The 60948-nt window shown below is 49.2% G+C and overlaps 1 protein-coding gene across 1 annotated transcript; it reads right to left on the bottom strand.

Moving 5' to 3' along the window:
* Nucleotides 1-676: 676 nt before the first annotated feature.
* NAT8L (N-acetyltransferase 8 like) lies at nt 677-30295 on the bottom strand. Its single transcript, XM_074587390.1, has 3 exons — nt 29875-30295; nt 28258-28422; nt 677-1620 (listed from the first exon to the last, which is right to left on the bottom strand). Exons 1-3 carry the CDS (start codon nt 30206-30208, stop codon nt 1253-1255), a joined length of 867 nt encoding a protein of 288 aa, XP_074443491.1. The 5' UTR covers nt 30209-30295; the 3' UTR covers nt 677-1252.
* Between the last annotated feature and the right edge of the window lie 30653 nt (nt 30296-60948).

Below are 60948 nucleotides of genomic sequence, written 5' to 3'. Positions count from 1 at the left end.
TTATCAAACAAGCAGCTGGTTAAGATACCCCCCCCCCCCTCCCCCGGCGCTCCCCAAAAATGCTATTATCTGTCACACGTTGCTTCTCTGAAGTGGTTAGATTTGGTGCACACATTAATGTGCAAATGTGTTGCCATAGGAACTGCAGCCTCCATTATGCCTCAATGACACCATTCAGCAAAAGCCAAAACTAAAAATAACAACAACAACAAAACCTTAAAAATGAAATAAAAAACAAACAAACAAAAAAAACCCGACAAACCCAAACCCTAAAAAGGCAGCAAAGAGAAAGTCCAACGCACATGCGGAGTCTGGCCCAGGACTGCAGGTTACGCGTGGCTACAGAACAGCGCGGGAGATATTTAGGTTTGATCTTAACTTCACGCTATGGTACAATGGGGCTCAGAGTTCAGCCGGTCCGAGTCTGTGCTGGCTTAGGAAGGAAGGAGGGGGGGTCGAGGGGGGGTCGAGGGGGGGAATGGAGCGGAGTCGTGGTTACCGGATGCACCCGGGGTCTCTCAGACATTTGGCAGAATGAGGCACATCCCCCCCTCAACCTCAAAAAAAAAAAAAAAAAAAAAAAAAGTGCAACACCAGTGCCGTGGTGGCAGTGCCGTGTGTGCGAGTGCGTGCACGCGCTTTCCTCTTCATGCATTGTAGCAAGCGGGTTGGGGAGGGGGGGCGGATCTGGCCCCCCACCTTGGTTTGTTTGGGTTTTTTTCTTTTTTTTTTTTTCTTTTTTTCTTTTTTTTTTTGGAAAACTATTAACCAGTAAATAACAGTAAGACGAATGCATATTCTACTTACTGGTGCATGAAATACTGAAAACTGCATTCAAGTAATATTCCTGCGCTATTGTGAATGCGTCGCTATGTTATCTTACACTTGGAAAAGGAGGCGGCTATGTACACCGGAGCAGTGGTACTATTTTGCAGTTGAAAGTTTCTGTGCTTTACGGAGGTACCTGGGAAGGAGAGGCCGCCGGTCAGGTCAGGTCGGGTTCGGTCCGCAGGACTCCCAGCGCCACCACCTACAGCATGCGAGGAAGGAGCGCGGCTCGGCCGGACGATCGAGCTGCACGGAGCAAACCAAAAGATGGCATGAGGGAACCAAAACTCAACCCGAAATTGGCAAATCGACAGTGACCAGAAATAGAAGGGCAATTTATTATTTTTGAACGGGGGAGGAGAAGGAGGGGAAAAAAAAGAAAAAAATAATTTTTTTTTTTTGTTTGGTTAGTTGGGGCTTTTTTTTATTCTTCCCGCAGCTGCAGGCGGTAGCGGTGGTAGCGGAGCTGGAAAAACATTCTCTCCAGTAAGGAACGCGTCATCCCTGGCAGGGCGTAATGTTCGACGACACCCACGTGCTTGAACCCCAAGGACTCGTAGAGCTTGTGGGCTGCCATCTTCACGGCCGTGGTTCCCAGCACGACGGAGGAGTAGTTGTTGAGCATGGCAAACTCCAGCACTTTCCGGCCCAGGGCCTTGGCGATCCCTTTTCCGCGGTAGTTGGAGTCAACGGACATGCGGAGCAGCTCCACCGTGTTGTCCTCCTCGTTGCCCCGCGCTGCCACAATCCCCACCACGTTGCCGTCCAGGACAGCGACCCAGAAGCAGGAGCCTGCGGGAGATAAAGCAGCACATGTAGCTGCCGGCCACCTCGGACAGGCAACACGGGCACGGCACCCGCTCGTGAACATGCCGACGGGAGCTGGGCTTGGAGTCAGAAATCACCTCTCTGTCACACGTGGGGACTAACAACCTCCATAAATAAGGACCAAAATTTCTTTTTCCTTGACACTGTGAAGGGAAACGTGTGCCTGCTGTGGGACAGACACCCAGCCATGGTCACAACCTCTTGTTGGGACTCAAAGATGTTGCTTTTTGGGTGCAATGCAAGAGCAGTCCTGATGGCTCAGGGCTCCCAGGGAAGGGGGCAATGCCACCCACCCCTGGGCACCCCAGCATTGGTGCGGCTGTTTCCCCCCTGGAATCTCAGCACCTTCCCACCACTGCAAACAGCGCAGGGAAAACACTCTGGAAGAGAGATGCCACGGGAAAGGCAATCCACTGCAGAGAAATTGCTGCAAGCCCCCGGGAGCAGGGGAAGACTATCCCTCTTCCCCAGGGACACCTTGCCCTCAGCCAGCACCCAAAGCTCGTTCACAGCCACGATGGCAGCTTTGCCAGCCGAAGAGGGCTGGCTGCTGCACCCTGAGGGGAGCTGGAGAGCTGCAGACACGGCTCCGCACGCAGGCACAGTGCGAGGACCTGGCCTCCCGGCAGCATCCTCCTGCCAGACCCTTCTCCAACCCGCGAGCACTGGCTTGTTTCTGACCTCCCCCCACGCACGCCTGGAGACATGAGTGCATCCTCCTCTTGTGGACTTCGGGGGCTCAGCGCAGTGCTTGCCTGAGACAGTTTCAAATAAAAACATCTAAGCTGAGCAGCGAGATGAGACACTAGGATCACAAGAGCCAATGAAGCACGAACAGGGGAAAATGCCATATACACCTCCCAGAAAGAGCACCTCCTGCGCACAGCCAAGTTCAGGCTCACCCACCCCTTTTCCCCCACAGTTCGGGGTTCTCGTGGCCAGGCCATCCTTGCTTTGGAGCTGCTGCTGCTCCTCTGCTAGCGCGTGCCAGGCGAGAGCATCTCACGAGCTGGAAACATGGTGCTCAAGCAACTTGGGCCAGAACCACGTAGAGTTTCAGCAAGCAAAACCTTAATGGAGCATCCTTAATTGCACCCCATCAGCTGGCAGTGCTGCTCCAGGAGCGACGACGTGCTTTTCGGGGTGCAGGGGGTCAGCACTGCTGCTCTGCAACGGAGCTGAAGGCGCCATAGGGCACATGCTGCCTTCAAGGGGCCAAAGCAAAACCCACCAAATCAAAGCCCAGCAGCCTGAAGGGCGCCCAGTCGGGCTCGGGGCAAGCACCCCGGGGTCCCAAGAGCTCTGACTGCAGCCCCAGTTATGAAGCTCAAATAAAACCGGACCTCGCTGGAGAGAGGCACCGATACCACCCCATCCCACTGCTTGTAACAGCCAACAAACGTTCGAATCGATGCAATCAGAAACTGCCATAACTCCGCAGTATCACAGCATCACTTGGCCCCACCAGCAAGCAGACTTAAACAAAAAAAACAAACCCAAATAAAATTCAAGTAATGAATTACTCAGGTCTTAACTAATAACCTTCACAGAAAACCCTGGTGAAGAAAAAGTGTCTTGAATTGAACTGAGAAGACCAGCGTTGTCAGGACAGGGCAACTGTGACCTCAGCTTGGATATTACTTAATTAACACCCAAGAAAGCCACTATTCAATTACAGCAGCTAACGAGGGGCACTGACGGGCCTCTTGCCAAGAAGGACTTCCAGCGCTGAGGAGGAACATGGCTTCACCCACCCACAGGAAGAGGATCCCATCACAGGAAACACCCCTGGGGTGCTGAGACCTGCCGCAGGCGGTGGCCTCTCCTTGCCCAGTGCTAAGCAGAAGAAAACCTGACCTGGGCAGCAGCTCCACCTTTAGCATCAACCTTGCCAACCGCCCCGACCCAAATGCATGGCACATCTCCATAAGGACTGGCATTAAACGGCCTGGGTGGGTGCTCAGGGGCGCATGGCACTGCAAAACCCTGCAAAACCTGGGGGGGGACAACGACAATTGAGAGAGCCCTTCATTGCTGGAGGAGAGCAAAGCCCGGGGTGGCAGGAGGTGCCTCCCCGGCTGCTGCCTGTGGGACAAATGCAGGGGGACCTCGGCCATCTCTTTCTGATGGCTTTGCTGTGTCACAAGGTGCATTTGTCCCTCAGAAGCCATCGGAAAGAGAAGGCCGAGGTCCCCCGTGCTTGCCCCCGGCACAGTGCAGCTACTGGGGAAGAGCCGGGAACGAGCGGAGCGCTGGGAACCATCCCCGGTTCAGCCCAGCACAGCCGGCTTGTCCCAGCTCCGGAGCGACGCGCAGCTCCAGCGACGCTCACTCCTGTTCCCACTGCCAGCAAGTCATGACGCTGTCGCTATCTAGGTCAACAGCTAATTTTTAAAACACCGGGACCCATCCTGACCCATTTATCACGAGCAGTTAAGATGTCTCTCCTCCACTGCCGTGCTGACAGCATGGCTTGTTCCCCTGCGCCCCCCTGGATCTCAAAACACGACTTATTCAGACACGACCCCAGATGAAGACCTACAAGCGCTGAAACCCAGCAGCCGCTCTCCCTCCGAATACAAATCGCGGGGCTGCGAGAGCTCGCCGCTCTCTGCTCCGCAGCCTTGTTCCTGAACCACTCCTCCTGTGGCAGCTCTGCCCAGTGTCCCCCCCGCCCCAGCCCACCCATCACCCCTCTGGCCGCACCACAAGCACACCATGAAATCCGGGCCACGGTGATCCTCACCCCAAATGCACAGCCACCAACATCGCCTCCTGTGGCATTGCCCAAAAAGGGGGTTCATGAGTCCCGTCCCATCCCCCCGCCACGTTCAGGGAGCAGAGGTGAGATGCTCCCCCAGGGACACGCCGTGTTGTCCCCAGCACCCACCTCCTCCTGAGGCAGCCCCGAGAAGTGCCACAAGACAGCCGGTGGCCAGTGCCTGCCTGCCAAGTGGCAGCCGGCGGCACAGCCAGCACGTCCCTGTCATCCATCCGTGTGTGTGGCAGCTCCTCCTGGAGCTGTCAATCAGAGACACCAATCTTCGTTTCTCTTGGCCTGAGGTTATGCGATCGCTTCCCCCACTGCTTCCCTATTTTATTCACGACTTTCCTTTCTCCGCAAGCACCTCTCCTCTGTGCCCACCAAGTCCAGGAGGCTGCTAAAGCTCACTCAGCAACACTTCCCACATTTGTAAAAAGGCACGTTTCTAGTATTTTTGGGACTTCTGCCTATTTAAACCCAAATCTGGACATGCCCGCCACAGCAAGGCCCTTCACTCCCCCAAGCCCCCTCTGACCACCCTCCAGGATGGAGGCCGTACCCCCACACCCGTCCATCCCGGCAAGGACCGGCCCGGTTGCAAGCGGCGTGATGGCAAATCCGCGCTCCATGTTAGTTTTTACTTACAACTTTAAAGCTTAATTATAACGATCTTGAGTTCAACGTGAAAAGAAATAGTACCTGGCACATCTCCCCGTGTGTGTTGTGCATGCAACACTTATAATTAGCAGCAGACAGGACGCATCTGCTCAAACAATGCAAGTTGTATTCAGCTCTCGTTTACACCAGCGCCACCCATCCCCAAGATCTTTACGCTGATGCCCACCCCATCTCTGTCTGCTCTGAAGATCACCAGTAGCCAGATCCTTCAGCCTGCTAAAGACAACTCAAGTTTCCAAAGGTGGGTACAAGCCCAGGAGCAATTTTCACCCATGGGGTTGTCAAATTCCTCCCTCCAGGGAGCTGCATCTCATTCAGATGGGGATTTGCTACCGAAAGCTGTTTTGGGGTCTCACCACGTGCTGCTGACCTTGGGCTGAGACCTTCTCTGCTCTGGGCAAAGCCTCCAGTTTCAAAGCACGAACCCTGAAAGTCTTCGGTTTGCTTTTTACCTAAACTCAACATGTTTTCAGCAGTCCCAGCCAGCTGCAGCTCCTCACCGTATCTATCTATCCACTCTTCCAGCAGCACTTACTCTGGAGCAGGATGAAAGCACCCTAAAAAAAACACCCCCCAGGGATGGGGTGCGTATGTGTGTGTGTCTCTTCTTTTCTGGACCAAAGGGACTGACTCAGAGCCTGTCTCGTTTTTGCACTTTTTCACACCTAGGATGAAATAAAATTAACTTCATCTCACCTGCCAGTAATGAGCAACAGCCTCGTTGTTCGCAGTGCTAATAATAGCAGGAGCTGACGTTTTACTCTCACACCGCTATCTGAAAATAATCACTGCTGCAAAGATAAACACAAACCCTGACAGCTACAACTCTCCCTGCCCTTCAGATACTCATCTCGTGGCAGCATCTCTGTCTCTGCCTTCACTGTCATCTCCCTCCATCTTCTGGGGTCCCCCTGGCGCTCATCACTACAGACATCCAAAGCCCTTCCAGCTTGCCCTGCCCTAAGCTCCTCTCTTGGTTTTTGATCCTGCAAGGAAAGTCACTCCAAGGTCTGCTCTTCATGAACATCCTGCATTGAACTCGCCGCCCTGTGAATGCCACTCTGGAGTACCGGAGGTGCCTGCTGGAGGCCTTAGCTGTTTCCAGCCAACCACCAAGCCTCTTTGCAGCACTGTCCCTTGCCTCCCAATCCAACCCAGCCCCTCTGGGCTGCCCGCAGGTGAAGGTGAGGAGAAGCAGCCATGGAAAGCCCACCACCACCTTGCTTAGCTCTCTCCACTCCCCAGCCTGCTGCATCACCACACAGAGCCTCAACTTCAGGAACTCAAAGGCAAAAGTCGTAATAAAAGACGACATTTTTTACAATAAGGGGGGGGTGAGACACTGGAACAGGTTTCCCAGAGAAGCTGTGAGTGCCCCATCTTTGGAAGTGTCCAAAGCCAGGCTGGACAGGGCTTTGAGCAACCTGATCTACTGAAAGATGTTCCTGTCCATGGCAGGTGGGTGGAACTAGGTGATCTTTAAAAGTCTCTTCCAACCCAAACCATTCTAGGAAAACAAAAACTTGGGATGCACACATCTATGAAAAAGGCACAAAACAGCTGTGACATGCGTAACAAGGAAGATGACTTTGGGTTGTTCATGCTTCACAGATTTGGTGAAGTTACACTGGTTCCTCCAGCACCGCGACAGCAGTCAGCCTGGGAGCCCATAGAATCATCACAGAATGGTCTGGATTAGAAGGGACCTTAAAGATCATCCAGTTCCAACTCCCCTGTCCTGGGCAGGGACAATGCTCAGGTCAGCAGTGGACCGGTTTCAATACAAGTCAGTTGAGTTCCAGCGGGTAACGCCTTTCCCTGGAAAGACCCACCCAAGGTATCCCCATGCCACGAGGATTCCACTGTGTTTAAGTCCATGAGTCACAGGACAAAACTGGAGAGGATGTCCACGCACTGGTCCAAGTTGTTCATGAGGCAGGTTGCTTTTCTTGTGAATGGGAGTGTCCAGGAGAGATGTCACGGTGGGATAAACAAGACCTACAAGATGCACTGTAAGACAAAGCGAAGCCAGGGCTCCTGTATCTCTTGCCTCCTTGAAATTAAATACCTTGCATAGCAAGATGCAAGCGGTTCCGCCTTTTCTTTCTCTCCTTGTCCATGGGTTGCCTGTGTCTCAGCAACAACATCCTTCCATACTCTCGGCAACAAACAAACTTACCAGTGAGTTACTCAAACCATGCACCTGTCTACCAACCCAGTCTTCACCACTGCAAAGCCTCCTGCTCCTACAGCGCCATCTTTTAAGAGGTATTTTGTTTACTGGGCACAGAAAGAGCTGTTGCAATAGTGAAATTACTAAAAGAAACACACAGAGTAACCCAGCAGGATCAGACGTGGTTCCTCAGCTAATGGCACCCAGGGTCTGAGAGCGCACATGATGGCGGTGTCTTTCTGCTTGAAATTTAAGGATGGTTCCCAGCTCTTGAGGACCAAAAGAGAGCATTCTTCTAATCCACCCACCTCTCTCCTGCAGCGCAGGCTGCCCTCAGACTCCACACACCGCTGCTGGCCCCACGCCCTGCGGACTTCCCCGGAGCGGTGGCACCGTGCTGCTCATCCTCCACCCAAAGCACCGCCAGCTCCTGCCCAAGGAGGACACGCCGTGTGAGCCCCCAGCTGTGCTTGCAGGCCTCCTCTCCCACTCGCCTCCGCCGTCATGAGCGGCACAGCTCTCCCCCACGCAGCCGACGAGGATGGTGGGTGAAAATAAATTCATTTATTTTTGCTGCAAATTCTTCTACACCCTTCGGTGAATAAAAGGCCAGTGGGTGGATGGGTGGAAAGACTGGAGCCAAAAGCACTAGCAGAGAGTGCTGCTAGAGGAGAGCGGGGAAACGAGACATCAGCCTTCCCCACCAGCACGAGTCCTGCGTGATTGACTATAGCAAGTTCCCTCAGCTTTCCCAAGTCCCTGAGTGCTCGAGGATTGCTACCCCAAAACCAAGAATTTAACAGCACGCGTTACTCCAACAAAGCAAAGCTCTGTCTGCCAGGTATTTTTAAAATCCATTGTTTTCTAGTAAATTCTAGCATTTCCACAGGAGCAAGCAAAGCTCTGCCGCCCCAAAACATCCTGAACACACACTTGGGTCCTCCCCTGTGCTGACACCCCCGCACCGGGGCGGTGAGGGGCTGAGCCAGGTAAAGCCTATCCCTGTTTTCCACAGGGCTGGAGAGAGAGGACAGAGCAGCTTCTGTGGCCATCACCAACTGCTGGTGCTCATTTTGTGGGGTTGCATCCCTATGGGAAGGATTTTTCCTCGGAAGCTCAGCAAAGGGCAAGTATGGAAACCTTGCCCAGAGGCAGGCCCTTCTCTTCCCTCTTTCTTCGAGGGTGGCATTGCTGTCTCCCACAGCAGAGCTCTTATTAACTCTTTGAGGGTTATTTGTGGAACACAGTTTCCAGACAGACACGCAACTTCCCAAGGCAATGTCACTTCAAGCACAGGCTGTGATTTCGTTTCTGCTTTAGCATGTTACAGCCGTGCAAATGTGAGCGATTCCCCTCCCAGCTCAAAGCTGTGCTGGGTGACAGCCTCAGAGCACCATCCAGATGAGGGGACCAGCGGAGCCGCTCAGCAGCCGGGAACCTGCCAGGCAAACACCAGCTCCCCTGTGTGCTTACAGCAGAGCCAGGAAAGCATCCGAGGACTGGTCACCGTGAGAAAAGCAAGCAGATATCAAGACAAACTCTGGCCAGGCCAGGTGTGAGCTCTGTGAGGGGATGGAGGCTGCCCACAGGCCCAGTGTGTGTCTTCAGGGATTTGCTGGGAGCAGCAGCATCCCGCCCAGGGGAAACCTCCCTCTCCAGCCGAGATTTTCCTCCAAGCTGCTAGGAAGGGGCAAAAAGAGGAAAAAACCCAAACAACTAGCCCCCCTAAAATCAGCCCTGTGCTTCTCATAACACAGCAATCTGTGCCCCTTGCTCTTAATATAACCTACATAAAAGCTTGGCCAGAAGTGACAGGTTTGCTAATCCTAGAGATCTGAATGCCCCCAAACTCCTCCCTGCGACCCGGTGATGTGTTGCGGCATAGCCCGGTGCAACACCACCTGCGCAGAAATACCAGGAGAGAGGAAACGCAACACGCTGTCACATCATGAGGCTTTAAATATTTGCCCTTGGAGTCACTTGTTCAGCATCCAGTGCCATCTTCCGGTGCGATTTTGGCCAGCGCGGCAGCCCTTTCTGCCAAGCAGGGGCGGTCCCAGCAAGGTGGTACAGAGGGAACCAGGGGGTGTCCTGTGCTGGACATAGTCCTGTGCAATTATTGCTTATTTATAGATACCAGAGTAAAAAGCCCCGAAGTTCAATGTCTCGCCCATCTTCCTGCCAGCACTATTTATATACATTACTTTAAGCGAGACAGGCTGTGTGCAGCAGCGAGTGGACAGAGTCCCCAGCCCAAAGCCGGCTGTGCCGTGGCTGTGTATTGCTGACGCCACTTAAATCCCTGCCCTTTTATCCTGTCTGGGTTTTGAAGGGGGAGCAGAGGGACTCGGCACTGGAGGCAACTCTCCCTCTTCCTTCCCCTGCACCCTCAGCGAAACGCGGGGCAGACCAGCCCAGTCACATCAGTGTCACAGCAGAAAGGAGCCTCTTCTGGGGAGAGGGCGGCTGCCGTGATATGAATGCTGCCGGCGGGAGGAGTTCAGGGCACAGACGCGGCACATCGGCTGCCGCCCAGCCACAGACATGGGCAGCTCGGGCACAGGGACTAACCAAGGACAGGCAACAGCTCTACCTGCTACTGACTGCAACCGCTCAGCTAGCCAGGATGGGGTGGGATTTATTTCTGTGTTTATGAAGCACATTATTATCCTATTATCTCTCCTTACCTCCACCTTTCCCGTGTTTGAGTTTCTCTCCCTTCCACCTTTCTAGTTCCCCTTGGCTTCAAGCAGGGCTGCCTAACAGCTCCCACAACTTCTGCTAATGACTCTACACTTGACTTCAGTTAAAAGGCATTCCTGGAGGGCTCCTACAAAAACGATGGCATTTCAGAGTAGTTTATGGCCATGGAAACCGGACCAGATGTGAGAGACCCTGACTCCAACACTCCTGACACCTGTGAGCATCCCTCCACACCAGACAAAGCCCAGGGGTCGGCGAGAGGCGGGGGGAGGGCAAAAAATGTCACAGACGCACAAGAATTATTCATGCATGAAATTAGAAATGCTGCGGGACCCCTTCCTTCCCATAAATAACTCCACATAACCTACCACCGCAGGATTCATTGCCCCATTATAAATAATTCCCTGCTGGAAGAGCAGAGGGCAGCGCATCTATATGCCGAGGGTGGGTGACACCCCGTGATTCATGGGGCATCTGGGCAGCAGGCAATGAGATCACCTACACAGCATGAAGAGAGACAGATGATTTGGTTCCCAGCAACCAGCTCAGCTACTTCCTCATCTACCTTCTTTGCCATCCCTGCTTTCACCTTTGTCGTCGTTGTTGTTGTTAGCAAGGGCTGAAGCTACTTGCAATCACCTCAAAGCTCAGGCAAAGCCTCCAAAGCTGCAATCAGCAGGGGATCGGGTGGGATGACGGTGACATCCAGCATTTGACCTGCAACGTGGCCACAGTGTGGTTCCATGCGTGTTCGCTACCAGAAACACCTTGACCAGGACCCACAACAGCAACGGGTCTCAAACCACCCCAGGGGACAGGAATTTAGAGGTGGCCTCTGCAGCCAATAAACCCGAGCACAAAATGAGACACGGGGGCTGAAGGGGTTTTGGACTGCAGGCAACAGCTGGCCTAAACATCTGTGTAAACCCAAAAGCATATTTGGATTCATACTGGTATATGCTGTAATGTGCCCTTGCTGATAAACCTGGAGCAGCAGCACTTGCTGCCCAGGTGCCGGTCCCACAGGGAGGTGTTGTTGCAGCCCAGCTTTACCTTCACCCGAGGATGGAAAGGTTGGTGGGGCTCCGATTTAGAATAACAGCACAAGTACTGACTTTCATCAGTTCCTGCACCACACTTCCTGATGGAGCTGGTCCATACTCAAGAGCACCCAGCTACTTTATCACAGGTATTCTGTTTTGGGGTGTCAAAGCCCCTGGAAAACCCCAAAGATGTTGACAGCTGGCTACAGTTTACTTTCACTCTAATATTTTGACCAGAGAAGAGAAAAACCACATTCTGCAGCAAACAGACTTCAGAAATTGGCCAGGTTTGGTCCTAAACAGCATCTCCTGCTGTCACCGCTGGGGATGTAACCCAGCAGGCGTTTCTCATCTTCTTAAAACCTTTGCTTTAAACCTCACCCTGTTCCTCTGAAGCACCTACATGACAGCTCCTGCACATGCACCTTACTGCTGTAAAGCTTCAGGAGGACCCAGCCTGAATCAACACAAGCTGTTAGCGGCCACACCCCATGTCAGCATTTCACAGGTTGATTTTTCAGACAGGCTTCAGTCCCACGGGGCCAGGAGTGTCTCCGTGCGTGACAGCACCAGGGGAGCTCAGCAAAGCCCTGGGAAGCGCTTGACATGTCTCAGGAACAGGCTTTTGATGAGACAGCTAGAAATCTAGAAATCCAGGCGATGCCACAGACAGGGCAAAGACATCCAGCACATTTCAGAGGGTGCTATATTAAGAAGTGCATCAGCAGGACTTTAAAAATCTTCTATCTGGCTCTTTTTGCTGGCCGTGATGCACCTTGAAAAGCAAAGACTGTAATAAAGTCAACGTATAACAACTGTTCAAGAAAAAGCTGCAGAAGCAGTTATGTGGGATTAGAAGTCCCCTGGTTATCAGGGCATGGTTAGCCTGGTCCATCCCTCTGCTCTCCACTATTGAAAAGAAGGACACGCTACAGAGAAAGGAGAGACAAAACCACCGATTTAGCAATTGGGGTCTACCTGCTGGGTCATCAAGAGAAAGCACAGTTTGAGAAACCAGGCATTGTCTGTGTGTTTTGCGTGTGAGCAATTGTTATCGATAAGCAAAGAATTAAATAGCTTAAAGGAGCGGATAAAGACTAGAATATGCGATTTTGGCCCGGCATTGTCCTCGCGGCTAACTGGATGGTGAGTCCCAGCTCAATGGAGCTGGCTCAGCAGAATGGACTGGTCTGCACAAATGAACAAAGCCAGAGAAAAGTATTTAAAGTACTTTCAGAGTAGATATTCCCTATGCATCCAAAATCCACACTAAGCCTATCAACTGCAGAGTCAGACCTTAAGTAAACCAACACTTTAGAATTTATACCGGTTTTTAGTTAGAAGTTTAAAGGGGAAAAAAAAGAAATCATGCCCTTCTGCCAGCTTTTCTAGCCTGCATCCTCCCAGAAACTGCTCCAAAAGACTGATGTTACAATCAGCTCCTCCTTAGTCAAATTAGTTTACAAGATAAAACGTGTTGCTGGTTGTGTTTTAAGCCAGCTCCTTAAAAGGACATTGTTAAGGCTCAGTCTCCATCTTCTGCGTCAATCTTTCGCTATATGGCTTTATTGCTTTCAGAAAGGTACTGAACTTGCATTACAGCACTTTTCACTTCCAAATACTGAAAAAAAAAAGGAAAATCTACAATTATTGGATGTTTTAGAATTCGTTATTTTCTGGCTGACTTTTACTTCATATGCATTACTGTAAAAAAGCACCGAGCAATAATTATCAAATGACTTTGCTTTAGCTTAGCAGTTGGCTGAGCCATAAATCATTTGGGGAAAAAGGACAGAATCGATCTTATTTTCGCCATCCATCATTACTTGTCTGGTCTAAATTTAGCCAAGACTCCCTTTAGTTCAGCAGAAGTGCCTGTATCTACACAGGTATTGCACCAAATGCTTCACAGCAAAGGGAGAAACTAATGTTACGTTTACTTAAGGTTAAACAATAAATGCAGTTCTGAGCTCTACAAGGACTTCCACAGAGTTTTATGCTGCTCTAACCGAGGTCAACAACCTTTAAGGTGAGTCACCCTCTGGGAGAGCCCCTCTTCTGCAAGTGACCGTAGCAAGAGCCTACACACAACTACTTTTAGCCAGGAACAAGGCAGGCAAGAGGAATTGCATCCAAGATACAGGTTCAAACTTAGGGCGTGACGTAACGCCACGCTAGGACAGAATAGCCCATCTATGTGTGCAAGCTCTTTAAATCAGAGTCAAAAACAAGGCTGAGAGGTGCTTCCCCTACCGTACAGCCAGATCACCTACCTACAGCAAAAAGGGAGGGACTAAAGACATTCGCATATTTAAAAAGCGACAGACAAAAATCCCCCGAACAGGACTACATTGCTTACATTACTTTCAGGGGCACCAAGGACGGTGGTGCTGGGAATAGGTCACCTCCAGCAGGTAATCAACTGCATTTTACAACATATAATCCCAACACACAGGATGGGGCTCCCCAAACGCTGGTGCAGATGCTGACTGGTTCTGCAAACACACTCAAATCTACGTCTGTAAGGCAGAGAAGTGACCGAAAAGGGCGACAGCACAATATTCAATTGTAAGTCACGTAAAGGATGACTATATTCAGCCAAAACGTGCTGCACGGCATGTTTCAGTGGTTCTGAACATGGGTTTTCTTACTCCCTTAGCACATTCCTGCTGTCCTCAAAAGCCTCTGAAGGAGGACTTCACTACCACAGCAGCCGATGAGCAATAATGACGAATAGCAGTTTGCAGTTTTTATGGTGCAGAAACACTGACCAGAGAAGTCTCAGACTCCAGGACAACTCCTCTGTTTTCCTTCCTGGGGCATACCAGGAATTGATGGACAGGGACTGCATTTCACCAAATGCTGCATGGCAAAGAGAAGCTACCACGATACTCTCCTAAAACTTGCAATAAATACAACTCTGTTGCACTCAAAAACCTTTCTTTCTGCAGATGACTTGAGTTTCATAAGAATCCTACCTTGTTGCTAACGCAATGAATCAAACCTCCCCGACCTCTAACTTTCCATTGTATTAATAATCTACAGGGGTGAAACAGCAGTCACAAGGAGTTATGTTTTCTCTGAAACCACGGCGAAGAATTCATTACTCAACATAGAAGGAGACAGGGGGGAAAAAAGAAAAGGTTCAGGGCATAGATTTGGTACAAACTACAGGTTGAATTCAGTTGGTACATAGAATAATAGAATAGTTTGGGTTGGAAGGGACCTATAAAGGTCACCTAGTCCAACCCCCTGCAATAAGCAGGGACATCTTGCACTACATCAGGTTGCTCAGAGCCCCCTCCAACCTGACCTTGAATGTTTCCAGGGATGGGACATCTACCGCCTCTCTGGGCAACCTGCTCCAGTGTTTCACCACCCTCCTCATAAAAATTTTATCTTGTCTGAACCTACCCTCTTTTAGTTTAAAACCATTACCCCTTGTCCTATTGCAACAGGCTCTGCTAAAATGTTTGTCCCTATCTTTCTTATAAGCCCCCTTTAAGTACTGAAAGGCCGCAAACATAGCAATACGTGGCTTGATCTCCTTGAGCCTCTTGCAAGCAATAAATACTTACTCCTATTTCTAGCACAGCAGCTTGAAACGATGCTTACATAAACACACCTTTCCCAGAGCTCGTGCGTCCAACAAGGATGCCAATTATAATCAGTTGTGACCAACTCACCCCATCAGTACCACAGCACATGAATAGCCACCATCTGACACAAGGAGATAAGCCCCCCAAATCCATTGCAACGGCCTGGGAGGAGCTCGAGATGTGAGGAGCAAGGGTGGCACTGAAGCACAGCTCAGTACCTCTGTCCCCCCCAGACGCTCGCCAAGGGCGCTTCTTTGGGTGCTTCTCACCAGGACCAACCCTGTCTGACTTGTTAGTATGAGCCCCCCAACCAACAGGTCAAACCTATTCCCCTAACTTCTGGGTAAGAAGTAGACTACAATAACAGGGGAACTGAAACGATAATGAAGCTGGTAAGGAGAATCAGGCTTGGGTCAACCAACCAAACCCACAGCCTCTCTGCCCTGCGGCACAGTGTCTCTGTGGAGATGCTCACTATGGCGTGGAAGGCGATTAAAAAAATTTTAAAAAGCAATTTCCACCTGCAGCATGCCAAGAAACAAGGCCTTTCCCTTGGAAAGGGGATCTGCCGTGCCTTTCTGACATTCAAGGCTAGGGGCAGCGACAGGACTGATGCGTCCGTTTGCAGCAAATGCAACTCCTGACCCATATAAATAAATGAATAAATAACTAGCAAACCTCTCCAGAAGCAAACCTTCCTACTATTCCCTAAGTGCTTTTAACACCATCACCTTTTAAACAGCAGAGGCCTTCCTCCAGCAATGGCTCTTCCTCTACACCATAGCAACCACCCTGTCCTCTTCTGGAAGAGCAGGGAAAGAGGCGCTCACCCCACCACATGGGACTGGACCCTGAGGCATTTCTCTGTGCTGTTGTGGGGCTGAACCTGACCCGTTGACAGCTGCAGGCACCTCCTGGTGTTTGCACCTTCTCACACCTTCAACCCAATCCTCAGCCAATCAACACGGTGGGTGGTGACTCTGGTGGTCAGGTAGAGTCTGCAGACGGGGGTACTGCTGTGTTCCCATCCCCCTGTGCTTGGAAAGTCTGCCTGCAGGAGATGCTGAGCCCCTCCTGAGATGGTGTCTGGGGGTCCTCAGACTTTCTGAGGCAATCAGGCTGTTGTGTCAGGCAGGACTCCCAGTGACACTAGTGCAGTGGGCAATCTCTCCTTGAAAATAAACACGGGCTTTTTTCCAGCAGGAGGAGCCTGTGAAGGCAACCTACTGCCCTCCAGGTACCATCTCCCCACAGCTACCCCACCCCAGGCTCCCACTGTAAAGCAACACTTTTCTTGCCTGCAGTTCTCTTTTCCAGATTTACTGTGAATATTTAATCCCCGAAGGGCTGTTATACCTAACTGAGCCAAACTAAGCCCTGGTGGGAAGTTGTTCCAGTGTCCCCCACCTGTGTATGCCGACTCCCCCCCACCCTCTCGCTCTGCTGGAGCCCTACACAGCAAGGAGGGTGAACACTTGGTCAAGACTTCACTTCCTTCTGTCACCAAAGTAATGAAAATTAAAGTCCTCTACAAAGCCTCGGTACTGTCTCTTTCCACCCACCATGCTGCAGACCCCACCAAGACCTCCTGAGCAGTCCGAGCCTTCATCCCCACACACCATTTCCAATTTTTAACTCTCAGCAAACCGGTGGCAAGGCCCTGTGCAAAGTCAGAGCACTGCCATGGTGCAGAAACACGCCTCGCTGTTGTTCAAAACAACGTGTTTCTACATCTCTCTTCCAGTACACCAAGGCCAATGTGCCTTGGGTGTAATTCTACTGAATTCCACTACTCCAGACTGAAACTAGTACATTTATTTAATGTGGCAGCAAAAGAAAATTCTACATCCATAAATACATGAACATCTGTCAGGCTGGGCACAGACAACGGACCTGTTGTGGATGATGAATTAACAAAAAATGAAAATTACATGTGTCAATCTCTACATCTCTAAAATTAAGAAAGAAAAAAACCCACCTCTTTGTCTCGTGCTCAGACTACCATGCCAGACCAGTCTGGCCAAAAAGTCCCTACAAAAACCTAATCCAGTTATTCTCAGATCTCCTGTGATGACCCTCTATCAACGTCTTGCATCCTACATCCACGAGTGGGGTTCCTTCGAGTCCCAGCCTCAATACCAGGCAATGAGAGCCAGGGGGTTGAAAGAAATTTGCAAAATAAATCAACGGAGTGAGCACGTGACAGGCCGACTCTCACTTGGCTGGGGAGACACGTGGGAAATGAAGGGCAGTCTGCCAAGGGCTTGTGAAAGCAGACACTTTCGTGCCCTGTACTATCAGCCTGTGGCACGCTCGTTCACCGAGTACCTACAGAAAGGGGATCAACTTACAAGTATGAACAGCACCTACAGCAACCAGAGCCAGGAGAGATGCAAATCCACACGAATCTGGCTAGAAACGCAGTATTTTGAGGATCCATTGGATTTTCTCAGCTACGAAGGCAACACTAAATAACACTAAACCCCCATACACAACGCTGAGACAGGGCAGAAAAGAACATAATTAAGAGCAGGTTCACGGCTGCAACAACCCCTCCTTCCGATGCACCAGTTTTCCCTAAAACATCACAAATTCATGTTGCAGGCAGCTAGAGCACACACATAGCAAACTCGATGGTTTACTCCATCACTGCATTTCCCATTTACGTCACAAGTCTCCTGCAAATATCAAAAGAGCATTTGGGCCTGTACTGACAGATGCCCCATAGCATTCGCTAAACTCCCAACAAGAGACACGGGATGGATTTAAGCCCATGATTAAGTTAAAGCAAATGCTCCACTGAATCTTTAAGTCAAACTGTCCCAGAATTCAGTCTCAGTGAATGTGGGGAGTGTTTTTGTGAGGGTTTTTTTTTTTTTTTAGAATGTCACTGAAATCCTCTTTAGCTGTTTGAGTTATCCATGAAATGTTCCCACTTCTCAAGAATCCTTGCAGATGCTTTGATGCTTTTCAGACTACCGATGGCTCAAAAGAAGCCCCGTAAAACCTGATGATGGCTTATTCCCAAATGAAAATCGCTGCCCGAGAGGCACAGCTTGATGTTATCCTCTGAACATTTGCAGGTTCTGAAATCACAGCAGATGTATATTTTCATAGCCATTAAGTGAATCTAATTGACTTTACAGACAGCAAAAGCTTGAAAAGGTGTTTTACAAATACCCCTTTTAAACAGTTTGGATTTTTAAGAAATATCTCATTAGCATTCCTTTCATACAGTAACTTCCCCCCCCCCCCTTTCTAAGAAATCCCACCACTAACGATGTAATTCCAATAACAAGGACTTTACCAAGACTCTCACTGCTGTTAAGTGGAGTATCTGCCATGCTTTTATTGCTCTGTCTCTAACTAACCATCATCCAAAATTGCTTAGCACTTACAAATGGCAGGTGCTCCAAACCGGGCTATTTTCAAAAGCTTCTCTTTGCAGTTCTACTATTTAACATTATTTTAAATTGAAAGATTACAGATTTAGGTCTTCCCTGGATTCCCACTAGAAGTGTTACACAGTGTTTCTGATGCTGTTATCTCGTTCCAGGGAGGATGAACAGATTTGGCACCTCCAAAAAAAGAACAAAAAGCCCTGATCTCAGCAAATGAAAATTTTTTTGCTGTACTCTGACTGTAATAATGATTTCATACATCCTATTAAAATGGGAAGAATGGGGTTTATAGGAAAAATCATAGTGGAAAAGATCAATAGGCTGCGCCCAGACCCATCTGGGAGCGATGCAGGTCAGATGGTTTAAAGAAGGTGTAAGAAATCCTGTTGTTGGCAGCTCATTTGCCTTTAGGCAAAATGTTCTCTCCCCACCATCACCAACACGTGGGTTTGTGCACTGACACACTCTGTTTTCATCTTAGCAGACACAATATCCTCATGCTGCTGACTTCTATTTATTTTCTCATCTTTGTTATTCTGAGTATTCTACCAACAAAAATAAATACTTGGGCTCACCATGCAAAATATCTGAACGACAAACTCAGGAGGAAAAGAAAGTACTTATAGAATGAAATTGAGCAAAGGGACATACATTTAAAAGCATAATGGGAGGAAGGGGAAGATCAGAGAGATACAGAGAGGGACGCTGGGTGGGGGACCACCACTCTTGGGAAATGCCAGACGTGATGAATGAAGCAAGAACCAGACCAGACAAACCCACCGGAGAATTGGGAGGGACAAGAGAACCAAGCAGAATTCAAAGGAGAAAAAAAATGCAAATATTGCAATTTGATACAAGGCTGGAAAAGTGGGATACAGAACTGCTGTGGCAGGGGAAAGACGCAGGGGGCGGAAATGGAAAAAAAATAAATTCAAGGAACCACTATTGGTCCCCAATAGTAGATGTTATTATCCGATAGCTGTTGAAATGAGTGTTGTATGTGAGGTGCACTGAGGCGCCATTCATGGCTGGACAGCTGGTCCATCACCCCCCATTTCAATTAGCAGCGTCAGCGCAGAGACCAAGAGCTGCGACTGTAAAAAGCAAATAAGCTCGCATCTCTGATGCTGGTTTCCAAGTCAGGATTCAAGCACACTGGCAAGAGAGAGTAGGAGCAGCTTGTATAGCAATTACTGGTGATCGAGGATAAATCTAGGCAAGTAGCTTACTTAAAAAATGCAGTTTTGCCAATTCAAAACAATTTACACGCTTGTCCTGAATTCACCAAAGATCTGGGAAGGAAAACGCGGGCAAAAGCCAGGCTGGCACCAATCCTGCGCACGGCTCATCCCCCAGCACTGCTGGCAGAGACACCTACGCACAGATCGGTCCTCCCCGGGGTCGCAGGGGATGTCCCAGCTGCCGGGACCTGGGAGATGGTTCCCCTCGACACCACCTCTGGTATAAAATGCCTAAATATATAACTTAAACAGAGCCTGGGATCCAGGTGGTCCCAGCGCTGGCTCAGTATAGATTTAATAGTACCATGCAAAGAAGAAAAGAGGGACCTGCCTGGCAGGTGGCAAACATTAATTGTAACATGACTCTACCATATTCTGCATTTTTTAAATATATACTTGGGTCTGACCTTTGCTTCTTAACGAAGCCTGTAACAGAACCCATGATTTCGTTTCAGGCTTGAAAATGTATTACATCCACCACTAATACATATGTTTGCTTCTTAACAGTGAAAAAACAGAGAGGGAGTAGTAAACCAGCTTAATTTGGATGAAAACTACCCTTCCCTTTTATTTTCCACTTCCTGAACTGAAAAATCATTTTCTCATAAAACCTCTGGTATCCAGTTTTGCCACTTGGATAAACCCTAGAAGCAGCACGTGAATTTTAAGTGACAAATATTACTTGCAAGTTATCATTTCAAGCAGTAAACGCTAACATGCGACTAATGCATTGTATTTTTCTATTAGTGTTTACACTGTTGTAAATCCAATTTTAAATAGCAATATCTCACACGGCCACTTAAAAATACACCTGTAATACATGTTTCCTGTTAACTAATTCCGCAAAGTCTCCTTTTGCTCACAGGATCCCATTTTAAAGCAGAAACCCAGCTTGGCACTAAACCATGGGAGTCCCAGGTCCAAATTTTAGAATTGTCCTGTAAGAAATGACATTTCCAGTTCTTCAAAGAAACACCTGTCAAAGAGTTAGAGAGGACAATAAATGATACCATATATGCTTTCATGAATACTTAATTGATTGCCGGGGTCCAACGGGTCAATAGATGACTTAAAAGAACGGCTCAAAGCCAACTGTAACAGATACCACAACTTGTACCTGTCTCTAACCAGACCACTATGAACTTATTTTTGATGCACCCTTAATAAAAGGCACGAGGGCTGCTTGGTGATTCTGCTTGGCTCTTAGCAAAAGAAAAACCCACCCAAACCAACCAAACAAAAAAATCCCCCAAACCGCTTTCTTATTTGATTACAAATAATAGATTTATGAATAGAAACTAGGTAAGACACGCTGGTATCTTTGGATTCCCTTTAAGACTGCTTTCATTAGCCACCTGTCAGGAAAAGAAAAAGATTCCTCAGCTTCCTGCGGGGAGTTGGGGGGGGAATAAAAGGGAAAAAAAAATATCTAAAAATATACTTTGAAGCTCCCTGTTTTGCTGATGCGGAAAGCAACAACAAAGGCCCATACATCCCTCGGCTCCGTGCAGAACCAGATACTGCCAAAACGCTCTGCAAAGTCTCTCTTTTTGCTTTAGTCTGGAAGGGAGCAGCATCAAACGCGCGATTATTTGTAACGGATCTCCAGCACTGCGTTACCAAAATATTGCGCACGCTCTGCAATCCTGATAAACAACTCCTCGAGCTCCCGGAGCCCACCAGGGGCTCGCGGCTGCTCCGAGCCCTGCCAGCCATTCCCACCCCGGGTAATTAAATACAACCTGCCTGAATAAAGATGTGAGCCCACCAAAGGAACATGCAATTTTCAGAAATCTGCTCTGAAATTTGGAAACCTTTTGAATGGACAGTCTTCTTGAAAAACCAGGCCATGCATTCAAGCTTTTACGCTGAAAACTGCTTTTTAGATGTATTTAGAGGACTTAAGATAGAGAGCAATACCGACTGATAATTTCTGAAGTATTGGGGCCGCTGGTTGCACACACTGGCAGAAACCAACGTGACCACAGATGCTCCTGAATAATCCTAAGAGGCTAAATATAATACTAAACATAATATAATAATGGGCTTGGGAATAAGATTTTTCAGTTCATGTTCCTCCATCCAAAATTCAGTGTCAAGAGGGGCTCAAAGCTTTGTACTTTTAAAACCCTTGACACTAGTTAAACACCTGACATGGAGCCTAAATTTAGGCTATTATGAAAATCTAAACCTGAATGACTCCTGGGTAATTGTTTTAAATCTTGGCCATTCATAAGAAAGCGAGAGAGAAGGAATAGCAACTAAAAAACCTTTATAAGAGTAATTAGTTTGCATTTAAACTCGTGGAGAAAATTCTGCAGTCCTTTTTAGGTTTATTCACTAAGACATTCATGAGAAATTGCACACAACCACGGCAGAAAACATCCAACACCAGAGAAAACGCTAAAAAAAAAAAATTACTCAGAGACAGAAAACACCCAGAATGCCTCCCATTCCTGCCCTCTTCACGTTCATAAGTCCCGGCATGGCTTGTGTTTGACAGTCTTGAGAAGTTAACTGTGCCTAAAAAACTACTGATCTTCAATTTACACAACTTATTACTTCTTGTATTGAAGATTAATGAACAGCACTTGCATGTACCGGGGTTTTTAAATACCTGCAGGCACAGCTTACGTTTGGAAGCATCGTATCCACACAGTCATGGCGACAACTTAAATACCGCTGCACTAACTGACAGTCATGGCAATTAGGGACTACCTTTACAGAGAATTTTTGAATGCATGGAGGAAAAAAAAAATAGGTTATACTGCTCTGCAAAGTTTACTATCAAATTTGTTTTCATCTAATTGTGACATGGGACCGTGCCAAAGCTCATGCATCTGAAGTGAGAGCTTTTTTTGTCTTACGGAAACACACGTTGGGTTTGTACATATGTTCCTGCTCCAGGAATACATAAATAGGGAGGGGGGAAGGCTGCAGCCACTTGCCCATGAACGTGCTTATCCCATTTGTGTGCATGGCACAGCCCTGAGTCCCCCAGGCTGCTCCGCTTTCAGACAATTTCAGCTTTCCTGCCTGCCAACCCTTGGCTGACAGCACTGCTCTTCTACTTGGCACGATCTGAACCCCCTAAAAGTGGAAATAACTCTGAAGAATGATGGGTTTGTGGGGCAGAAAGACCTTGCAGGCCACTGAGCGGGTGTTTCAGTCCATTACTAATGCTGGACAAAGCACCTCTCTCACATTTGGAAACATGTGGAGGTTGGAACTAGATGATCTTTAAGGTCCTTTCCAACCTAAACCATTCTATGATTCCATGAGTTTGTTCTCCTGTCGGTTCCCAACTAGGCTCAAGACAGACATGGAGATGAGAAATGCCAAACCAGGCAGTTCCAGCACCACCAAGCTGTAGAAACCCAAAAGCAACACTGAAAATTGCTAAGCATCAGCATCATCCCTGACCGCCCCTCTCGCAGGAGGCCAGCCTCAGAAATACTTTCAGACGTAATACCTCCCACTATAAAATATATTAAAGGTCTCTAACCCTAATCCTGTAGGACCTCTCTGATGTGCAGATCGTGTCCCTTGAAGCACCTTCACTGAATTGCAGGGAGATGCCAGCACGTGAAACACCCACGGGACAGACCCTCCGCCGCCTGAGGAGGAGACCTGACCACAGTTCCCAGCAGTGGTGGGGAGCAGAGCTGGGAAACGCCGAGGCAGAGATAAGGACACAGCCTCTCCCCTAGGCTTTCCAGCTCCGAGCCCCACGCTGGGCTCCTCAAGGCCGCCATGTGATGCGTGAGGAGAGGCACGCGTGAAAATCCCAATACAGGACAGCCAGCTCAGGGGTTTGGCAGATACATGAGGTCAGGGAGCTACATAAGCCAGGAAGAAATGCTGAAGATAGGGATGCTTCAGATTCCAGCTGCCTCTCCGGGCACCACTAGCGGGGCAGGGCTCTCGGAAAACACATTCCTCCACTGGGAAGCAGCAGCCTGAGCCCTCTCCCAGCATCAGGTAACTAAGCCCTTTCTTTGCAAAGCAAGAGCTGCTCTATTCTTTCCAAACAATGTTATCAGCGGGCAGCGGAGCTCCTGCTTATCTGGCAGCTTAAGCACTACCCAGAATGTGGATGAACTGGGCTGAGGACCACCCCTCTGCCCAGGGGCTCTGTGGTGGTGAGAAATCTCCCTCATCTCCGGCTTGCAAAGGGTCCACAGAGCAACTGCAGCTCCCAGGCTGAGGACCTCTTCCTAAGGCGGCCGCTGTTATTTTCCCCGCAGTCCCCACACCAGCCCAGCACCCCAAAACTCGCTGCTGCTCACCCACGGAGGCACCCCCTGAGCGGGGTCAGCAGGAACCACACCATTTCACATCCAGCTGCTCACCTCGCAAACACCTGGGTTCAACTCCATCCCTCTGGTATCAAACCCACAGCGAATGGGATGAATCCAAGAGCACAATTAAAATACTTGCTTGTTAGCCGCACAAACATCTCACTGAAGGTGAGGAATGCCTCAAAAGAACAAGCAGCAAACAGGATCTCACCTCCTCACAATCTAATTCTAGCCCCACCCCAACTGGTGCCCTTCTGTAGAAGGATGTGATCCTAAAACGTCTGCCAGCAAGGGCATGACATCCCTCCTTTGAACTCAGCTGAGGAACGTGCCACCCTTAATGAGCCATCCCCCTGTAGCCCCTCTTCCTTAGGGAGACTGGGATATGAGGGCAGGCTCTTCATCTGCACCCTCACGTACCAGGAGACAAAGGGCAGTGGGACAGGGAGGCTCTGCTCACTGCTGGAGAGAGGCAGGAGAACAGACACGCATGTCCCCTCCCAGCACAAGGCAACCAGAAGCACCCTCCTGCACAAAGCTCAAGAGCCGCAGACGTGCAGCCACTGCTGAAAACCACAGCTCTCAGCGTGGCGTGTTTAATGCGACCCGACACCTCCTGCAGCAACCACTCCGGCTTCATCTGCTGCGTTACGCAAGGCAGATGCCCTCAAGACTCCACCAGGTCCCGCAGCCGCAGCTCTCCAGGTTGCCCGTCCGTGCTGTCTGTTCGTCCTGCCCTGCGGCACTGGGCATTGCAATGCAGCCACCCAGCTCACCGCTGGTACCCAAAACCACTGGCAAAGGCCAGCTCCCACCACCACCAGGTCTTTGCACCACCACGACATGTATGCACACCCCTTTGCAGACACTGCCAGGACAGCCAGCAGCAGGAGATAACACTTTAAACCACCCCAGAAAGACGTGCTAGCTCGTCAGCCAAAGCCCCAGCCCTGCTCGTTTCGGAGTGCGGCAATTTTGCATTGGAGGCAAGGAGTCCTGGTTTCCATCAGGTCTCCAGCAGAGACCTCAGCCTTGCAAGAATCTCTCTAACACACCAACCGCCGCATAAAATACACAACGCAACCGACCGGGACAGAAGCTTGAAGAGACACTGTAAAATTGATTAGTCGTCAAAATCATCAGACCATAAAAGAAGCTCCAGCTGTGCTCATCTTATTTGCGTAGAGAAATGCAGGAGGCAGGGCTCTATTTAAAATTAATTCCTTGGGTTTTTCTTTTTTTTGTTTGTTTTTTTGTTTACTAGAGCCGAAGTTACTCTGGTTGACAATTAAGCCCATTATCCAACTCCCTTCTTTTCCGCCACCCCCGTGCCTTTTTTCATAGCCTATGAAAAAGAAGAAAGTAAAAAAAAAAAAAAAAAAAAGGAAAATTCCAATATGTGCTATTTTAAAATGAAAAACGCAAGTTTACAAAGAGCTCAGGAAGGTGTCTGAACCATTCAACCTCATGTTTTAAGACCCCAGCACAGGGGTCTCAACACAAACAATTCCTTTCAAATCAACAGCAATTTCAAGTCACCCTGCTGTGTACGAGCTCGAAGTCAAGTGCTGGCCCAAATGTTCTGCCAGATCCTTGGCGTAAGTGTAGGAAGGCAAGAGAAAACAAAGATTTAAATTTTGGCTAGTGTACTTCTGCAAAATCACTGTCAGCACATATTTTTCAGTTCATACAAAACCCAGCAGAGGAAATTTAAAACAATAACTAACTTGGAGGCAAGCGGTTCAGAAAAGCGGCAGAAGAAAAACCATAATACGATGTAACCCATGGGACTGTTCAATGCTAATCGCCAAGCTGGGTGCTTACGACATCCCATCGCAGACCCGGTCCTTTTGGCTCAGTTTTAAAACCGACCCACAGTTTTTGCGGGTGCTTTGGCAAAGCTACCAAGAATGATCTGTTTCCGTAGTTAAATTACTCCCTCACTGTAGACACCTGCCCTACGAGAGGCCATTTGCTGTAGATGCTCTGTACGATGGTATCCCAGCCCCGGGTACCATAAGGAACCCACTGCAAGCAACTTTTTCGTGCCTGGGTACCACCGATGCCAAGAGCAAAACCTCAGTGAAGCCGTGAGCCACATCATGATGCAAAGGTCGTGGTTCTACCTTTGCGTTCGCCACCCTAAGAAACAACAATTTATAAACCCACCACAGAAGTGCTCCCCTCCCCTATTTTCCATGCTGGAAATTCAAGCGGGTAAACAAGGATTTCCCCAAAGAAGGAGCGAGAAGGTGCCTGGCCATACTCCTAGCTAAAGCCAGGCCAACCTTCACGTATATCAGGTTGGGTTTTTTTGACTTGTCTAGTTGAGCTCTGGCCATCTCCAGCCTCTCTGGGCCCCTGCACCTGGTTGCCCTGGCTGTGACCATTTCTTTCCACCTCACTGAGAAAGCTTTCACTAACATCTAAGCTGGAGCAATACGCAGGAGAACGAGCCCTTCTCATTCCCACTGCAATCATTTCTGCCTGCGTGCTAATTTGTAAACTAGCCGAATAAAAGACAAACTTGGGGCTGGAAGCTGTTTTATTGTCATTTTTCTGTCCTTTGGGTGTGATGGGCAGCGCCGACGTGGCACATCACTGCCTTTCTCCGGACAGTCAGACAGACAACGCAGTTCAGACAGACACCCTCCAAAGTGCACAAGTCTCCAGGGCTTTTCCAAGACGACTGTATTTATACTGTTCTTACAGGGAAGATATCCAGCAATTGTATTTTTGGGGGGAAACAGGAGCGAAACACTGGATTCATGCCTCGTGCGCAGCTACACCAAATAGCACCATGCGGCTCCATGGCACATGGAGAGGCATCACTGGTGGTGCCAGCCCCGACCCGTGGATGCCCTTCTCCTCCCCAGCCCCCGAAGCCTCTTTGGTCTTCACCTAGTTACAACTCCAGCCAACTTGCTTAACACCACTATCATCAAGAACCTTTAGCAAGCAGCGACGATCCCATAAATCTGCTTTTTATGGCATGGCAGAAGCCTAATTACACATGATTAAATTCTGTCAAAAATTAAAGCCCACACACTTGCTCTAAAATTGAAATCAGCCCTTCTAGGTACCAAACAAAAGCCATGCTAAGGTTTCAAAGACGTGTTGGCAACACAGCTGAGCTGGATTACATTCCTGACCCTAAACAAATCGAGGGCATTCCTTGCAGTCCCTTTCCTTTATTTTCTATATATGCTAGTGTTATAAATACAAGCACTTATACCATGCCCTGAATCGTGACCGTACAAGTCCCAAGCATTAATGAGCGATGCAGCTCAAACACGTATTAACTCCATATGACATGTTCTTATTCTCCTGGCGTCCCCTCCTACTTTTTCCAACATAATACGTTGTTAAACCTCAATACAGAGGTTCGGAAATGTTCTGCTACGAGCCCTTTTATTTTTGTGACACCACCTTTCATGAAGATTGAGCTTTTCAGTACAAGTCACGCGTCACTTATTTTTTACAAAAACAAGCACCATAAATGAAACACAACCTGCGTGCAAGACGGGACAAGATCTGTGCAAGATGCACACTGTGATGGGAAATGACATCTAAAGCAAGTGCATTTAAGATATTTGTGGATTTTTATTACAGGAGGAGCATAATATTAGAAAAATGTAATATTGCACATCAGAAGTGAAGGAAAGGGAAGTTTGTGGCTATGGTACTTCCTATGAGTCCTCTAAAAGTGCCCAGGAAGAGGTTTGTCACACCTGGGGAACAGCAATGATACAGCGAAAACATGGTCACGCAGTAAAACAACAGAGTAGGTACTCCGAGACGATGGAAATAGCTACGGTGGGTTACCACCATTGCCTTTGCTCTCCCAGCTCACAACTAGCACTGTGCAACCACCAAAAGCAAACCTCAAACCCCAAATGATCTCCTAGACATCCCCTTGCTGTGCTCCTCAACATGGATGCACACCTACAGAAAGGGAAATAGCACCTTCCCTGCCTGAACAAGTTCTGAAGGGACTTTGTTTTTTTTTTTAATAATCACCTAGGAGATCCTTTACAGGTTAACAAGCAAATATTACTGTTAGATACTGTATTTTTAATTATATGCATATATGTAACAAATGGATGAACGCATATTATGTCGAATGCGGCAGCATCCCTTTACATACCTGATCTGCGCCTCTTCCAAAACACTTGCATTAAGGAAGGTTCTTCTTGAATAACATGGGAAAACGGGCGTAATAACTAAAACTGATTCCTCTATGCTTTTGGGCTAAAAGGGCTTTCATCTCCCCCTCCTCCCACTCTCAGAGCTAATAGCAAGCACAAGGAGAAAAGAAAAGCCCAAGAAGCAAGGGCTGGGGTGGACCTGCCAGCAGTAAATAACAGCATCATCCACCCTCGGTGCTCCCGAGCACCCAGGTCCAGGTCCCTGGACTGCCGCAGGACTCAGGGGCGCTGCGCTCGGGGGGTAGATGGAGGCTGCCTTGGATGACTAGACATCTTGGGGGGGGGAAGGAAAAAAAAAAAAAAATGCAAAACCCAACCCAATCCAACCCCAGAGATGACTTTGTGCCTGGTATGGCTCAAGAGCTGCATTCTGGTGACTTTTGAGTTTGCTCAGTGCTGCTGACAGGAGGAAAAGGCGCCAGCAGCAGGGAGCAGCCATGTTCCCCGAGCAGGGCTGGGGGAAGGCTCCCTCCGGGGAATTCATACTCACCTGGCGGTTTCATGTAATATTGCTCAATATCGGACATGTCCGTATGCAGCGCACAATCGAGATAGTGGAGGATAACTTTTCTACTGAAGTAGTACCTCATGCCCATCAGAAAGATGGGCAAACAGCAGGTCAGCAGGAAGGACTTGGTCACAACAAAGCATATTACTATGGAGATAAGGAAGAGAAATAAACGATACCTGTCAGAAAAGAGAATTTAGTGTTGATTTCGGAATACAAACTCATTATTTAAAAACAAAAAAACCCAAACAAACAAGCACAGACAAAATACACATTTTCAGTACACACACAATTCACGCTCTCGAGATTATCGTGTTAAGTGACGGCGATATGCCGAGATAACCCACGAGAAGTTTATGGGGTGCCTGGAGAGAGCCGGTGGGGATGATGCTGCCATGCCATGAAAAGGTCACACCAAACCCCCCCCGGAGAGGGGCTGGTGGGGACACCTGGGGCCAGGCACATCCCAGGCCCTGCTTTGTTTTCCCCAGCAAGGCCAAAATGCGTCCAGGGCGGAAAAGCCACGCTGCGGGCACGCCGCTCCGCAGCCATGTGTTTGTCACTGCGGCAATACTATTTCCATCACGGGAAGCACCGACTCCCGGGGAAGACACCCTGCCCGCCTCGATGCTACTGAAGACCTGGGGGGCTCCTTGCGGACACCCCCAAGACGGCGGCTCCCCCCGGCATGGAGACCACTGGCTGAGACCCCCTGTGCCCCAAATGCCTGCTGGGGGGGTCCCTCTCCAGCACAGGGCCCCCCTGGCTGAGAGTATAGGGGCACAACCTGCCTGCAACCACCAAGGGCATGAGAAACCAGCCCAAAGCTTGCTCGGGGGGGGGGGCACACATTATTAATCATGTGATTCCTGCTTCCATGCAATTATTTACGGGGGGGAGGGGGGCACGTTATTATTCGCACCGGGGCGGGGGAGGGGGGGGAGCACCTTGCAGGCGCTATTTTGGGCATGCGGCTCTGGGAGGTGAGACCCCCAGCCTCGGCCCTGCTGCAGGGGTTCCCCCCATCCCCACACCGGGGTGTGTGGGGGGGGTGGTGTTAAAGGGGGGGCCGCTCCGCTGGCGGGCCCGGCCGTCTCCAAGCAACGCCGGTACGCGGCAGCCCCCCCGCCCCCCGGCTTGTGCTGCGCGGGGGCGGTGCGGTGCGCGGTGCGGTGCAAGGCGCGCACCGCTCCCCTTCACCGCACCACCACCACCACCCCCCACCCCAGGCCCGGAATAACTCGAAGGACGACTCTACCCTCACCCCCGCGCAACCTACGCGGCGACACCCCCCCCCCTCCTTCCGCCCACACCGCTCTCCTCCCTTAAAACCCGCGCAGGGTCGCGCATCCCCCAGACGCTCAAGGCTCTTCTCCCCCCGCCCCCCCATCCCCACCGGAGCCCGCCTGTCCCCGCCGCAGCGCTGCGGCTCCGCGGCCGCCCCGCACCGCCGCAGCGCGCCCGGGCCGGCGGGTCCCCGGCTCCTCCCGCCTCTCTGACCGTGAAGACCCACGGCGGCGGCGGGGATAAAGGTGGTGTGGGAAAAAAAAACAACCCCGCGACCCCCTTCCCCCCCCCCAAAAGGGAGCAGATACTCACCCGCCAGCAGCCCGTAGAGCAGCTGAGTGAGGGGCTGCTGCTTCAGCCCCCTGAACGCCGTGTTGGGGATCCGCTCCATGATACCCTCGTAAAATATGCGGCGCACCACCTCCTGCTCGGAGGGGTGGAATTCGCGGATATAGACATTGTCGCGCCGGGGGTCCTCTTTTGGGGAGCCGAGGGGGGGCGGGGGGGAGGAAGGGGAGCCCGCCAAAGAGGGCCACATCTGGGAGGAAGAAACAATGATCGTGTCTTTTTTGGATCCCGGGATTGACTCATGATCTTCCGCCACGATCTTGGTCTCACAAACCATCTTGGGAGACAGACAATGCATGCAACCTGGCCGCGGGGAGGGGGGCGGAGGAGAAAAACGGGAGGGGGGGATATGTAAAAAAAAAAAAAAAAAAAAAAAAAAAATTAAAAAAATAAAATTAAAAAAAAGGGGGGGGGAGGGGGAAGGAGCGGGGCGCGGAGCAGGGACGGAGACCCGCCAGGCAGCGGCGGCGGCGGCTGCGCGGGTCGCGGAACGACGCGGCCGGGCGGGAGGGGAGAAAGGAGCTCCGCTGCATTTTGGAGAGGCATTTATAGGGCGGGGGGGGCCGCCGGTCCCCGGGGTCCTAGCGCCCCCCGCATTGGCTGCGAGGGGTCGCCATGTGATCGGGGGGGCGGGACGCCTTCTCTCTCTCTCCCTCTCCCCCCCCATATCTCTGCACCGCCCCTTGCAAATTACTACGGCGCGTCCCTTACGCGGGGCTGCGCGGGGGGCGGTGGCGGCGACCCGGCCTCCGCCTCCCGGGGGCTCGCACATCTCTACCCGCACACACCGCTGCATGGCCGGGGGGGGAGGGAGCGGACGTATTTATTTATTTACAGCGAAAGCATCTCACGCCTGGCAGCTTTCTGGAACAGTCGGTGCGGAAGGCTGCGGGGATCGGGGTGGGGGGGGGCTCGGCGTGGCTCGTACCGTACCGTACCGTACCGCACCGCGTCCCGGCGGGCTGCGGCGTGGGCTGCTCCGCGGTGAGTCATTCACCGCCGCGGCGCGTCCCTGCGCAGCCCCAGCGCGGCGCTCCGCGGGGCGCGGAGGGGCGGCCGTCCCCTCCGGCCACCCTGCGCGGGAACGCACTGCAGCGGGGAGTGGGGGGTACAGCCGCACTGCCCCCAGCGCCTCCCGAGTCCCAAGTAAATTCCCACACACACACTCCGCATCTCACACCCCCGCTCCGCATCCCGTGCCCCCCGTCCCCGGTCGTTAACTTTTCCGCTGCGCGGTGCGGAGAGCGCAGCCGGCCCCGCCGCCTCCGCGGGGCGGAGAGAGGAGGCGGGAGGGGGGATGCGCAGGGAGGAGGACGGGCTCCTCCTCTTCGCAGGACCCGAAAAGCTTCGGCCTCTCCCGGTTGGAACCGGCCGGCATCTGCCTGAGGCATGCGCCGTACACGGCCGGTGCAGGGACGGGGCGGGGGCGAGGGGATGCTGGGCGGGGGAGCCGGGCTGCCCCGGAATCCCCCCAGCTTCTCGCCACCGCCCCCTCCCCTCCTGCGAGGTGTATCCTCCGAAAGCTTCATCTGTGCCTCCCCCTGCCAGGTGACAGCCGTGCAACCGCCCCTGCGGGGTGCAGCTGTGCCTCCTCTGGAAACTTCACCTGTGCACCCCCCGGGAGGTGCACGCCCCTGAAAGCTTCAGCTGTGCCTCCTCCTGCAAGCACCGCCCTCGAGTTTCATCTGTGTCTCCTCCTCCTGCAAGGTGCACCGGTGCATCCCCCTGCCAGGAGGCACCCATGTACCCACCCCTCTTTGAGTTAAATCCCTGCAGCCCCCTACAAGGTGTACCCGTGCACCCCGCTACGAGCTTCATCCCTGCAACCCCCCGGGGGGTGCACCCATCCGTACGGTGGCGCTGGCACCCTGCAGGATTTGCTGCCCCAGGGAGCTCATGGGGTATGTTTTGGTCCTCCGGAAGATGCGCCGTGTCTGGATCTTTGCTTCAAGCTAAAGCTTGATTTCACTGTGATGATTTCATCGTGGTTTCATTGCTTCACTTTTCTATTAAAAATTGTTCAGGACTAAGAGAGATGAGAGAGGGGAGAGAGGGAAGGATTAGGTAAGGGCTTGGAAACCTTCCCACCCAGCGGAGTGATGCCAGCACCCCACAGGCTCGCACTGCGTCGGACATCCCTGGTGAGGAGCTGCTCCTCAGGCGGCTGTGGGACCTACTGGTGGTCAGATGCCGCAGCGCTGCCAGCCTGCACGGCACGGCCTTGCTGGCAGCCGGCTCCAGCGCCCGCGGAGTTCCCATTTCTAACGAGCATCTTCTGCAACTGCAGCCAGAGCCACCCCCAGGTCCCAGAGCTTGCAACTGTCTGAACCAGAGATCAAAACGTAGGTTTATAAAAGACAGCACGGTGCAGGTACAACAGTAGCCTTGCCACTCGGTGGATGGGTTAGCCAAAAGAGCAACATCTCCTGCTCAAGAGCAGAGCCTCCTACGGGAAGGAGATCCCTCCACAGGGAGAGGCGAGACATACGGCATCCCCATGTCTCCCCATCACATCTCACCTCAGTGAGGATCGGTTGGACTCCTGCACTAGGGAGAGACCTGGCAGCCCCAAATTCACCAACGCAAAGGCAAAGAGGCAGTGGATGGGGAAGAAAAAAAAAAAAGGAAAAAAGATCAGGGCAGTGTATGCCTTTGAATTCTGAAAGCTTCGGGCCAAACATAGGAGGTTGCTGTTTCAAAAATATAATTAAAATAACTCTTAGTTTCCATATGCCTGGGTTAAGCAGGCATTTATTTTTGTTTGATCCTTTCTAGTCAGATGCGTTGCTAATTTATGAAATAATTAAAGTAATAAAAACAACCCATTCCTTAAAAAAAATCCCAACCCACTGCAGTTATATAACAGCCAGGGGAACTCCGGATTCCAGTCCCAGGCTATGGACCTGAGTATTTGCAGATGAGTTATCTTTAGAAAGGCACTAAATACTTGTTTACTATTTATGTTGCTGCATTTGAGCATCTTATGAACGGTAATTAATATCCCCTGTTCTGCTGAGGTGGGGGGTTACCGCCATCCTCAGCCACAGCGAGGGAACTGAGGCACAGGGGAATGCAGTGATTTATGCACCATCATGCAGTAACTCGAAGAAGACACAGGCACCGGACCAGATTTCCCGAGTCCTTCCTCGCTGTCTGAATGCCAAACTTTGCCTTTCTTATTGCAAAGCCAAGATTTCAGCGCTCTCTGTAAACAGGGGTGAAGGGGAGGCTCTGGAGGTGCTGCTGCACGGTGGGGAGGAGGGATGGGGAAGGAGCCGGCAGCCGTGACTGACCGAAGCAAATGTCAGTGAAAATCACGGGCCCCTCTGAAATCAATTGCAAAAGCCAGTCAGGTTCGCAGACGGCAGATTTGGGCCCCTGGAATAAAAAGGATATTGTTAACAGCAGCTTGCTGGCAAGGCAACTGCTCTGCCAGGAGCTTTCAGTCTTTAAGAACGCAGTTGTCATCCCAAGTCACTGAGGATTTTGCTCTTGGGTTTACTCCCGCTCCTCCAGGACCTGAGGGTAAGCCTCCCACATGCCATGACCGACCGCTGAACCTCATGGATAGAACTAATTTAATTAAGATGGACAGTTTAGAGTTTGAATTTCATGCCAGTGCTCTCAGCAGGTCTCACTGCTCAGTGTAAAGAAGGAACTTGTGTAGATGTTTGATCCATTGGTACAGCCGGGAAAAAAAAGCTGGGATAACCAGGGCAGACCGTGTGTCTCTGGGGGCTGAGGAGGTTTGAGTATTTCAGTAAGAAACATACTTTGCCTTCAGCAGGTCTGCCTTAGGCTGGCTTTGCTTTGGATTAGCACAGCAAACCAGTGAGCCTTGGAAATGTCATTATTCATCCTTCCCAATACCGCAGCTCTCATCTTAGGTCAGCAGGAGTCACTCCCCTTTACAGGTGACAGGAAACACCCAGCTTCTCCTGCTGGGAAGCTCACACCCTGCTCTCTGTCTGAAATTTTAGGTTTTCTATCCAACCCTGGGCTTTGAATGACTGGAAAAATTTTCTTCCAACTAGATTTTGCTGTGACTCTTGAAGCAATCAGGTCTGTGTGATTGCAAGTGAAGCAAACATCTTGGGATGAGCAGTTGCTCTTGCAGAGCGTCTATACTTAAGAAGCAGGGAACGCCAAGGCAGGTCTCCTGCAAACCTCCTTCACCCACTGCTCAGTATCTGCTGGGCAAGGAGAGAGGTGCTGCTGGCACTATCTTTCTTCTGCAAAAGCTACAAGCAGCCACAATCCTTTGCTCATCAGGGGCTGTATCAGTCAACCTCAGCAATTAACTGGTTGACAGCAAAAACTGCCCCAGGTTATATTAATGCAGTGATTCCAGAATGGCTCATCCCAGCAGGATGAGGCTGTCTGGTAGGGATGGCTCCCACCCTGTCCTTTGCAATGTCTCCATCAGCGAGCGAGCGAGGAAGGAAGGTATCCAGGTTTAAAGCTCTTTTCAACTACCTCCACGTTCTCCTCCAACCTGGACCTTGGTCATTTTAACTGGTTTTTCCATGCCTGACCCGAAATGCCCGGCGGCGCAGGCTGAGCCCCCCCAGCACAATAGGCTGTTTGGCCACAGCAGCCTCACACCCTCTCTCTTTGCTGGGCTGGAATAAAAGTAAAAGCCTCTCCGTTGACTGCAGATGTGCATATGAATGTGAGGCATTTGCCTAATAAATATCTTCCTAAAGGGGGATTAATTAGCATCCCGAGACTTGCTCTCACTGCACTCCCTCTGACAGCAGCAGCTCCGCAACAGCTTCCCTCAGGGACACTTGTTTCACACGAAGAGATGTTTCTGGCCCCTTTCCCCATGCACAGACCCCCAAGGCTGAGGATTTGCAAATCTTTTGCTCAGGAGCCGTCACCGGCAGAGGCACCCATGCCGTGTAAACAGTTGTCAGTATCTGCGCACACATCCCAGTTTCCCCAGTCCTGCCATACGCAATGACCCGTCACAGCGGCGATGCAGGCTCCCTTCTGCTGCGGCTGTCTGGGTGCCATGAATAATAAGTCACCATAAAACTCGATGTGCCAAATTATTTCCAACTTGTAAAACTCCATGAATCAGTAACCAGGGGCCCGAGATGGGATCCGCTGACTGATGTAGACCTCTGCCAGGTGGACCTTGGCGTCGGGGCTGGCTGCCCTCTGCTCCAGGCACAGCAAAGGGGGAAAACCAGCCTCTTTGGAGGCACGGAGCCTCCCGACCCAATGTGGACCTCTAAAATAGACTGGATGAATCATGTGCTAAAAGTGCTGGGGTTTGTCTATAAAGGGAGTGCAGGGTGAGTAGCTCAGCTGTGGAAGTCACCCCGGGGGGTAGCTGAAGATGAATCTCTTCCTACAACTTTTTTGCGTTGAAAGAATTTTGTGGGTTGTGAATAAAATACAAATGTTTCCCAAAGAGCGTACATATGCACCACTGGCTTTATCCTCTTCTGAACGGCGATTTTGGAACTTGCATGTGCATTTAATGTACAGTAACATCTGTGGCAGATGTTGCATCAGAAACTCCGCTCTAGTGACAGGAACATTAAACTCCGAGCTGTGTTTCAGACCTATCCAATGATTGTACGGAGATTTATTTAGAGCATCTCTGTGCAACTGTGAGGAATACTTTCAAACAAGGAGAGGTTCTATAGAGATTTAAAACATCTTCAGTTAAGGAGTATTATTTCCTGCAAGGAGTAGTATTTCCAAGTGTGGTGGCTTGGGGAGACAACACATCTTTCCTCCTGCTAATATTATTGCTGCAAGCTTCGATTAAAAAAAAAAAAAAAAGAATTTTTTGTCGGCTTTTACCAGAAATCTTCATTTTAATTAGCTGTAGGAGACAGCTGTGCATGCAGAGCAAGGCTCTGCAATGCACAGGAGATGCTGTGCGGGGGCTGTGTTGGGAGCACGGTGCCATGAAGGAGGGACCAGGACGATGTGTGGCCTGAGAAAAGCGGAGAGCACGAGAGTTGTTATGCACGTGGGAATAACACAGGTGGTGTGAGCCAGGAAATGCTCATTTCTTGGCGTTTTCCATGCAGAACTTTGCACCTTCTTTGTAAATTAGCAACACCACTTTGGAAAAAATACCTGCCTCCACAGCCAGTTCCTTCTCTTGCTCTAAATAACCTCCAGCCACCCAAATTTTGGCTACCTGCTTGGGTCAGCGAGGTAATGCTGCTGCAAAATTTGCTGTATCATGAGCAACTCTGTCAATGTGTATCCATCTTTGCTAAGGAAGAAGAGAAGAACAGAAGGTTAATGACTGTACTTTTGACCAACAGCTATTTTGCTGGCATTTCTAACAGCCATTATTTTAACTAACGATTGCCAAAGTGCAGCTGTAGCCTTATGATCTTCTAAGGAGGCTGACAGGTCTTGGATGAACAGCATCTTATTTACCCCTCTACATGGCAGACACTGCAGCCTGAGAGCAGGCAGGGGGGGAAAGAATTTGAAAAGGAACCAGGGGAGGCAAGAGGAGAAAAACCATCAAAGAATGGCAGCAGAGAAGAGATGAGAATATTCTGTAGCAAGGGGAGGGAAATTAGATGTCAAACTAACCACAGGTGGAAAAACCTCAAAATACAACTAACAAATGCCCCAGTCCAAGATGAGCTCCACCATGACAAGGCAGGAAAAGATGTGAAACGGTTATTTGGGTTTTTTTGGCTACATTTGCGAGTCAGTTCTGCTGCTGAGCAAAGGAAAGTGGCATTCTCAGCTTGGCCTGCAAGGCTGTGTTGTAACTGCTTGCAAGGGCCAGTGAGCGCCCCAAACTCCTCCAGCAGCAATGTGTGTGTTGCCTTGGGGGAGGCAATGTGTATCATCCCCTCTGTGGGTTGGGCTCATGTCAGATCTGATTTTACACTGGTTTTTCCAGCACTTGATCCAGGCTGGGATTTTCCTTTCCTTGCATAATGCCTGTGAGCAAGGAGCTGAGGCAAATTTTCAGGTATTTCCAGTTTTCCTGCTCAGTGATGCCTCCAGGCCCAGATGCTGCAGGGTGCGGGTCCTGGGTCTCCTGCCCTCTGCACAGGGGTGAGGGGATGCTTGCTCTGGGTGCTCCTCGCGAAGCAAAACTGATGGCAGAGAGAGGCATCGGCCTGACCCTCCCTTCACTGTCGGGGGGCCTCAAACTCTTAAAATCGCACTCCCTGCAGCTGTCTGACACTCCGTTTTCTTCTCCGCAGAGATTCAGATGCCGTTGAGACCAGCATCCTCCTTGGGACTGGCGTGGGTGCGGGGACAGGTGTTGGGCACCATCAGCTGTGGTCTGCAAAGCGGTTTTTGGGGAGTTGGGGACAGGCTCTGATCTGGCCACAGGCAGCAGTGCTCAGATGCGCTCCCTGCAAAGAGCGTGCTGGGCATCTGCTCATGGCAGGTTTCATGCCCAAAGTTCACAGCTGGGGCAGGAGGATCAGGGTGGGATCACACATCATCGTTTTTCTGAGTCAGATGAAGACCTGCCCCGAGAATGAGGAGTCTCTGTTTTCTTAGGGTAGACAAAGCCACACCAGCTTCAGCCTGGAGCCTGCTGTGAAGCTTGCTTTGGTTTTCTCTGCGTGTGCTGCTCCGATTTTGCTGGAAACACTGCAAGTGCAGGGTATTTCTTCTTCATAAGCCGAGAACAGTAGGGTTCAAATTTTCAGCAAAGCCACCTGCATTTTCTACCACTGCCGCTTGCAGAAGCCCACCATTTAATATCTCCTTGCTCTTCCAAGATGCAATGCTTGGGAAAACCAGCAAAGTTCCTCCTTTCCTGGAGCTGGCCATCCTTTTCCCTACACCATCCTTGTGCCTCCTTCCCCCAGCCCAGCCCTGCATCCTTGTGCACTAAGAAAATGTCCTGTACCTCCGTCCTCTTCCCAGCTCCCACCATGCCTTCGCTGCCGCTTTTCCCTCCCTCCAGAGCACACGTCGCACCACAGCCCAGCTGAATTTCAGTTATCTTTGCCCAGCCTGAACTAAAAGCTGTGTGGGGGATGTTTTGTGGATTTGTAACATGGCAGCAGGTTTCCGAAGCTCAGTTAATAAAAAGCCATGTTAAGTTTTTGCTTGACCCCTTGCAAAGCAGATAGCAAGGTTCTGATGGCCGTTGCTTACTTTAGCTCTGCTTTCTGCTCTCCTTTCTTGTTGAGGTCCACCATGGTCATCTGGAGCCCCTGGACAGAGCAGGGTGGTGTAGATGATGCAATTGTAGGTAAAGAAAGCCACAGAAGTATGTCCCAAGTGAGACTTTCAGCACTAAAATGTTCAAGCTGAAAAGCTTGGGATCTGAGTGTGGATCAGGTAGGAAAGGGTGACGGCAGCGCTCAGAAGCAACAGCCCCGTCAGCAGATCATGAGCAATCAGTCCATTTAGTTTTCCTTCTGTTTGGAGCTGAGGAAACCATTTCACTCTCTAAAGCTTTTTTTTCTACACCGAATTCTGGGGAAAATCCCCTTTTCTGGTTTCTGCTTTGGTTTTTAAAGTGGGACTTTGTGGCAGGCCCTTGGTTTCAGAAACTAGAACTTTAAGGAAAACACCAAGTATCGTGAAAGTCATAATGCAGTGGACTGGCAGCAGAGGTACTGGCTGGAGGGAGACACAAGCAAATCTTGTATTTTTAAAGAAGTGTTTTCAAGAAAGTGTGTGTGACTTGAAAGATGACACTCTCAGGTCCTAGTCCAGGAAAATTTACCATCTACAGAGAGCGGACACTAGAAACCAAAAGGAGAGGTTTGACTTTCCCCTCTGACCAGGGCCACCACATGGTAGTGGGTGATGCTGCTCCGATCCTGGGGTGCCATATCTCCTTTAAAATTGAAGGCCTAACAACTTGTGAAATTTAAAAGATCCAGTGGCATTTTCACGATGGTGAAGTTGCTATATTCATTCACTGGGAAAGTTCACAAAATGCATCCCAGCCCAGAGCGACGAGCACAGCCTGGCACACCACAGAGGCCAGGGCAGGGAAGAAGCCATCCTGCAGTCATGACTGGATAAAACTGGGTTGAAACACAGCCAGTGCGAGCCACTCTTGAGCCACTGCCATGATCCCACATCCTCTGCGCCGGCGCTGAACTGCCACCTTGATCTCAGATAGCTGCTGTGTTGTGCCCGTCTGTTTGTTGAGCTGCAAAAGTGGGTGAGCACCCTCCCAGAATGCAAAATCACTGCGCAAACACACACTCACACCATTGTCCAGTGGCTCACAAGTGTGTTTGAACTCAACTGAAAACCAAGTCAGGGCAACTGCTGCAGCAGGGGCCAGGGAAGCAACAGTGGGGATACAGGCAAGAGGTGCAGGACCAGAGCTGCAGGAGCTGTGTCACAGCAACTGTGTGTTTAGAAAGCAGGAACCTGTGACCCTGGAGAAATGAGCCTTATGGTAAGAACCCCAGCATCTCCCTGTCCCTGAGCCCAGCGAGGCAGGGAAAGGAAGGAGGTTTGCATGTCCTGAAGGTCAACAGCTTCATGCAGGTCTGGCCTGAGGATGAATTCGCTCCAAACTTGGAAGACCTGCGGGCAGCTCCTTGGGACACAGAGAGCAGGGATCTCCCACTAGTGGGGTTTCAGCTACAGGAGGTGCCTCCTGTGTGGAGAGGAGCCAGATGAGCCATGCTCCTGATTTTCCTGTTTTGCAGTTGGATTTTTACCCTGCCATGGAGCCAAAGGTGGGTCAAGCCCTGGGGCTGCCCTGGGATGCTCGGATGGGAGCGGAGCCACCCCGTGGGGTCCGAGGCTGTCCCGGGGAGGTGGGTGCCCTGTCCTGCCCGGGCTAGGGGAGGGTGAGTGGGGTTTATTCTGCACTGTGCAGCGCTGTACAGCGCACAGGAGAAAGCAAATGCACACAGACCTCCAGTGGCCCTCCCGAGTACTACACTGCATTGTCACTGCCACCCCAGGGACGGGGACCTCGCCTGGGGCTCCTCTTCTCCCTGCCACTGCATGTGGGTGAACAAGAGCTCATGTACATAGTGAGGGGTCCCGTAGAAAAGCAGAGAGGTATGGAAGAGATCCTCTTCTCCTCCCTGCTTCAGCAGCCTGTGCCTCAAGCATAAGGTTGGCTGAGGCTGCAGGCTGTGCTTCGGGTCTCGGGGAGGAGGACAGCCGGCACGTCACCCACGCAGCAAGGCTGTCCCGTGGCAGTGCTCAGCTGCCTTTCCTGTGCTCGGTGTGACTGTTGGGGCCCAGGGCCTGCAGCTTGCGTAGGAGGGTGCTGGTAGCCACAGGTCCTTGGAAATACAGATACACCCACACGGTCCTAACGTGGGTCTGGGACCTGGTGTGGGCTCAGCTCGGCTGCTTACAGCCCCCACTGGGCGTTGCAAGATGGAGCTGGAGTGCACGTGAGGCACACAGTGTATTTCACCATACACTTACAACGAGGGACGAACTCAGTGGAAAATATACTGAAGGGCCAGAAAAGGTCTGGCTTAAGGACTATCACAGTGCATCCCTGGGACAAGCACCACGCATAACCTACACCCCGCAGGAAACGGTGTGGTACAGAAACTCTGCACCCCCCTCCTTCCCTCCCTCTTTGAGACACACAGGGGCTCTCCAACACCATCCTCCCTCCTCATGTTCTCATCCAGACAGGCACAAAGCATCAGCTCATCAGCCTCATGTGATCTGACCAAAATCCTTCTGACAACCAGCACTTCTTCACACGCCTCTATTGTAAATACCTCCATAAGAAATGGTTACTCATTTACAAGGTAGTGCTCTACGTGCCAGTCTCCTGCTCCTGGTGGAAAAAAAATCCATTGCAAAATAAACCCCTGGATTTTGGTGATGATTTCTCAGGTTTAACAATGACCACGGAATCAGGTTTGTATGTTTTTTTCTTTTGTGACTCCTTTCAACAACATGGAAAGCTGCTTTTCCCTAGCATAGTTTCTTAGCCCAGTCTCCTGCATTGCATGGCTTCTTACGACTGCCCCAGTGTCCATCACCTTCCTGTCATGCCTTCTGCAAGAGGCAGTCATCTCAAACTCGGGACTAATGTTTTAGAGCCCACCTCCCAAGAAGGTTATCTTGTGGGGCTTCGACAAACAGGTTTTAAAAGGGAAAACCCAAGAGCAGTGCTGAACACAAAAGGGAAGATCAGAGGATTTGAGTTGAAGGCTTAGCGTCTTATTTCAGCACGTCTGAGTGAGGATTGAAGCTTGGTAAGAAAAACTCCTTCCTGCTGTCCCCCATCCACCCGCCGGTGCTTCCCGGGGGAATTGCTGTCAACTGCTTTGAAATTCAATTTCTGCACTAGCAGCAGCATGTTGGGCCTGGCAGTAATTGCTTTGCCAGAGGACCGGCTGCCTGTCGCTGCCAGAGCACTGTGGGGCCGGAGCAGCTGATGCGTGGTGCCAGGACAGTGCCATAAGTTGTGAGGCTGCAAGAAGCCCCATGTTTTCGGGCCAGCACCACCCCCTGCGCTCAGCTGTGCCTCCCTGAGCAGACACTGAGGCTCTCAGCTCTGTGCCTTGCCCAGAAAAAAGACGCTTTTGCTGAGAGCGGAGCCAGGAGGGCTTTTCTGAGAGCAAACGGCTGCCTTGAATCAGCAGTATTGAGCCCACCGCCTTCCCCATCCCATCCCATCCCATCCCATCCCATCCCATCCCATCCCACCCCACATCCGCCTGGTTCCTGCTATGTCCCTCCAGCTTACGCTGGGGTGCCAAACCTAGCTGGAAAGCTTTTGGGGGACCACAGGCTCCCTTGCTGATGCTCACCCGCTGCTGCTCCCTGACTACCCCGTGCTATTTCCAGCACATCTCCAGAAAATAGCTCACTCCCCCTGATTGTGACTGGCTCTCCACAGCGGGGAGCAAACTCAGCAATTTACCAGAGGGATTCTGATTCTTATTTTAGACTCCTATTTTAGCCTTCTTTTTCTTTTTAAATTTGTTAAGTTAATCCTTTTACAGCTCTGGGAGCGAGGTGCTGCCGCTGCAGCATCACAGCGCCTGCAGGAAGAATTACTGGCTTCACAGCCCTGCTCCCTGCAAGCCACTTTCCTCACCTTGTCCCTGTGTGCCTCCTTTATTTTGGACAATAAAAGATGCTTTGAGCTAAGCAGCTGCTTTTTTTTGTTTGGTTGTTTTTTTCGCCTGCAAAATTCACCATCTCTTCAACAACAGCAGAGAAGGTGAAATGGCAAATCTGAGTTTTTGGCATCCCTGGTCCAGGGTGGCAGCAGTGATGTTGCTGGGCCTGGGACTGAAGACTGGAGAGTCCTAACGCAAGTTGAAATGGCGGGTTATATCCATTACCTTGCGATCTGCTACATCTCTACATCCCTCATTCCAAATGCCCCTTCCCAAGATCACATTTTGCTGTGAGATCTGCCTTGTATCTGTCATGTGCAGAAACACGGTCACCAGAAAATCTGCGTGCAACATCTGCGAGACATCTCAGTTTCAGTGGACAGGAAGAGAGCGGTCATGCGAGTCTCTTTTCAGTTGCTTCAGTACATCAACGTGCTGCTACAACCAACTCGGGCTACATCTGTTATTCCTGCAATGCCAACTATGTATCATCTTGACTCATTTTCTATTAGATCCAGCTGTTCCGGCTGATATGCTATTGACCTTTTCAGCTGGTTCAGCACTTGGCTACCAGGAGGTCATTGGGTGCAGCTTTGACACAGGCTCAATGCTTACATCTATTTTGCTGGGGTGAGGAGAGATTTCATCCACCTGTTTCAAGCAGGAACACCTTGGAAGATCAACTGGCCCTTGCTCACCAACACGAGGTCACCGCCGTGTCTGCAGGCTTCGGGCAGCATCAATAAATCAGTCTGGCCCTGAAATTTCAGTAAACTCTGTAATGCAGAAAGCACAGCTCAGTGGCTCGCGCCACTGTAGGAACCACAGGTTCATGTCACAGCAGGACCAGGTCCTGACTTCAGCTTCGTTAGGTGGGGGGAGATGCCATAGCTAAAAATACCTACTAAATATCATGTAGCAGCCCTGCTTCCTGGGAAAGCGTGGCCAGGGCTTGGGAAAAGGCAGAGGACAGAAAGGCAGGGTGAGGGACTGACCAATACACATAACCGCAACACAGGAGATGGGAAGCATGCAGAGCATTAAATGTTGGGATGCTGTATTTCATAGAGTGGCTTGTTCTTGTGGGCAATGATTTCTCAAAGCAGCTTTATCTTTTAGCTTTGCCCATCTATTTGCCCATGTTCGGCCCTTAAAACAGAATCTCTGGTTGAGATGGGGCCAGATTTCCTCCATCAAATAAGGAACAGGTATTCCCAAACTATTCCTGGTCAAAGTTAGCCTGTTTTGTCATTAAAAGCCTTTGGAGATGGGGAATCGGCAGCTTTCTTCAGTGACTTAATCTCCAATTTTATTGCCTGGTGTTTAAATCTCCTTTTACTTACTCCTCATGTCTAACCTGAGTCACTTTTGCTGGGTATTACTCCATTTACCTCTTGTCCTCTTGCCCTCTTGGCAGCAGCTGAGGGACAACTGACCACCTTCTGCTTTACAGCAACCTTTTACGTGTTGGAAGACTATTATCTTATGGCTTTTTAGCCTGCTTTTGTAGACTAAACAAAACTAATTCTTTCAACTTTAGCCACAAACTTTTTTTTTTTGTCCAGGCATTTGGACTCAATTTAGAGTGTAAGGCTTGGCTGGTGTGCTTAAGTTAAGACTGTGAGCAAAAAACTCCCTCTCCTCATCGCTTCAGTTGTGCCGGCAAAATCATCAAAGTAGATGCAGCTACATATGTTATATGGCTTTTGTTGGTGCTGCTTGTGGTTGCAGCATCACAGGGAAGATAAGCCAGCCCTTCTGCAGGAGTTTTCTAGCTGAGAGTCAGCTGAAACTCAAAGGTTTGTCTCTTTGTTGCAGCCATGGTGGTTTGCAGCGTGTTTCTGCCTCGGTTCCCAGTGGCACTGCCACTGCCCGACTTCTCCAGGGAGCTTCCCGGGGACACACACAACCTGCACCTTTGGATCTGAGCTTCCATGTACTTTTGGCTGCTTCTGGTGTTGTGGACAAGATACGAAGTGGAGCAGAATCTGTCCTGCAAGATTCTTGCTTTGTCTTTGCTTGGTGCAAAAGCCCATGCAACGCTTCTGGAGCAAGGCAACCCGGGCTGGTTGCCTGTCTCGCTGCAAGGACACACAGCCCATGCTTTGTGCACCCTCACCTGGACCCTTCTGTGCTACAGCAGGTCTCTGAGAGATGCCATGGTCTTGCCTGGATAGCCTCCTCCTGCACGAAAAATGTCATGTATGTGTAGGGAGAAGATGGAAATCTCTCCTTGGGCTTTCCCCACAGGATTCCTTTCCTCTCTGTAGGTGGGGGCTTGTGTTGCTGGTGTGCCATCACAGGAGGCCACCTGGGCCAGATGTCTTGCACCTTCTGGGAAAGGGAGGCCAGTACCCAGGCAGCACATCCATACTATGGTGAGGTTTGGTTTCCTTATGGTTGGGTCTGCAATGAAACCTCCTTGGGATCCCAGTGCTGAGGACAAGTTTTGCAAACCTCTCTTCTGCTTTTGATAATCCTCTCCTCATTTCAGATGCCCCAAAGCAGGGTCCATGTCCTGCTCAAGGGCTTCCCTTAGTGACTTGTGGAAAGCATAAGGTTGTTTGTAGGCTGGAGGGACAACTGGGAACAGCACGTTTATCTGGTTTTGCTGTCTCAGTGGGATTGATTGTGGGGAACAGCTGGTCCGGCCAGGAGAGAAGTGCGATAGTGAGATGCCAGATGAGTAAGACTAAACAGAGCAGTCCTGACTTGCCTCTCCCTTCCAGCAGATCTAACTAAAAATGACCCCAAGCAAGTCACCCAGCTGAGAGGCAAATGAGAGCCAGTGTCTTCATTTTAAAATGGCACCTGGCCCCACAGGAAAGGACGCTTTCAAAGGACCTGGCACCCTGCCTCTTTTGTGCCCAGCCCTGATGCTCAGCGACTCCCAGGATTTTTTACTGTACCACTAATAATTCTCAGTTTTTCCACCAGACGCAATTCCTGTTGTAAATTGCTGATGTAGATCCTTGTAAAAATCATGCTGTATACAGGTCCTACAGCTTCCTGCAGGAACCTCTGCCTCCTCACCCAGGGGGGTGGATGGCCTTTGCCCTGGGGGCGATGCTCTGGGGCTGCTGGTGCGTCTCACTCCAAGGCACTTTGCAGACATCTTCCTCTCCTCCCAAGGCAGCCTTGGCTTTCTGTGTGGCAGGGAGCAAGCCATCAGCCACTGAAACCTCCTGCCAGAGCTTCAGGGTTAGGTTGATAAGTACTGCAAGAACTTTGGGCTGAATTTAGAGGTCTTACATTAAGTGTCTGGTTTAATCATGGTGCTTAAGGTCAGGAGAACAATGAGATATGCCCACTAGACTCCACTGCCTTGGCAGTGAGGAGAAGTTCTGTGAGAAGGGGTATGAACACAGTCATAATCTCACTTCCCCAGCAACATTCAGACAGAGAAGAATCTTCTCTCTAGGCAGATAAGGACAGTGTTGTGTCGTTGCCTAAACAGAGACGGGTGATGCCATTTCACAGACTGCCTGGCATCCAGTTGCTCTGCACGGACAGGAACCTACCCCAGGCCCCCTGTGACAACTGCCAGTCCTGTACAGATGGTCCGGTGACTGCAGAGGACCCCAAATGGTGCTACATGCCTCTGCATGGGCACCTGAATGGGGCCTGTGCTGGCTCTGCTTTGCAAAACGAGAAGCAGATGCAGACCCCGGTGCAGGTAGGCAATGCCCGGTGGGGACACCGGCAAGATGGAAGATGTCATTGCTGGGGACTCGAGCAGCTACAGTTGCTTTGACTTGTTGACTGTTAATACTACTGTTTGGGTTAAACAGCCAGTTGCACAACAGGGCTTGGGGTAGCCCTTGTTTTAAATGTACACACTACAGCCTTTCCTGCAAAACAATGTGGCCCCAAAGTGCATGCAGCCAGAGCTGGGCAGAGCGCGGTTTGCTTTCCCTGTGAAATTTGTTAGGGTATCAAAGAAAAGAATAATAAATCTGTCATGAGTTGCAATGAAATGCCACAATCACAGAAGCATTTTTCAAGCCGTAAACCTGAAAGAAAGATTCCAGTGAGCACAACTGAAATGTTTCACTTCCATTTCAAGCACGCAGCGATTGCTCGTCACCCTGCTCCAGTTGCAAAACAGTACGTGTTCAGCAATGTCAAGTGTGGTTCAAAAAAATACTTTTCCGAGTTGCAAAATTACTTGAAGCCAACTTTTTCCAGCAGAACACATTGTTTTTAGCTCATTTGATCAATTTTTAATTTTCCCATGAATCTTGTTAGCCCAGCAGCAATCCAATAAACTCCAAGCTGTGGCTGGGCTCTGCCATTTCTATGAGCACTGGAGGAATAACTGTGGCATGTGGAGTGATTTATGCAAGTTCACTTGTGTTTCCCAGTTGTGGTTGCAGTTCCCCTGCAGCGCCGACGCTCTCCAGGAATCTCCTTGCTTCTCGCCCTACTGCTGCGCTTCCAAACGGGCTGTCTGGGTCTCCCGTCTATGCTGCTGTCTTCCAGCCCACCCACGCCGTATCAACCTGTCACTGCGACCAGCATGGAAAGCAGGGAGCCAGAAGCGGAGCTAAGAAGTGTGTGTGTCAGCCCACCCGCCTGCCCGGCAGCGTTGGGCCAACACCTCCACCAGCCTCCTCTGACTAGGGCAGCGAAAGGAGGAGAAATCAGAGGAGCACAGCGAGGCTGGGGGAAACGGTGGCAAAGTGGAGTCTGGAGCTAGTGGCACTTGCAAGTTGATTTCTGAAAGACACATAGAGGGGAGGACTTCACCTCTGTGCATGAGGAAATACCTGGTCAGGGAACAAGACAGAAGCACTCACTTTTTTATTAGGCATCTGAAAGAATCGTGGGTTTCTGATGAGCTCTGAGACATGCAGAGCTTCTCCTGGGCCTGAGATGTGAAGTCAAGCATGAGATGAAATCAGTTCCTGGGATGAGATAGTATTTGGCATTATCGAGCAGGGAATTGGGGGGAGAAGGCAGGGCAGGAGGCTGTGCATGGCAGTCAGTCCTGCCAAGCCCCAGAGTCAGAGAGAGAATCCCAGATGGGGAGTCCCTTGGGGAGGACGGGCATGGCGGATGAGCCGAGGCAGCTGGAGAACAGCAATCATAACCAGAATCCTGCAAGGGGAGAAACAAAGGTATTCTGGCTGCTCCTTCAACCTCTAGTTGCCATTGGGGGCATATTCAATGGCTCAAGCTATGCTGCTTGTGGGGAGTCATCACTCTTAAGAAAAAAGCCAAGTGGAGCTAAGATCCCAGCAGTACTTTTAAGTTCCTCCCGTGTGCTAAACTCTTTGGGGATGACAAATTCCATGGACTATTTGCATGCACTGCATCTGTAAAACACATAACACAGCAGAGCCCTGCTTCTCCTCTGGGGTTTCTCCGACTGCAGCAGGAACATGTAGCTGTGGTGTGGCCTCGTGGGACCCAGCACTTGTGTGGGTTCTTCTCCAACACATCAGTAGCTGTCATCTCTTCTGCACGGCCTCCAGCCTGTTTGTGTTTCTCCCCAAGGCTTGGCAGGCGGGGGTGGCTTTGACCAAGGACATCTGCAAAGCTCCCCATCATTTTCCATGCTGGATGGACACGGGTTACGGCCTCAAGGGTTAAGAGCCATCACCAGCTGTGGCTCCTGAGCAGGAACAGAGAGGGCCTGGGCACCCTGCCAGGAGGTAACACTGTTTGAACACTGCTGGCAAAGACTTCAAACCCCTCGGATAATTTCAGATGTTCTGCTTGTGACACAGAGAGCTGCGTTCCCGTCTGGGAGAGAGCTCTTCCCTGGAACCAGGAAGGGAAGGAACTGTTTATTAATATAACATAATCAAGAGTGGCCTTTAATTTCAGCACATCTATCTTTCTGAAAGCCCCAGTTGAGGTGGTTTCCCTCATATGACGCTTTTCCTCTAAGGACCCCCAAGGGTGCTGCAGAAGAGGCTGTTGCAAAACCCCGGGGACGCAATGTGGGATGACCGCTCCCTTTCCAGGAGTTTGAGAGAATAGAAAATGCAGACTATTAAAATCAGAGAGAAAATTTTGGGAAAAGTCATGCTTAGTCTCCATGCTGTGAGCAGGACAAAAGATTTTTCCACATTGGCAAAGTTGCATGTAACTTTTTATCAACAATAAAAATAGCTATATCTATAACAGACACTATCTTTTCTTTAAGCTAGTTATAGGAGTTTTAGCTGTGTTGGACTTTGGACCTGACATGTCAGGGGCAGAGCATCCTGCTGGGCTGCAAGTCCCAGGTAACAAAACAGAAGCGTGCCCGTCTCCAACCAGAGATGCCATTTGTTTTAATGCTCCCTCATTTAGGAGCTGCCAGGGAGCTCCTCAACATGAGGGGACTCACCCAGGCCCACTTTGGTGCTCCCTTATGGAGACACTGCCTCTTCTACTGCTGTAGAAGACCAAACATGGAAACCCATCTCTTCGGGGAGGCTGGATTTCCCCATGTCTGGCCAGGACGGTGAGAGCAGCACTGTCTCCCTGACAGGAGTGGAGACTTTTTATCAGCGAGGGGTTTCCCCGGAGGATGGTGGTGACAGATGCAGCAATGAGATCATGGAAGAGGGAGCAGCATCAGATGACTGGATCACAGTCTCTCTCTGTCCTGGACGTGTGTCTAACCCAGAGCCTGTACCTTGTAACGCACTGAGTCTGTGACCTGTTGACAACATGAGATACATGTGGCCTGGTGACAACACTTGGCGGGGCTGCAACAGTGTCCTCTAGCCCTTGCCATGGTGTATCACCCACCTTCTCCAGTGACAGTCATTGCGATGATCAAGGCTGCTGGATGCCATTTAGGAACTTTGGGGCGGTGATTGCTCCCTCTCTGTTGTCAGCTATATAGTGAAACGTTATTTTTGGCTGCCTGGTTCCCCGGGGAAAGCAATATCTGGTGGTGAGGATACCATCATCAAGGTCATTCCTCTTCTGGGGAAGCTATGGGGAGATGCCTTAATTCCCTTGCTTTTTCTCTCCCTATTAGGTAAATGTATCACCATGCCTTACACATTGGCCCTGCCCTAGAGCCTGTAAATGTGGTGTGAGCATTTGCTCTGTGATTTTTAAACCCAAATCCCCCCATGTCTGAAAGCACCATCCTTTCAGACAAAACTCAGAACATCCCTGCAAGGTGGGGGTGAGGACTCCTTACTGACCAAAGCCTCTCCAGAACTAGCCCTGTTGGTTTTAGAGATGGAGACTGCTTCACGCAGGGACTGAGAGGGCAGCGAGGATCCTGCTATACAGGGGCTGCCACTGCTGAGACACCGATGAAGGAGTGAAGTGTCACCAGCTCTGACAGCAGCCCTGAGGGTTTGGCATCATGTCCTCCCTATTCCAGTGTCACCTATGAGGGACTTCATAAAACTTGGGCTTGGGGCACCTCTCTTCCTCCACAGTGGTTAAAAAGGCTTCAGATCTATATGAATAAACCCACTTATTTTCAGCCCCCCAAAATGAGGAATGCCATGTACTTCCAGACTCTGCTGCAGGTTCTTCCCATAGCTCAGGGAATATACAGTTGAAGATCAGGTCTTTACTGGGCTTAAGAGACACCGAGAGATCTTCAGCATCACTGCTGATGATCCAAGTGGAAAAACGGAATGGGAACGTAATCTCTGTGTTGAAGCTAGCGAATTCAGGCACCAAAACCACAGTGACATCCACAACAACATAGCAAGCTTCTGGCACAGATAAAAATCTCCTCGGTCCCCTATTTTGCCCTGACACTGTCAGCTCGTTATGGCTGCAAAAGCCTGCAGGAGCGCAGGGACGTGCCCTCCAGACCCGCCATGCTGGGGTCACGCAGCAGCTGATGTTACTGCCACAACCAAGGATCCCCCGTGGCTTCCCGGGAGCCTTCATCCGACTGCTCTGATGCTACAGCACAGATGTTCCCGTGCGCAGCGGATATGTCAGGATTTCTGGACACCTGCTCACCCGATAAGAGCGGCTGCCCTGGCTGGGCTGCCTGACATCCGTAAATTACAGACAAATGTGCTACGATCTACAAATACCACCACAGCGGAGACAGAGAGCACGTCCCCAGAAACCCAGAGAACTGGCTGCCCTTCCCTTGTTGGTGATGTTTTGTGAACGTGTAGCAAGTGCTTTCTGTCACTGGCTCCAAAATATCTGCCTTACAAATCCACCTCAGCTTAACAGACCCACCACAGAAAGTGGGAGTTTTTCCTTTCGTTTATAAATGCAGGTGGGATGTGAGCTGCCTGGGTTCACAAGTTTGGCTCAAGTGTTGGCATCAAGGCTTATGCATGGCTGTGAAGGGCAGGGAGCAGACAGGATGAGGAAAGAAACCAAGGATAGGGAAGAAGAGGTGTTTTTAAGAGAGGAGTAGAAAGCCAGAAAAGGAAAATTAAGAAATAGGGAGAAATTAATGAGGGAAGAGGAAAGAGCAGGGGTGTGAAAAAGGGACATTCGGAAAAGTGGGGAATATGTTTATTGCACGCCAGATGCTTGCCTGCTCCAGCCTAACATTCAGCCGATTTCCTTAGACCTCATAGACAGAGAGCCGACATCCCTCTAACTACAAACCACGTATGTGCAAATAAAACCCACAGCAAACTGAATCATCTTGAGAAGAAACACGGGAGATTAAATTACAAGGTTAAGTGGGTTGAGATGCTTTCAGAGGAACAAAAATTTGGCAGGAGACAATTTCTCCAGAGATGATGGCCCTCCCCTTCCCCTTCTCCATGAGCCAGCCTCATCCTTGCTCTGCCAAAAAGGCTGCACTCTTTGTTTCAGCCAGTTGGAGGTTTCCATCAGTGGGCAGGTCTCTAAAGGACTGTGGGATCTACTTCTGACCATGCATTAAAAATGGCATTTGCCTGCTGCATTCAGTATGGGAACATCATGCCTGGGTTTCTTTTTGGGCATTTCTACTAACATGATCAGGGACCTCCTGCACTTCTAGAAAGGGAAGCTGAGGTAGTTGGGCTTGTTTAGTCTGGCACAAGGGAGAAATCAAGCAGTTACCCACAGCTTCTTGACAGACAATGATAAACATGATGGAACCACTGTTCTCAGGAGCAGGGCAGTGTAAGAGAGGGCAATGGCCACAGTCTGTAGCTTGGGAGGGAGAGCGGGGAAAACATCGTTTCAGAAGAAACGTAACAAAGCACCGGAACAGGTTGTACCGAGGCTGCTCAGTCTTTGTCTTCTGAGGTTTTCAAAATTTGCCTAGCGAAGCCACATCTGACCTACTCTAGAGTTGGCAGTAGTCCAGCTTCGAGCAGGAGGTTGGGCAAGTGGCCTTCCAACAACCATGTCTATGATTCTGAGGCTATTTCCACTCAATTTCAGCATTTATGCTTGAAAGTTTGTTTGGTTCAGTCTTGCTGTGCAAAGTGCCCAAAATGATGTTGCAAACTGCAGCATCTGTACAACTGCAGATGTACTTATTATTTCAGCTCCCCAAACTCCCTTGCTTTTATTATTTTCCTTTTAAAAAAGCATCCTTAGATTGTAGAAGGTGGGACTTCTTGTAGGTCATTGAATCTCATTCACCATTAACATGTTACTAGAAAACATTTTTAACTGTCGAAACTATCTAATTTGCATATTCTGGAGACAGCTAAGAGCACAAATTTGATCTCAGGTTGAGCATTATGCAGTTGGGCTATTGGGTGGAGTATTTTATTTTAATTTAAGGGTTGTTTTCCTTTTGTTAATAAAATATTCAGCCTTTAATGCCACCTAGTTAAACAACAGTTGGAGAGCCAAATGACTGGTGGTTCCAATTCTGCAAGAGCATTACGGAACCCATAACATTTATCAGGTGCTGAAAGCTAACACATGATGTGTTAAATCTGTGATTTAAAATAAACTTGATATATAATCCCTGAGACACCAGAGCATCAAGGTTGGATAAAGTTTCTCTGTAATGCACTTAAGGAAGTGAAATTAAAACAGTCGAGGTCAGTGAGTTTAATAAAAATTATTTCACACTAAAGCAATTTACTTGTGACTCATAACAATCTTCCCCTTTTGTTAGTCCCAAAATTAAATAGAGGAAAAGCTGTGTTTTTATGGAACAGAAGAGCAGCTCATTTTTAATTTGGATGCTCTCGAGCTGAGCTGTGCAAAATCTGATTTACTCAGATTTAAGTCTAAGTCATACGCTTCCTGCAGGAATCCCACAGCAGTGTTCTATTTTTTCAGGTGCAGAAAAGATTTTTTTAAATTTTATTTTATGTGATTATTCACTCCACTGACATTTAAGGAAATGATGTCCAGTTTCCCCATTGTGTATAAAACCTTTCCTTTTCCAGAAAATGTTACCTAGTTTTTTCCTGATCCCCCACCAGGGTAGTACTGTGTAGTGCTGTGTTACGCCAAGTTTCATACCTTGTCGGTCAATATATTTTGGCTGCAAGAAGGTGGGAAATGCAATTGAATTTCTGATTTTTGCAATATTCTCCTTCAGATTAACACTTTTGATCCTGTTCTAAAAGTTCAAACAGAACATAATCAGAACAACTTGTCCTTACAACTGTCAGAAAACTTCCTGGAGAAAGTTCCTACAAAAATAGAGGTATTTTGCGAAATCGATAAACTGAGGGTATCCCACTGATCAGCAGCAGTATTTCAGAAAGGCAAGGCAGCTGGAACACTAATATGACTAAATGCCAGAATTTAATGAAAAGTGGTCAAATCTCGGCTTGAAGAGGTGAAGAAAGGAGAGGTCACGTTGCAGAGGACATTTCCCTGCGCTCTGGTGATGACAATTTGCTCTTCTCCAGGGTCTCATCCTGGCATGAACAGTGACGTCGTTGATTTGAACGTCTCAACTCTTTTTCAAACAAACTGATATTATATTAGCTGTTGTTGTCAGGTTTGTTGTTTTGGCAACTTTTAATGGTATTTACACAACATCACTGTTGCTTTGACTCCTGAACAAGAGCTTTGGGATCAAACCATCGTCCTCAGCGAGCCCTTGGCTCTTGCTCAGGAAACATGTTTATGGTGTTTGCTTCCTAAGGAGGCAAAATGGTTAAATAAGACATCTCCCAGAAGTGGCTGGTTTTCTGATCACTGCCTGAAGGGTTAAAGCTTTCATAATGTGGCTGCCTCCGGAGAGGTAGCTGTATTTGTACAACTGTCGTATATCCTGGTTGAAGGTGTGCCTCTGTAAACTGCTAACCGCTTATTTAGGAGCTGGGAATTGTTTTCTTGGCAGCGGCATTTCTTTGGACTCTTTACCATGTATAACAGATACCTCCAGAGTCTTTTGATGCCCCCGAGGATTACAGGTGGTGACTGAAATATGCTATTTTCTTTTTCCTTGCATTTTTTACTACTTCTGGGAATTCTGGTATTCCTTGTGAGAGCCAGAGATTTCAGTTGCATGCTCTGCAACTCCTGCACTATTCATTGTATGGTGACTGTGCTACAGAAAACAAAAGTGAATATTTGTCTATGCCAGAAGTATTTTGTATATGATAAATATATGTATATATTCCAGCCAGGGGTAGATAAATTTAAAAAAAAGCGCCAATGGTAAAATTCCCATTGCCTGCCCCAAGAACACAGAGACCTCCTGTTCCGATGTACTTATGTTTGCTGTATTTTCTCTACGTAATAAATAGTGCTGGAGCATGTACGACCAAGCTCCCAGGAGCACAGATGCAGGATACAAGTGCAGCAAAGAGTCAGGGCTGCAGGGAGAAAAAGAAATGGTCATCGTTCTCACAAGCAAAGAGAGATGTACCGGGATTCACTTACTGCCTGTACTTTCTTCTGTCTGCCACTTTTATGGTGATAACAAAATCAAGTGAAAACATAATTCCAGCCATGATGATGTTAATACAAGCAAAATGGTGGGTAAAAAGGAGAGCAAAATCCATAGACAACAGTCAGGTATGCCCTGAGAGATACTGAATTCATCCAGCTTACTTTGAAGTGAAGGCATTGTAGATTTGAGGGTCTTCAGCACTTTTTAAGAGGCATCTTGCAAGGTTAAGCTTCAAAAGACCTGGACACAATCAGCAGGACAAACATGCCAGAAGGGAAACCTGTTCAGGGCTTGTTGAGGACAGGACATGGATGTGATCAGGCTTAGCTCATGTGGAGTTTGGGACCTTTCACCAGGGACATACTTCTGTGGAAGCAAAGAAATGACAACAGTAAATGGGACATTATCGGTGGAGAATTGACATGGCGACATTCTAATGTGGTGAAATGGGGTTCAGGAGCAGGCTTGGGATGATTATGCAAAATTGCAAAGGCTAGTCACTGCAAACGGAAGTTTCCAAGCAGAGGGAAGGGCCTGGTTTTTGCCAGACCTACCCGGTCATCCGCTGAGGTTGCACAATGAGAAGTGCCCTGCAGTGCCCGGCAGCTCGCTGCCCTCACTCTCTGCAGTGGGATTTGGAGGGAAGGCACAATGCCAGTTAAGTGCCAAGTGTTGCTGAGACATGTATTAGAGCACATGCAAGGAAAGCAGAGTGGGAAGGGACCTCTGGAGGCCTTCTGCCCAACCTCATGCTGCAAGCTGTCTACTGCCGACTCCCCAGATGTTGAGACAACTCACACGCCCACTTCCAGCTGTCTATCCAGTGTGGCCCAGATTTCCCATAGCGCCTATGTGTTACCTGCCTACATAGCCATGCCATAATGCACACAAACACACACTCATGGACGTCTTAAATGGCACCAGGCCCCCATTCAAACAACTGAATTATGCCTGTCAGACCGGACACACAATTGGCATGACAGGACACATGCAAGTCTGTCTCCAAGGTTGGGGGTCTGGAGCAGTCACTTCAGAGTTTGACATAAAGACCCAGAGACCAAAATAAGTCCCAGAATGTGAGGAAGTAGCAAACAGCCAGACCATGTCCAAGAAAAGCAGGTTAATATAAACCACACATCACTCCTGCAACTGGGAGCCATTTGTCCAAGAAAACACAAAAAAGATAACAGGTGTGCCAACTAGAATGCTTCCCTCGAGCAATAGTCTTCCTCCTCCCGCTTTTCAGCTTGAAGTACTTGAAAGGGTTAATGAAACCATGGAGCAGGGAGGACTCGCGGACTCTCAAAAGGCTTTTGATAAAGTCTGCACAAGAGGCTATTGAGAAACTTGGCAATCCAGGGGTGAAAGGTAAAGTCCTGTCATGGATTAAAAACTGGAGAAGAGATAAGGAGCAAAGAGTAGGAACAAATGGCCAGTTCTTAGCATGGAAAGAGATTAATCTTGGGTAGCTGCAAGGACAGGATTGCAGAGTGGTGCTGTGTTTACTTACCGCTGGCCAGCCAGGAGGCAAAACTCACTGTTGGTTAAAAATGTTCAGGATAACCAAGACTAGGGAGATTTAATACAAACCCAAGGAAAATCTAACTTAAGAGTCCAGTTCTGACAGGGATTAGTATCTCTCAGCATGTCTTAAGAGGCATGAAGAGAGTAAAAAGGCAGGTTGGCGTGAGAGGCAAAGACTTGACAGAGACGGGCAAGTACAAGCTAATGTTGAGAAGACAGAACAAACACCTATTAGCTCATTGTCATGGGCAGTATAATTAATGAACTGGAATTCAAAAGCTAAAAAAGTGAAAACAGGAAAAGGGAAGTCCTGAGGGCACCACATGGCACTGCACTTGGAACTACACCACTACCCACGTAGCCTGATGCACACCCATGGGTAGGAGTGAGGCAAGACTGAGACCTTTAAGTGAATATGAACAGCCTGCACAGTTGTACACAAATTACAAGAGCTCTCCATCCTCCTGCTCCCTGCTACTGGGCTCAGAAGAGGTACTAATGCAGTTATGGTTTTCTTCTCGAAATCTCTCTCATTAGAGAAAAGTTTATTGTAAAGATAGTTGCTTTTTTGCAGCAAATGCAATTTTACTTCCTGCACAGGGATTTAAGAACACCTGACATATATTAGCAGCTAAAATTTCACGGCTGCCCTCATATCATACCTAATAAACCTTACTGTTTCCATTTGACATGGAGCATCACTGCAGTATAGAGGCATTACTATAGTCAGTATTGACCTTGGGGGTGAGTTACTTTACTTACTTAAACATATTTATTTGGTGTGGAATGACACATCCACAAGTGGCTATCTCTTCCACCTCTCAGCAGAGGAGGTCTTGGTGAATACTTGAGGCTAACTTTATCTTTTAAAGGGTCAGAGCCTTTTTGTTGAGTCCTTCCTCTAGTGATTAGTGCCAGAGACAGAAATAGTCCCCCAAACTCCCGACTCCCACTGTTATATTCAAGAGTCCATAAGTGTCCTTGAAGATGCCAAGTGGAGCTTGTTCTTTGGGTAAATTCTTGAAATGTCTTGGGCAGGTAAGAAAGCATAATCTCAAGTACAGAACCACCATTGGCAGGATGGAAAAATGATGTGAAAATGAATATGCCCTGATTAAATCCATCAGATGTAAAGGGAAACTAAATAGTTAGGAGTTGTTTGTTGCGATGAAAGGTGAAGGGAATTTCAACCTACATTTCATCTACATATGATCTCCTTAGGATTCACTCTTACACAATGCTGTCTCAGGAGTAAATGGTATTTCTTCTGGCTTTCCTTCAATTTTGTTTCTCCTCACCTGTGATTCTTTTGAAAGGGTATACAGAAAGGGAATAGAGTAAAATGGACACAGGAATCAAAAAACAGATTGTGTCTTTCCTACAGAGGGCTCATCTCTGGCTGCCACAAAATTGTTTGGAAAGATCACGGATTCCCTTGATGACAGCATTGCAAGTTAATTAGGTGCACAAAGTCAGGTAATTAGGTAAATGCAAAGAGGCAAAACCTGAGAACTTCCCTGATGTAAGAACTCTCAGACAAATTGGTTGCCTATTGGATCAGATGGATTTCCTTCTGTATTAAAGTCTTCCAGCAGTTTGTATTAAGCAAGCTGCAGAGGTTTGATAAATAATAATGATACTTATTCGTGTAGCATCAATATGGTGTTCTAAAGATTAATCAGATATTGTCAGAGGAGTTGGGCTTGCTTTCTGACGTGTACATGAGGAACCTTCCTGTCACTCCTGTATCACGAGGGAATGGTGAAAATGTCCTCTGCAAATGGCTGAGACTTGCCTTGAAGGGGAGAGATGAATTATTTAGGTTGGGTACAACTAACCACCAGAGGTTTCACTTTATCGTCAACATGAGCAAGAGGAGTTTTTCTCTCTCTGCTCTCTTCGAAGTCAACTGGAAAACTATTGAATTACAAGAGAATGAAGTTAAGTCAGAAGCTAAGGCTGCTGATCGTGTCCTCTTCCTGCCCCACCTTCACCCACTCTCCAACATGTTCATATAATAGAGATAAATAATTACATCCTGGGGTCCACGTGGGCATCCTGATGAGCAGGATCAGCATGCATAAAATAGGCTGGTGAACTGGATCATCCAAAGGCGCAGCGTGCAGGTATCACCACATACCCTGTGCCACCACCATGCACCCAGGCTTTCAGAGCCAAGGTAGACAAGCACGATGCCATCTTGTTGGAGCACTTGCTGTCTCCCCCCTACCCCTCCCAAAAAGAAGCACTCCAGGTCTATGGAGGGTGCATGCCTTCACAACTGCAGTGCCTGGGCTGGCATGATTTACCTGACTTTTTTTGTAGCTGGGGACAGGGCACCCTGCTCCGGCTGGTGCTTGGGACAGGGCAGGCAGCTGCTGAAGGCAACACCTTTGGCCATCCCAAGGATTCCCAGTGCTTGCTTGCCGTGGGCTGTGCAGGGACTCTGGGAGGTCTCTGTGTGATGTGGAATGACCTAGAGCTGGATGCCAACGGTGATGGTGGGGTCTGGCCAGTGCGGCTGAAGTGGCACAAAGTGAGCATCCCTGGAAACACTGTCAAACACATTGTCCTTCTACTCCAGCTTGTGGCAAGGCTACCTGCCTGGACCCTGTCCAAGCTTGCCATGTCATTTGCTCAGCATGGGACCAGTCAGGTTGGGTTCACTAGATGCAAACAGGTGATTTTTTAAAAAAATATGATTTTTGCACATAAAAATCAAACTTTGCCGTTTCAGATTCTTTAAGGGAACAGAAAGAGCAGAGCTGCCACATGAGGGGCAGAGAGCAACCACAGAGCAGGCAGGGACATCACTCACCAGGACAAGGTTGGCAAGCGAGAGAGGTCCCACTGACAGCTCAGTGGCCATTGGACATGGCAAGGTGATGAGGTAGGTCTCAGGTCCTCCCAGGAATAATTATTGTTAGAGTAATTATATTCATTCAAGCAGGAAAAAATTATATGCTTCGGAAAAGCACTTATTTACAATTCTAAAAGTTACATTTTGCTTCCAAACAACACTCATAATAGTTTCTAAAATGCCAGTTTTTCTGTATTTGGCAAATAGTTTCAGATTTCTTGAAAATGTCTCTTTTGCATAGTGTTTGCCCCTTGGTCTAGCATGAGTCTCTGGCAGAGAGCATCTTATCATTCCTTACCCAACAAAACAATTACTAGTAACGTGCAAACAGTGGTAGAAATACTGAATATCTTCCTTAGGCATTACATTTACTTGTTCCCCTTATGCTCTGTGTATGTTTCAGAGCCAGCTTTCAGCTAAACAACTACATCCACGTAGGAGGAGGAGGACGAAACGCAGCAGGTACAAGTTGAAATAAGCGAGGTTCAGACCAGGTAAAAGGGAAAACTCTTTCATCATGAGGACAGCACAGGAACAGGTTGATGTCAAAACTGACCCCACTTTGAACAGGAGATTGGACCAGAGACCTCCTGAGGTCCCTTTCAGCCTAAATTATGCTCAATCCTGAGTGCATTCAACCCATCTCACAGAGATAATCCCTCCTCCACCAGCTCTGTGTGATGGGCTCACCCTGTGAAGACCAGCAGGGCTTTGGTCTTCTCCAAACTCTCAAGAACCTTCTTGGCAAATGATAACCAGAGAACCCTGGCCCCAGCACCAAAAAGTCGCCCCAGCACCAAATTCTCCTCAGCACATTGCTGGGAATCTGCAGCTCTGATCCACTTTGGTATATCCACAGGAGAGCACTCGCAGAGCTACTGATCATCATGACACTTCTGCTTTAAAAAGATGTGTATGTCTAATATATATATTGACTGGATTATGTTCTGGAGGTGCCTAATTTCCTATTGAATAAATATAAAAAAGGGAAAAGACTATTTTAGGGAGAACTTACCTCCCCTCATAGGTCTTCTGAAGTGCCACACTCAACTGATTGCAAAGGGAAATTCAGTATTAGATGGATTGGACTTGCCCTCCCAGGCCGAGTGTCTAAAACCTCATTGAGGCAGTGCCTACCTTACACAGTGATCAATTATTGCCATTCTAGGGGAGAGGATAATCTGAGAGACAGTGAAGTGCACAAATACAGAGTTGATGACTCTAGCAGTATGTTGCACAGATTCACTTTGGTGCATGAAACATCCAGAGAAATAGTTCCAACAAGAATAATGCAAAAAACATTCTGAATCTCTCTACCAACACCACAAATAGCATTTACAGAAATCTGTCACTGCAGAAACGGGGACAAAATGAGTGTCCTATTCTTTCTCAATCAAGACAATAAAGTTAGATCTCGGTAGGGCCATTTTGCATAGTGAACCAATTAATCAGTCCAGGCACCAGATCAGACAAATGATTTTGCTCCTGTGAGGAGCTGTCAGCACACTACAATGATGAAAACAGCTAAGCATGTATGGAACTAACTGGGAAAGAAAGTGGTACCTGACCAGAGTATATTTTCCAGTCAATAATGCCTGCCTGAATTTAGCCTCTCCGGTCATGCCAAACCTCAAGAAGCCTGGAAAATACATTAGGAGGAAGAATAATCCTGTCTGGTGCAAATTGAAATAGTCAACACTCCTTTGTGAGTAGCACCGAAACACATAGTAGATCACCCAGTCATCGTTCATGCCACTAGTCCCTCAGACTTCAGAAATCTCTTCAATTATTGCACCATCTCAATTTCTTGTTCTTGGGCAGAATGACCGAGAAGGACACAGTTACCAGACTTGCAATACAAAACATCAGCCAACACTGGTGCAACTGTCAATAAAGCTGTAGACCATGGCATGGCAGAAGGACTCCTATGCTTGTACTGAAGGACAGCCTCACTATGAACGTATGGATGATGATTATCCACAATTTAATCACTCAGATGTCCTGGAAAGTCTCTGGCTTTCTGTAGCTAGTCACTCAACCCACTCTTTCTAAGGGGGAATTACTCCTCTCAAATATTTTTAGAGAAAGACATTTCAAGGTACTCATTTAACATGGTTGCCCATAATTGTCATTTTACGAGATGAAGTTGCTTCTTTGATTTCCTAATACCATTCGGTTCTTTTTCACAGGCCCTATATCATTACATTTTTGTTCTTTCATTTAGTGATTCCAATTCTTAGGAGATTTTCAGAAGTTTCATAGAATTTGGCGCTTATCTTAAAGATCTTGCTCTCAGGGCAACTGATGACATAAGAATGTCACATTTTATCTAAAAGAATAAGTTTCTAGTCCTTCGGGTTACAAAGCAAATTTAAAACACAGATCTGAAATATCCTAGTGGCTTGCAAACCAGAAGATAAATTGAAAGGGTGTTTCTTTCTGTATCTCATTATTTTCAAGTCAGTCTGAAAATGGTAGACTCTTGTAAATCTTGTAAAATGGCAATTAAGGGTGATTTCCTCCATAGAAATTGTTCAGCATCACACTGAGACAAGCTTTAGAGGAGCCTGATTCATGATTTCAGAATATTTGAAATGGGCACTGCTGTATCTTGAAATCTGTAACCATGAATATTTCAGTGCTTGGGCCTCCTATTCAGATATTGTACTTTTTATGTGACAGTATGAAATCTTTAGTCTGTATTTGTATTTATGCTCCTCCCAGTCAGCTTCCTAAATAGTACACACAAATATTGCATAGACAGTGTAATTCCACCAGATTTAAAAAACCCCATCATATCGATTCCCTGTTTCACTCAGAGGCATTACTGGGCATCCTGATTTGCCCTGGGTGCTCTG

Source organism: Larus michahellis, chromosome 5, assembly GCF_964199755.1.
Source record: "Larus michahellis chromosome 5, bLarMic1.1, whole genome shotgun sequence".
In the NCBI taxonomy this organism is placed as follows: domain Eukaryota; kingdom Metazoa; phylum Chordata; class Aves; order Charadriiformes; family Laridae; genus Larus; species Larus michahellis.
This window is presented reverse-complemented; position numbering and strand designations above follow the sequence as displayed.

Coding starts and splice junctions, on each gene's coding strand:
- NAT8L (XM_074587390.1), bottom strand. CDS start 30,208: ATGCATTGTCTGTCTCCCAAGATGGTTTGTGAGACCAAGATCGTGGCG. Junction 28,423..29,874: donor GCTCTACGGGCTGCTGGCGG/GTGAGTATCTGC, acceptor TTATCTCCATAG/TAATATGCTTTGTTGTGACC. Junction 1,621..28,257: donor ATATTACATGAAACCGCCAG/GTGAGTATGAAT, acceptor TATCTCCCGCAG/GCTCCTGCTTCTGGGTCGCT.